The sequence below is a fragment of the Silene latifolia genome, chromosome Y (genome assembly GCF_048544455.1).
Source record: "Silene latifolia isolate original U9 population chromosome Y, ASM4854445v1, whole genome shotgun sequence".
Taxonomy (NCBI): domain Eukaryota; kingdom Viridiplantae; phylum Streptophyta; class Magnoliopsida; order Caryophyllales; family Caryophyllaceae; genus Silene; species Silene latifolia.
Window position 1 is genome coordinate 324,528,656 of NC_133538.1, and position 72,089 is coordinate 324,600,744.

The 72,089-nt window shown below is 38.3% G+C and overlaps 3 protein-coding genes and 1 long non-coding RNA gene across 8 annotated transcripts in view; 3 read left to right on the plus strand and 1 right to left on the minus strand.

The window, feature by feature from the left end:
• Positions 1-13,457: 13,457 nt before the first annotated feature.
• On the plus strand, positions 13,458-14,750 carry LOC141631326 (protein FAR1-RELATED SEQUENCE 5-like). The gene is made up of 2 exons (XM_074444010.1): positions 13,458-13,754; positions 13,932-14,750. The coding sequence occupies exons 1-2, from the start codon at positions 13,458-13,460 to the stop codon at positions 14,748-14,750; spliced, it is 1,116 nt and encodes a 371-aa protein (XP_074300111.1).
• Positions 14,751-14,960: 210 nt separating this feature from the next.
• On the plus strand, positions 14,961-16,623 carry LOC141631327 (protein FAR1-RELATED SEQUENCE 1-like). The gene is made up of 3 exons (XM_074444011.1): positions 14,961-15,149; positions 15,776-16,273; positions 16,606-16,623. The coding sequence occupies exons 1-3, from the start codon at positions 14,961-14,963 to the stop codon at positions 16,621-16,623; spliced, it is 705 nt and encodes a 234-aa protein (XP_074300112.1).
• A 17,093-nt stretch (positions 16,624-33,716) lies between these two features.
• LOC141626692 (uncharacterized) lies at positions 33,717-36,229 on the minus strand. Its single transcript, XR_012536281.1, has 3 exons — positions 36,120-36,229; positions 35,954-36,026; positions 33,717-33,910 (listed from the first exon to the last, which is right to left on the minus strand). It is a non-coding gene; the product is annotated as an uncharacterized LOC141626692 (long non-coding RNA).
• A 29,854-nt stretch (positions 36,230-66,083) lies between these two features.
• LOC141634077 (CRM-domain containing factor CFM3A, chloroplastic/mitochondrial) overlaps positions 66,084-72,089 on the plus strand; it is a 10,890-nt gene continuing 4,884 nt past the window's right edge. Inside the window, exons 1-4 of one of the 5 annotated variants that reach the window (XM_074446377.1) lie at positions 66,084-66,217; positions 66,571-67,492; positions 68,799-69,285; positions 69,367-69,497. In XM_074446377.1, coding sequence (XP_074302478.1) covers positions 66,593-67,492; positions 68,799-69,285; positions 69,367-69,497 — 1,518 coding nt within the window. In that variant the 5' untranslated portion in view covers positions 66,084-66,217; positions 66,571-66,592. Of the gene's footprint in view, positions 66,218-66,562; positions 67,493-68,798; positions 69,286-69,366; positions 69,498-72,089 lie in introns of all 5 variants that reach the window. The other 4 variants (XM_074446378.1, XM_074446380.1, XM_074446379.1 and 1 more) reach the window with 4 other exon arrangements.

Below are 72,089 nucleotides of genomic sequence, written 5' to 3' on the forward strand. Positions count from 1 at the left end.
CATTTTTTTCTCTCTCTTCCCCTCATGCTACGTTTTCCCTGCTTCTTCATTCTTCCCCTCTTTTTTCTTATTTTCTTCATATTCTTTTTTCTCTATCCTATTTTCTTTATTCTTTCTCTCTTTTTCCTAATTTCTTCAATTTAATAACATTATTCAATCAAATCATCAGAGAAACCGGAGTAATTCAAGTCGAAAACACAAATTAATTCATTATTTTCGTTCTATTTGATTTATACATGCATCAATTGTCAATTTTTGCTCGAAATTTGCAGAAACCCTAGCTCGATTCGACAAAACGAAGGTAAGAATAGATTATATAAGTCAATATATGTTATTTTGCGAGTTATTTCAATTGCTACTCCATTAGTATGCTTGTTTATCATACCGTTGACATTTGATTGATAATTTATTATCATAATCTTTGAAAATTTGTTGGTAACCTAGATTAGCACACCAATTTGTTTGTTAAAATGTGTAGTTGAATTTAGAAACTCAATTATTGTAATGAAAAAACGTGGTTATTTAAATGCAGAAACGCGGTTATTTTAATGTACAAACTCGATTATTGTAATGTACAATCTCAGTTATTGTAATGTACAAACTCACTTATTGTGGTGTAGAAACACTGGTATTTGTAGTTATTGTAATGTAGAAACTCAGTTATTGTAATGAATAAATTGTGTTATTGTATTGAGATGAAACTCAAATATATTCAAATTTCTTGTTCACTCGTTAGTTGTTGTAACATTACATCTCGATTATTGTATTACTTAAACCCAGTTATTCTATTATTAAAACTCAGATATTGTATCTCGTAGTTACTTCTTGGATGTTATGGTAAGTAATATTCTGCTTTTTGGTGATTTGCAGGTTGAGTCACGATATACGCGGATAATTGACGTTTAATGGAAAAATTGATGTATATACTTGGTCATTTTTTGTTAGCTTTCATCTTGTTTAATTGATTAACTTAGTTATTCTAATGTAGAGAAACTCAGTTATTGTAATGTAGAAACTCTGATATTTGTAGTTATTCAAATGTACAAACTCAATTATTGTAATGTAGAAACTCAGTTATTGCAATGTAAAACTTTGATATTTGTAATTATTGTAATGCAGAAACTCGTTTATTGTAATGAGTAAATCGTGTTATTGTATTGAGACGAAACTCAAATATAATCAAATTTCTATCTTGTGTTTGTTTTCATGTTGTTTAATTTAATAACTAGTTATTTTTAGACCTGGCAAACAGATCGTGTCGTGTCGGGTTCGTGTTCGTGTCAAATGTAAACGGGTCACAGACCCTCCAACCTAAACCCGACCCAATTAAAATTCGTGTCGCGTTCGTGTCGACCCACTTACATAAATGGGTCATCAAGCCTCAACCCTAACCCGTTAATTTCGTGTCGGGTTCGTGTCGTATTTTCGTGTCTTGTCCATATTTGGAAAGTGTAAGTATATTTATGTGATGGAAGGTCAAGAAATATTAGGATTAATTTAGTAAACAGGTCTTTCGTGTCGGGTTCGTGTTTAGAGAGCTCAACCCAAACCCAACCCAATTAAATATCGTGTCATGTTCGTGTCGACCCACTTACATAAATGGGTCATTAAGCCTCAACCCAAACCCGTTAATTTCGTGTCGGGTTCGTGTCGTGTTTTTGTGTCGTGTCATTGTTTGCCAGCTCTAGTTATTTTTATTCAATTAATAATTGAGATTGGTTAATGCAATAGCAAAATCAGAAAAATGAAATAATAATATATAACAAGGTTAAAAAAACCACTTACTTTCATTATAAAACTTTCCAACCCATTACATTTAAACATCTCCAACAAATTATATCTAAACATCATTATCATTACATCTAAGCGTTTCAAATAATACATCTAACAATGGTAACATCACAAATATTACATATATTTATCTCTAATACTACGTCTAAAAGTATTTCTTCCAACGAAAATCGCGTCTTGTCGTTGTTTTCACCATTTGTCCGCCAATATTTCTTCCCGACGAGAACCATATTTTGCCTATTGATGAAATTTGAATCCGCAAAAATAAAAGCTCCCTGAAAGATCTAAAAGCAAAAAAAGGAGGTAAGTTATAAATAATTATTATATAAGCCCACAACACTAACTCCAAATTGAAATAACTAAGTTAAAACAATACAATAACTAAGTTTGAATAATAGAATAAATCGGTTAAAGCAATACAATAACTATTAATAATAGAATATATTCTAACATATATAGCAAATAAGAAATAACTAGAAAATACAATAACTGAATTAGAATAATACAATAACTCGGTTAAAGTAATACAATAACTGTTATTTACAGATTAACACAATAAACAAGAAATAACTACAAAATACAATAACCGAGTTTGAATAATACAATAACTCGGTTAAAGTAATACAATAACTAAGAAATGAGACAAAGTTCGTGGTGGTAACACACTAAAACAAAAACCCTAAAAATTATCAAAGATACAAAATAACACAATCGAATAAGAAGAAACTTATCAAACAACTTACAAACAACATGAAAATGCACAAGATCGTTTAGAATTCTCATATCAAACTCAAAACCCTATAAATTATTAGGAAAAAAATGAGAAAACAAGCAATTTAACAACAAAACATAAGTGCAGACGGACATACAATGAATCAACAAAAATGAAAAGGATATTAGATAAGAATGATAATGGAAACGCACCAGTCAGATCTAGAAAAAAAATTAGTACTTACCTATAATGAAATTGAAGAGACATACGAAGATGAAGCGAAATAGACAACGAAATCTCCTTAATTGATGACAAATTTGAACGAGGATGATGAATATTGAGTTTGTAGCCTGGAATTTGAACGAAATTGAACGAATTTGATGAAGACGGAATTTGACAAATTTGAACGAGATGACGTACGTCGTTCTGTTTTTTTTTTTTTTTTGTTCTGTCTTTTAGGGAGAGAGAGGAGAGAGAGAGAGTGATTCTCTAATAATGAGGGGAATGAGGGAAAAGTGAGTATTTATAGGTTGGGCAAGATTTAATCTCAGCCATCCATTTTAGATGAGATCAATGGTCTAGGTTTAGAGGGGTAACTCACCAACAATGACCCAACTCATATGATCCTACTTCTATATATATATATATATATATATATATATATATATATTAGGCGGGAACTCGTGAGTTTGGTTCTTATGGCGAGTTTGTGCTTTAAAATCTCGACCACTAGATAATGAGAAATATGCGGTTAAGATTCAATCTAAAATTAAAACAAAGTTAGCACACTACAAAAAGTCCTCCTTCCCGACTCCCTTCCTGTGCACACCTGATTCTCTCTCCCCAAAAATTTTGTTCCATTTTTCTCTTCATATTTACGTTTAAGATGCACTAATTTTCAAGAATTTTTCAAATGATAATTAAACTAGTGATGAAATAATCAAAACATATGATTATTTTAAATCTTTTTCTGGAATTCTTTCAATTCAACAAAATCACAACGTCGATCGATGAATAAAGTTGAAGAGGAGCAACTGAATCAATAAAAGGTAAAGAATCGATTGATGGAGCGATTGAATCAATCAAGAGAAGGAGGTAGAGAATGACGAGGAACATCACGATGAGTCAAATTAGCGAACTTGAGACTGACATCTTCGTCATCATCGTAGATATCGGTAGTGAGATTGATGCATGAACATCGTCATCTTCGTCATTTATCATTCATTTTAATGTGTTTGATTTGAATTGTTGTTGATTAAGTTAGGAACTTGCGCTAAAAATATTCGTTTAATTTCTTCAATTGAATTACTACAATGCATTTGAATTGTGTTACTTCATCAGATTGATTCTTGTTCAGTCATTTAATTGTCCATTTTTATGAAGTTTGATACGATTGACTAATTCCGTTAAATTTGAATTGATGTTGATGAATTTAGGTATGAAATATTGCAAGGAATTGTGCAATTGTAGCGACAAATAATTAGAGCAGGTCTTTTGTGGCAAATTGTAATGTCAATGTGGTTGAGGATAAAGAGTTAGGCAAGGTCATTCAACTACAAGGCAATTAATGTAAAAAGGTCCACTAATTTCCCAGTACACAAGCTGGTCTTTCTTAGATCAAGGCTCGCTAATTTCCTAGTACAAATTGTAATGTCAATGTGCTAGCTATTGTGAATTCATATTTGCAGGTCCATGGTGTTAATTAACTGAATAGTTCATTTATTCCGTGTTAGTCACTTATTTGAAAAACATAAACATGTCAATGTTGTTATATTCATTTGGATGTGTACTCTAATTTAGGATGATAATAATGGAGTAATAACAATAAGCTATTAAGGATAACACCGGAATAACAACTCAATAACACCAGAATAACAACACAATAACATCAAAATAACAACACAATAACATGTGGTAAAAGAAAGGGTAAAAAAATCAAGGTAGTAAAAAAATCTAAGTGACACCGGAATAACATCAGAATAACACCAGAATAACAATAACATCAAAATAACAGCACAATAACATGTGGTAGAAAAAAGTAAAAAAATCAAAAGTAGTAAAAAACATCAAAGTGACACTGGAATAACATCACAATAACACCGGAATAACAATAACAGCAGAATAACAGCACAATAACACGTGGTAAAAAAAGAGAAAAAAAAATCAAAGTCGTAAAAAAAATCAAAGTAAAAAAAAGCACAATAACAACATAATAACAGGAGGTAAAAAAAACGAGAAAAAAAATTAAAGTGAAAAAAAACAAAGTGAAAAAAAAAATCAAAGTCGTAAAAAAAAGCACAATAATAGCATAATAACACGAGGTAAAAAAAAAAGATAAAAAAATTAAAGTAAAAAAAAAAAGAGACACACTAAAAAAAAATAATTAAATGACAATGGTTTTATATGACAGGTAAGATTAGGTCTTGGCCATTCATCTCTAATATAATCTAGTGGCTGAGATTTCAAAGCACAAACTCATCATAAGAAACAAAACTTACAAGTTAACCTAACTATATATATATATATATATATATATATATATATATATATATATATATATATATATATATATATATATATATATATATATGAGATCTAATGAGTCCACCCTTTTTCATTGAGTCCATAAGTCCTCTTTAGGACCCTTAAAAAGATGAGATGAGGGGCTGAGATTGAAGGGGAAAAGGGAGGGATTAGTGCTAAAATTAGGGTATCAATCCTAATTAATTCTCTCTAAAATCTCTCTCTAAAATTTCCTCTAAAAAAAAACCCCTTAAAAATCCCCAAACTCTCCGTCTTGATCCACCACTAGCCGCCTACACCTCTACATCCCTCTTCTTTGAAACTACCTCTCCGGAGATGTGGCCATTCTTTGGCTTTGTCTCAGGAGGTCCGCCTTCATCTCTTGCTTTACAACCTTCCCTTTGATACCCGATTGCTTTTCTTCAGATGGGTTTCTGTTTCTCCGTCGCCGGCAGTGATCAGATCTTTTTTCCGGTCTCCTTTGTCTTCCCTTGTCCGATCCTTCGATGTTTGGGTCCTTGTTGTTGCACGGTCTTCCTCTTTGCCGGTTTCGTTCCTTGTCTCGGGTTTTGATGGTCTTGCATGTCCTTCCCAGGTGTTTGGTGGTCTTGCATGCCCCCTCCCCCGTCTCCTTGTCCTGTCTCCGTGTCTTTGGTTTTCCTCCCAGGGATGATCCCCCCATTTCCCCCATCTCTGGGTTGGTTTTCTTGGTTTTGTTCCCCTGTATCGATGAGTATAGCTACTCATCCGTCTGTTGCATTGTCGTGCTTTGTGGTCGTGATTTGGGTCAGATATGGTGATCCCCCCATTCCCCCCACCTATCGGTCCCTTTTCCTTTTCCATTATTGTCTGTCAGTGTCGTCTCTTTGTTCAGTCTGTTTGTCGTTGTGGCGGTGGTCCTGGGAGGAGTCGGTTGGTGTAAAGGGTGGCTTTGTAGTGTGTTTCAAATCTTTGGGGTGGTCCTTTTGGTGTTAAGAGTGGTAGATGTTGTGTGTTGGTTTCCTGTTAAGGTTCGTTGGGGCTTCGGGGTAGTCCGTCTTTTGTTGTTTTGGGTTTCGTGTATCGGTTTGGGTCTGTTGTGGGAGATTTTGTTCGATCTGTTGTTTTACGGGAGGCTCTCTTTTTTCGTCGTTTGTTCGGGTTCATCATGGTTTTTGGTTTGAGGTGTTGGTCTGATTTGGCAGTTTCATTTTGGGGCGGATTGTAGTGTTGGGTAGGGTGGTTGTGGTGGTCTTTTTCTTGCCATGTTTTTAGTTATAAGTGTCATGTTTGTTTTAGTCAGTTTAATTTACTTATCTTGTTCCTCAATAAAGATCTCCTTGAGAAAGCGTCCCCTTCTATGGTATAGGGTGTCCTGTCCCGTTACCTTTTGGGTCTTGCTTCAGTCTTGGAATCAAGGTTGGTGCCTTTTGGATCTGTGGAACGGAGTTTGGCTGGGCCGTGTCCTTGTTCTCATCTATCTACAGTGGTTCTTTTGGTTTGTTGGTCCTATGATCAATGGGTACGATTACTAAGGCGTAGGAGAGTAATCTCCACCGATGGCAGACTTCGTCGTCTTGCTTTTCACCCTTTTTATCTACGTTCTTTTCGCAAGAGCGTAAGTACGCCTTGTTATTGCCACCCGGCGGCTCGTATGTTCCAGCGGTCTTTGGACGTCAGTTGTGATGGTGAAGCTGGTGCAAATGCTCGTTATCCATATTCCGTTTTACTCCCTACTATCTTAAGTTTATTAGTTTGTATTATTGTTATTGTTTTAGTTTTAATTAGTGGATGTATTATGGGCTCGGAGAGTCTGAACCGTATGTAATACATCTTTTCGCCACTGTCAAAAAAAAATCCTAATTAATCACTTTCCCTCACTACCATCACTAATCAACCCTCTAATTTCACTATATAACCCTTCTTTTTCCACTCACTTCTCTCTCGTATCACACAAATATCATCCCTCAATCTCTCTAAAAACCAAAAAAATCCAAAAAACCAAAAAAAAAAAAAAAACTCCCTCCTCTCATCCTCACCACCACCGACCACACCCACCCTACTACCCCGACCTGTCAGCTACCACCACCACCACCACCACCAAATTCAAAAAACCCCAAAAAAATTCCCTCCTCTCATCATCACCACCACCGACCACTTTACCCTACTTCACCGACCTGTCAACCACCACTGCCTCACGCAACCGCACCAACCACCAAAAAAATCCCGCACCAACCACCAAAAAAATCCCCTTTTCCAGATCCAACAACCAGCCTTGACAACCACCCCACGACAACACGACTGCGTCGCATCACCCCACCGCAACCTCCTCTTTCCGCCACCTTGCTCACCACCATACACCAACGACACCTTCTATTCCTTTACGATGTCCGTCTCCCACAACCACCACGCAAATAACCAACCACCACAAACCAGATTAAAAAAAAAACTCAGATCTAATGTTAATAACACGGTTATGGTTGATGGTGTTTGTGTTGTCGTTGACGGTGTTTGTTTTTTCTTTACTGTTTTTGTTTATTGGGTTGTCTTTCACTGTTTTGCTTTTTCTTTGTTGTTTTTGTTTTTTTCTTTGGTTTGTTTGTGTGTCATGTCGTTGGTTTTGGTTTGTTTTTTAGTCTTGTATTTTCTTTTTTCTTTGGTTTGTTTGTGTGTCAAGTCATTGGTTTTGTTTGTTTTTGAGTCTTGTATTTTCTTTTTATTTCCTTTTATTTTTTTTAAACCAAGTTTGTTTATTGTTTGTGTTTATTTATATTTAAGTCGGTTTTGTTAATATTCAAACCCAGATCTAATAAATATATTTATTATACTCATATTTTTTTTACATTTACACTCGTATTTCTATACATTTACACTCATATTTCTTTACATTTACACGCATTTTTCAGATTTACACTCATATTTCTTTACAATTACACTCATATCTCTTTACATTTACACTCATTTGAAAAAGACCATATTTTATTAAAGTTACACTCATATTTCTTTACATTTACACTCATATTTCTTTACATTTACACTCATATTTCTTTACATATTTCTTTACATTTACACTCATATTACTTTACATTTACACTCGTATCTCTTTACATTTACACTCGTTAAAATTATATAAATTTGCACTCATATTTTTTGTGGAAATGAGTTGGTGGAGGAGGACGGCGGTGGTGGTGTTTGTTGGTAGTCGGACTAAAGTTTTACTCATAAAGGACCAAAGTTCCACTTATAAAGGACCAAAGTCACACTCAAAGGACCAAATTTACACTCTAAAACCTTCAAATTTACACTTAAAATACTACATTTACACTCGTAAAACATCACATTTACACTCGTAAAATGTTAAAATTATATAAATTCAAAATTTCCGTCACAAAAAATAAAAAAAAATCAAATTTACACTCGTAAAATGTTACATTTACACTCGTAAAACATCACATTTACACTCGTAAAATGTTAAAATTATATAAATTCAAAATTTCCGTCACAAAAAATAAATAAAAAAAATCAAATTTACACTCTTAAAATGTTACATTTACACTCGTAAAACATCAAATTTACACTTGTAAACTGTTAAAATTATAAAAATTCAAAATTTTCGTCACAAAAAATCAAATTTACACTCTTAAAATGTTACATTTACACTCGTAAAACATCAAATTTACACTTGTAAAATGTTAAAATTATAAAAATTCAAAATTTCCGTCACAAAAAATCAAATTTACACTCGTAAAATGTGATGTGAATTTTGCGGAAGCGGGAATCTCGTGATTTTGGCTTGACATTGTAAATTTTGTATTTTTTTTTAGAGAATTGGAAATAAGGGGAAAATAAAGGATATTTGTCGCGGTTAGACCTATAACCACGCCAATATTTGAATTGTTTGATGCTCGTCAAACAACTCGACTTAAACTTGGGATCACGTCCCTTGTTCAAGCAAGGTGCGAAATCGCGTTTCGACCTCTTGAGCCAAAGTACTTGTGTAACGACACAAATAACCAAGACAAGATTTTGAGAATTAACTCGATTTTTATAAAACAACACATGAAAAATAAAACTCACCAACTAGGCCTTATATAGCCTCCCTACATGGTTCACCAAGAGGGCATTAATGCCTTCTTTGAACCATAATTCCAAGGCTAATTTATTCTATCCTAGTTTTTCTACAAATTATTTTAAATGCTTATGGAAACTTAAACTACAACAAAAACTAGAAGAGAATACAATTAACTAGGAAAGGATTAAATGGAGGTGCATTGATCTTTTTCTTCTCCTTTTCCCACCCTTGACCGTGTGCCTCAAGCTTCCCTTCCGTTTTTTTTTTTTTTTTTTGCATTTCGTGATACGGTATTTTCCGGTAGAATTTTTATTTGAAGCTTCGCACCGTATTCACATCAATTCCTCCTTCTTTTAGAAGAATCGTCCCGATTCTTCATGACTCCCAATTCTTCGTCGCTTCCTTTTTCGAATTGTATTTTTAAAACGTCTAGGAAGTCGTGGTTGTAAGGCCTTAACTGCGATCCTTGAGGCGGCCGTGTTGCCCTCATCGCTTGATTCAATCTTGTTGCTTCCAATTGATTCCTTTATCCACGGCGCTATTGCTTTGCCTCGACCCCTCCTAGCATAAGGATTTAAACCAATCCAATCGGTCTCCTCGACTTGTCTTTCCAAGGTCCCTTGAGTGGCTATTGTCTTACCCCCGCTCCTCCTAGCATAAGGGTTCAAACCTATCCAATCGGTCTCCTTGATTTTTCTTTCCAAGGCCCTTGGAGTCCCTCCCATTGTTGGTGGATCACTAACCCGAACTCGCCTAAGAATGAACTTAAGGCTTCCTTGTCCCTTTGCTTCAAATCGATACATGCTTGCAACCTCGGTTGGCTCCTCTACTTGCGTCGTGAGCCATCCACCACGGCAAGTCTCAACTCGGGATGGCAAAGGAAATCCGTCCTCTTGAACGGCCACGTCGACGGTGGGCTGGTTGGATGGTGCGTGGCCTGCCGGTGCCTCGGGGTCACGGCCTGGTTGTGCCGCGGGTAGGTCCGGCAAGGATCGCTTGTCACCAAAGTCGACATTAGGGATTAGACCATTCCCGTGGCAGCCTTGGTCGTCGCGTGTGACGGGTCCGAATTCATCAATGGTTGGGCCGATTAAACCCATATCGTTCCGTTTGTTGGGGCCATGTTCGCACCAAGCATCATATTGCTCTCCTATCTCACGTTGGAGCTCCGACCAATGAAGTCCGTCCTCGTCGTTGTATATGTCGTAGATAGGTGGTAGTGAAAGGTTGAGAGATGGTTGGTTGAAAAGAGAATCGCATTCCACAGGATCTTCTATGCTCAAGATATCCGAGAGCCGAAGCTCTGATACCACATTTGATGTGAATTTTGCGGAAGCGGGAATCTCGTGATTTTGGCTTGACATTGTAAATTTTGTATTTTTTTTAGAGAATTGGAAATAAGGGGAAAAGAAAGGATATTTGTCGCGGTTAGACCTATAACCACGCCAATATTTGAATTGTTTGATGCTCGTCAAACAACTCGACTTAAACTTGGGATCACGTCCCTTGTTCAAGCAAGGTGCGAAATCGCGTTTCGACCTCTTGAGCCAAAGTACTTGTGTAACGACACAAATAACCAAGACAAGATTTTGAGAATTAACTCGATTTTTATAAAACAACACATGAAAAATAAAACTCACCAACTAGGCCTTATATAGCCTCCCTACACGGTTCACCAAGAGGGCATTAATGCCTTCTTTGAACCATAATTCCAAGGCTAATTTATTCTATCCTAGTTTTTCTACAAATTATTTTAAATGCTTATGGAAACTTAAACTACAACAAAAACTAGAAGAGAATACAATTAACTAGAAAAGGATTAAATGGAGGTGCATTGATCTTTTTCTTCTCCTTTTCCCACCCTTGACCGTGTGCCTCAAGCTTCCCTTCCGTTTTTTTTTTTTTTTTTTGCATTTCGTGATACGGTATTTTCCGGTAGAATTTTTATTTGAAGCTTCGCACCGTATTCACATCAAAATGTTACATTTACACTCGTAAAACTTCAAATTTACACTTGTAAAATGTTAAAATTATATAAATTCAAAATTTCCGTCACAAAAAATCAAATTTATACTCTTAAAATGTTACATTTACACTCGTAAAACATCACATTCACACTTGTAAAATGTTAAAATTATATAAATTCAAAATTTCCGTCACAAAAAATCAAATTTACACTCTTAAAATGTTACATTTACACTCGTAAAACATCACATTTACACTTGTAAAATGTTAAAATTATATCAATTCAAAATTCCCGTCACAAAAAATCAAATTTACACTCTTAAAATGTTACATTTACACTCGTAAAAATCACATTTACACTTGTAAAACTCAAACAACATTACATTTACACTTCTGAAATCTGAAACTCAAAACTGATTAATTAGGGGCTAGAGAGAGAAAGAAAAATTAATTAGTGTATAGAAATTTGATTAGTGGTAATTTTTTTGGTAATTTTCAATCTCAACCACCCATCTCAATCCAACCATCCAACATTTTTTTCCTTTTCTTTTTAATAGCCCTTAATCAAATGCATCTCAACCATTCATTGAGTCCATCCAAAGGCCCTTAGAAGGACTTATGGACTCAATTTGAGAGGATGACTCATTAGAATCTCTCTCTCTCTCTCTCTCTATATATATATATATATATATATATATATATATATATATATATATATATATATATATAGGCAAGATCCGATAAGTTTGACACTTTTCGTGAGTTTCCCCCGCATATATAAGCAAATGAGTTGACAAAACCCAATTATCAAAATTTGAGCCGTCATAATTTTCCCAGCTCTTTCTCTCTCTTTCTCCCCCTTTCTCTCTCTACTGATCAAACACTCTGTTTCATCAAAAAACCACGCGAAATTTTTTCATCAGTTCTTCAAATTTTGATCAACAAATTCATCAGTTCTTCAAAATTTGATCAACAATTCATTCATTATTTTGATTTTTTCAATTAAAACTATCAATTTGTTCATCAATTTTTCGAAATTTGATCAACAATTCTCCGAAAACCCTAATTCTTCAAATTCGATCAAGGTATTGATATTTCTTCCGATTTCGATTTAATAATCGAATAACTTGATAATTGAATCAAATAACAAATTCGACTTGATTACGTGTTTTTTCCATAAATTTCACTTCAACTATTTGAATTCAGACGATCAAACGCTTACTCGCTTGATAATATTCTTTGATAATCAAACAACGATGAATTGGTGTAAATTTGTGACATAATGCTGATATAATTACTGTTGTTATTAGGTTGATAAGTTTTTTGTAAAAATTACTGATTGCATGAAGATTGTTTTTATATTGTTACTCATTTTGTCATTATAAAAACAATAACAACTACATAATATAACAGTAATTGCATGTAGGTTCTCATTCATGATATCATTCAATATCTAGTATTTGAATAACTAGATTACAATAATACAATAACTGCCTTACAGTATTAAAATAGCTTTGATATTACATTAAAATAATTGTGTGTGCATTGTGGTGGACTAGGCTACCAATTTCACTAAAACCCTCCCCTCTCTGATAGAATAATTGCATTTGTATAGTACAATAACTGCATTATAACGTTAAAATAACTGATGTAGCAGAGATTGTTTTTTTCATAATAAATGTTACTTTATAGGATCTGACAAAAAAATCCTTACAATAACTACTCTTTAATAATGAAATAACTTTAATACTACATTAAAATAACTGTGTGTGCATTGTGGTGGACTAGGCTACCTATTTCACTAAAACCCTCCCCTCTCTGATAGAATAATTGCATTTGTATAATACAATAACTGAATTACAATGTTAAAATAACTGCTGTAGCAGAGATTGTTTTTTTCATAATAAATGCTACTTTATAGGATCTGACAAAAAAATCCTTACAATAACTACTCTTTAATAATGAAATAACTTTAATACTACATTAAAATAACTGTGTGTGCATTGTGGTGGACTAGGCTACCAATTTCACTAAAACCCTCCCCTCTCTGATAGAATAATTGCATTTGTATAATACAATAACTGAATTACAACGTTAAAATAATCAGTGAGAGATTGTTTTTTTCATAATAATACTATTTTATAGGATCTGACAAAAAAATCCTTACAATAACTACTCTTTAATAATGAAATAACTTTAATACTACATTAAAATAACTGTGTGTGTATTGTGGTGGACTAGGCTACCAATTTCACTAAAACACTCCCCTCTCTGATAGAATAATTGCATTTGTATAATACAATAACTGCATTATAACGTTAAAATAAGCTAACTGCTGCAGAGGTTGTATTGTTTTGTTTTGTATAGAATCTAAGATATTGAAATTAATAATACCATAACAGTTCTCCTGTTTTAATGTTTCCAGGCATTGAAATTAATACTACCAATGCAACAACTTTTTCTACACCTACTGTTGCGTCTGAAACAGGAGAAAATACTATCCATAATCTGGGATTGAGATATACTCCAGGTGGCAATGAGGAGTGGAATAGGATGTTAGAAAATGGTTTTAAACCTGCTCTGGGGTTAATGTTTGTAAAGCTGGAGGAGGCAATAGAGTTTTACAATTTATATGCTGTGGCTTGTGGTTTCATACCAAGAAAGTACACACAAACAAGATTCCGTGATGGTTTGATAGACAAAAAGTCAATGGTCTGCAACAGACATGGATTCAAAGAGGATCGCAAAAAACTCAAACCTGTTGTTGAATTTGAAAACACAGAAGAGAAAAAGAAGAGGAAAAGATCTGTAGAGCCAAAGAAAACAAAAATAACAAGATTTGGTTGCAAGGCAAAAATACGGTTTTGTGCTGTATTCAATGACCTTAAGGAGCTAATAGGGTATGCTATTGATACATTTTATGAAGGTCATAATCACAGACTCTGCTCACTCAAAGAACGGGAATTCCAGAAAAACGTAAGAACACTTAACCTTTACATAAAGCAGACAATTGTTAACAATTGTAAACTCAACATCGGGGCTACCAAGACATTCAGAATTATGGCGGAACAATCAAATGGGTATGCAAACATTGGTGCATGTCTCACAGAATTCAAGAACTTCAAAAGAAATATTAAATGTTATATAGGTGACAAGCATGCTGACATGATTCTCGATTATTTAAAGGCGCTTTCTGAATCACAAGATGGCTTTTACTATGCTTATCAAGTTGATGAGGATAATTGTTTGGCTAAAATCTTTTGGGCAGATGCACAAGCAAGAATGAATTATTCCTTGTTTGGGGACACCATCACCTTTGATCCTACTTACGGTACTAACAAGTACCACATGGTCTTCACCCCATTCACTGGTGTTGACAACCACAAAAAATCAGTGACTTTTGCTGCTGCACTTGTCGATCATGAGAACGATGGGTCATTCATTTGGGTGTTTAAGAAGTTCCTTGATTGTATGGGCAATAAGGAACCTCAGTGCATTATTACTGATCAAGATCCGGCAATTAAACTCGGGGTGCGTTCTGTATTCAAGAAAGCAAGACATCGTTATTGCATGTGGCATATAATGAAAAAATTTACCGATAAAGTTGAGTCACAGATTTGTAAGGAGACTGACTTTGTTGAGCGGATATGCGGAGTTGTTTGGGATACTGACTTGGAACCCATTGAGTTTGAAGAAAAATGGACTTAAGTGATTAATGACTTTGAGTTGAATGATAATACTTGGTTGACATACATATATGGCAAAAGGCACAAATGGATACCTGCTTACTTTAGGAATTTGCCTTTAGGCTGCCTTTTGAAGACTACACAAAGATCAGAGAGTCAAAACAGTTATTTCAAAATATTTGAGAGCATAGATGGCACACTTGTAGAATTTTGGTTGCGTTTTCATAGTGCAATGAAACAACAACGCTATAATCACAGATTTCTTGATGCTGCAAGTGACAACACATTGCCACAGGTTTATTCTAAGACAATGATTGAAAAACATGCCTCTAAAATCTACACACATACTGTTTTCTATGAGTTCCAAGAGCAAGTGCAAATGACTCCCTGTTCGTGTGCCGTTAGGGGGTTTTCTGAGCAAGTAAACATGCATATTATAATGTTGAAGATGCCTACACAAAGCATAGAATATTTCAGGTTATTCAATTTTATAAACATAATTGTCTTTTTACTTTAACATACAATAACTGTGATAAAAGAATACAATAACCGTGTTTTACCATTAAAAAAATCATGTGAAAACTATACAATAATCACAATTATGCTTTACAATAATTGATGTTGAGTTTATTTGCAATTGTTCTGATTTTTTTCCACAAATATATTAATTTGATAATGCTTTACAGTAATTGATTATGCTTTACACTTGCCAATTTGTTACAATAATCAAGGATATGCTTTAAAATAATTTGGGAAGAGCTTTACAATAATCAGATACATGAGAGCTTTAAAATAATCAGAGGTATGCTTTAAAATAATTGGGCAAACACTTTACAATAATCAGCTACATGAAAGCTTTAAAATAATTGCATTTGATCATTTGAATAACTTAATAATCATGTGAAAACTACTTTGTAACATTATATTAAACATAAAAAAACTGAAGGACTTCTACCTTGGTGTTAATTGCTAGTCTGCATAAAATAATTCATGTTGAACTATATAATAACTCTGTTCTCCTTTTAAAATAACTACACTGTAATGCAGGTTACTCACAATAATGAATCAAAGGAAACAACATGTACGTGCAAGATGTTTGAGAGGAAAGGAATCCTTTGTAAACACATTATATGGATTATATCAGGAAAAGGATTGCAAAGCATACCGGAGCAGTACATCGAAACCAGATGGACGAATAAATCATATAGAAAGCCTTTGTATGGACTGGATGGAAAGTTATTGCAAGACTACGATCCCACTGATTTGAGAAAGTTGGAATTATCAAGGGTATGGTCAGAGTTTTATGCAACAATAAGTGTTCTTAACTCGATGCCTGAAAATCAAATCAAGGAGCTAAGTTTGATGCTTTTACAATTCCGAGAGAAAATAAATCCAACCAAAGAGAGCTTGACAAAGGATCAAGAACTAGAACTGCTCTTAGGTTGTTCAGCAAAATCAAATATTACTGTTCTTCCACCAAAGATTGCAAAAAACAAAGGAAGCGGCAAGAGAATGAAATCAAACAAGGATAAGGCAATTGAGAAGGCGAGCAAACCGAAGAGGCTATGTAATAACTACAAACAAATGGGACACCATGACAAAAGAAACTGTCCAAATCTGTTTGTTGAGCATGCTTTGGAGGAAGAAGATGAAGAGGAAAATGAAATGGAGGATGAAGATGAAGAAGAAGAAGAAGAAGAAGAAGAAGAAGAAGAAGAAGAAGAAGAAGAAGAAGAAGAAGAAGAAGAAGAAGAAGAATGAAAAATACATTACGCTTTAAAATAATCAAGATTACGTTTTAAAATAATCCATATTATGCTTTACAATAACCGCAAGATTGCAAAATAATTGTGTTAGACTTTTTTACAAATAATCAGGGGTATACTTTACAATAAGTGTGTTAGACTTTTACAATAATCAAAGTTATGCTTTACATTAATTGATGTTGATTTTTTTTTTGCAATTGTTCTGATTTTGTTCATTTAATAATACCTTGCGCTATTACAATAATCATGTGAAAACTATACAATAATCACAATTATGCTTTACAATAATTGATGTTGAGTTTATTTGCAATTGTTCTGATTTTTTTCCATAAATATATTAATTTGATAATGCTTTACAATAATTGATTATGCTTTACACTTGCCAATTTGTTACAATAATCAAGGATATGCTTTAAAATAATTTGGGAAGAGCTTTACAATAATCAGATACATGAGAGATTTAAAATAATCAGAGGTATGCTTTAAAATAATTGGGCAAACACTTTACAATAATCAGCTACATGAAAGCTTTAAAATAATTGCATTTGATCATTTGAATAACTTAATAATCATGTAAAAACTATACAATAATCACAATTATGCTTTATAATAATTGATGTTGAGTTTATTTGCAATCGTTCTGATTTTTTTCCATAAATATATTAATTTGATAATGCTTTACTGTAATTGATAATGCTTTGCACTTGCCAATTTGTTACAATAATCAAAGATATGCTTTAAAATAATTGGGGAGGAGCTTTACAATAATCAGATACATGAGAGCTTTAAAATAATCACAGGATATGCTTTAAAATAATTAGGCAAACGCTTTACAATAATCAGCTACATGAAAGCTTTAAAATAATTGCATTTGATCATTTGAATAACTGTCTAGAGATATTACAATAACAGCTTAAAGGCATTACAAAAACACTAACTTGTTCAGTCAATCAATAACAGCGACATCAAATTTGTCTAGTCAATCAATAACAGCTATCTAAACATTGGATTATCCAACAAATCCATCTAGAATTGTTTGCTAAATCCATCTATAATCAATCAATTGTTCTTTTATGTGTTTCGCCGAGAAGGACCGATGAATTTGTTGTTTTAACCCTTTTTCCTCCCCGATCTTCTTGTCTTTTAAAAGTTCTTTCTCTACTTCCAATATACTCGCTTTGAAAATTTCCACTTCTTCCAAAAGAGACGCTCTTGACTCGTTGACATCTGACATCAACAAAATAGCCACCATCTCAAGCCATATAGGAATCCTCTCAACTTTCTTCTTAACCGCATACAATCCTTGCTCGTGCTTCCCTTCATATGTGAGCATGTGAAACATGGTGAAAAATCCCGATTCCTTATCAGCCTTGACATTCGCTTTCCATTCAAAATCAACATTCACGAATGTAAATGTGTTAATGAGAACTCCTTCTTTTGCTGTTTTCCTTGTATCCAAAAAGTCAGAAAAACAATCAACCTACAGCATGTACAAACAAAAAAATGAATTAGAAAGCACGACTATACAATAACAAGTGTAAAACAATACAATAACTTTGTTACAGCAATACAATAATTCTGACTGAAAATAGCATTTGTATATGATCAGGGGTTAGAAAAACGTACTGCAATCTTTGAAAGTCTGTAAAAATCGGATTTTTCCCAATCTTTATGCGACGTATGGTCCATCACATCAACCGTCTTGTTCATAAAGTTCACACAAACACAAAAGTAGTACTTCTCTAAAGACAACGGGATGAAGACAAGGTCCACATCGATCTCAGAGTTTACAACATTTTCACCTAAATAATAGGACCAAAAGCGCACAACCTTGTCTTTTCGGGTCATCGGTTACATCATCACTATCCCCTCCTTGCTCTAGCATGTCTTCAAAGATTCCCTATAAATACCATAAAACTGTGAAGAAAATTGAAGATAAATGATTAAACATTCTACAGTAACTGCACAATGAAAAACAGATCATACCATATGTTGTGTCCCAAGGAACATCATCACTGGCGCTTCTTTCTCCTTAACCTCCATGAAATTCAAGACAACTGACCAGGCAGCTATTATGCGCAACTCAGTGTAATTTTCGGGCTTCGTAGAAAGAATATCAGACCTATCCAAGATAGCATTGCCCGCAGAAAACAAAAGTTCACTGCAAAGGAGTAAAAAAAAAGCTTAGTAATATTTTAAAAACACTATTTAAAAAATAACTACCAGCAACAATAACTGAGTTTTTCATAATACAATAACTATGTTAATGTAATACAATAATCGATTATTGTACTACATTAACATAGTTATTGTATTATGAAAACTCAGTTATTGTAATTTGTAAAAAAGATAGAATAATTGAACTTGTAGAATACAATAACTGCAATACATTATTAGAATAATCACACAAACTTGTTTCTCATTGAGTTTGGAGAAAAATGAACATACTCATTTGCAAGATTGTAATCATCCAAGAAACACTAATCAACAACTTGTTTCTTCTTGCTTGGCATAGCACGTGTATATCTGCTGTTAGCCCTCATAACTTTTGAAACAACAACAAGATTTGTATCTGCCTTTCCACAGTTTATTGAGCAGCCAAGACCGTCAGAGTTCGGTCTACTACCTCGGCTTGATCTAACCATCCCAGCGCTCATAGGTGTATCAGGCATACTCTTTTTCACAGGCCCCGGAGTATCTACACCATCATCCGGTTCCTCTGCCATAACCCTAACAGCTTCCAAAGCATCTGCTTCAGCCCTTGCCGCTTCCAACTCAGCTAGCTTACGCTTCTCAAGCAAAACAGGCAACAAAGGTGCCTTTGCCTTTGTAAAATCATCAACCAAATCCAACAATTGTTTCCTAATTTTGTTGATATCGGCTAAAACCAAGATGGCAGCTATCTCAGCTCTATATATGATCATTTTCAATGGGTCATGCAACTCTGATGTGAACAACTTCCCAGCATAAAACATCATATGAATCATGACAAAAAAACCACAATCCAAATTCTAGGACCCTTCCGATTTCCACCCAAAAGCCACATTTACAAATTTGAAATTGCAGACCTCACTGCCTCTTTCAAAACCTTTCTCGACAAGAAAACTACCAAATATTTCAACCTGGTTACATTTTTAAATCAAAATTCATCACTCAAGAACAAAAAACATAACTAAAAGAAGTAGATGAAAAAAACTTATAATAAGGTACATACAATAGAGTTGGTAGCCAACACCCAGATACTATCTTCAAAATCATCATATACACGATTGTCAAGATAGTCCACAGTCTTCCCCACAAAATTAACAACAACACAGAAAAAATGACCTCCAAAATGAACAGGGATAAAAACCTGGCATGATAAAACAGGCGTACATAAACCTTTGTTGTTCTCAACAATAAAATAATCAACAGAAGAAAGAAAGAAGAGAAAGGATTGGAAAAATTACCAAATCGGCACCAATGTCAGGAGAACCTTTTTGTTCTCAATGACGAGTGTCCCAAGCATTATAAATTTCCTTTCGTATAAATCTTTCTCATCATCATGACTTTGATAAGCTTAAACAAAGAAGCCTATGAAAAATATTACCACACTATAAGAGAAAATGAAGTATCAAAATTGAAAAAACTTGGTTAACTGAATACAATAACTACTATTCTGCTTTACAATAACTATCACAACAATAACAGCTTTAACTGAATAAAATAACAGCTAACTGAAGAATAGGAAAACTGAAGAATAGGAAAATTGTTTTAACTGAATAAAATAACAGCTAATATACTTTACAATAATCAAGTAACTACAATAGAATAACTGTCATAACATTGTAAATTTACTAATATAGAAATATATATAAAACATTTCACATACCGAATGACTTGTACAAAAAAAACTTCTTGTGGGGGATAACCCTTTCCCAGCCTTGACCATCATGTCATTAAGTAAAAATGACCAGCAATCAATCACATTCGATGTGATCATAATCTTAGCAGACAGTGAAATAATGTCATCTCGAGTTAACATGTTGTGAAATGAAAACACAACCAAATCCTCCCTGCCACATAGAAACAAAATTATATAGTAAAGATAAAAACCCAAACAACAATAAAAGCTTTTAAAAAGTAGATATATTAGCAAAAAAAAAAAAAAAAAAGAGAGGGAACGAAAAACATATAATGCTTACCCAATTCGTAGGTCATGATCGTGCAGAAAATAGTAATCAAGTACAGTCTTCCTCCGCATTAAAATAGGAGCAAAAAGCTCCTTGTACTTGCACAAAAAAACAGAAACTACAACTGCATCAGGATTGGGTGATTCACAATCTAAATCACACCCTATACCACAATTCCCAAAAAACGTATGCTCAGGCATAACGTCTGAATGCAGCAGGTAAGCACTTATAACAGAATTATCTTGCATTCTATCCCCAACAACAGCCTCGTTGACAACTTTGTTAACAACGTCATCCACACTACTCAAGTCCACAGCTTCATTCTCAACATCAATATTATCAATGCCGTCATTAGTTGGCACCTCCTCATTCGGTTTCTCAACCGCTACATCAGGGATCTTATTTTTACCTTTCTCTCGAGAATAAATCACCTTATATTTTTCTGGATCAAACGCTAAACCCCCATTCCTTTCATCTTTTCCCTTTTCATGCTCCCCCTTTTCATGCTCCTTGCAAAAACTTTTATACAACGGCAGTTTACTTCCCGCATGTTTCATTTCCTCAGCTTTATCACAAATAAAATTGAAATATTTAATGAACAAAGAATCATCGTCACTAATGAAAGCAGGAGTCGAAGAAACTGAAGTGGTTGTCGAAGAATCTTCAACTGTTGAAGAACCACACTCCTTTCTCATCGCTTCCTTCCGTTGCGTGTACAAATGGAGAAATATGTCAACATCCCTCTTCATCATCAAAAGATGTGCTTTGGAAACCTAAGAAAAAAGAAAAAAAAGAATAATTATACTAAGTCTTTACAATAATTATACTAAGTCTTTACAATAATTATACTAAGTCTTTACAATAATTATACTAAGTCTTTACAATAATTTACAATAATTGAAAAAATAACTGCTACAAAGCTTTAAAATAACTACACTACACCTTTACAGTAACTACACAAAAATGATTGAAAGAATGATTGGAACTTACATTACCCTTTGCTCGAATAACATCATCAATATCAAAACAGTCAGATAGTTCCAGATACTTTTTCCGAGGTTCAGGTTTATCAACGACTGCACATACCTCAGCAGCTTTTGCTTCTCTTAAGCGTTTGCAGACAGGATACACACCATTGACATATTCCCCATTCCCTAGCGAACCAGAATTGAGCTCTGAAATACCCCTACTAACAAAAGACTTCTCATCTCAGTGCTTGATAAGAGGAGTCTCAGAAGACATTGTATATTCCTTAAAAGACATACGATTGAAGTATGCCACCATAACAACAAGTATGCAACCACGCAAAGTAGAGGACCCAGTTCTACACCGCTCAACACCTTCAACTCATTTATCAAACATATACCCACACCAATCCAAATGGTGGATACGTGAAACATCTTGCACCGCTTTAAGAATTGAAAAGTCAATTCCATAATTTGAAGGGGGAGCAAGGACAATGGACATATCATAAAGCACAAACAGCCTCCGAAATTCATCTCCCCCTGTGGGAAATAATCTGTATACTTCCCTTTAAATTAAGGATTATAACGAATATATAGTGATGATAACTAGTCATAAAATAAATTGCATAAACAAAATCGTAAAGGATTAACAAATAACCTTCGGTCCTAGCTTTTATGGCCTATGAACAATATCGCAATGATATTCTCCTATCAGTTGCACCCAAGACGATATGAGATATGCCCTTTTGATTTTGTTAGAATCGATCCCTTTTTCTGTAAATTGCTAGGGTTTTTCTTTTTGTGTTTTTAGATGAGAGGCAAGAATGAATTAGAAAATTTAGGGTTGAAAAAATAATCTCCCTACTCCTCTTATTTGCACCGAAATAAGGAAGTCCAAGGGGAGATATTTTTCTCCTAATTTCGGCCCATAATACCGAAATAAAGAGAGATTATTTTTCTCCTTTTTTCGGTTATTTACCTACCCAAAAATAAGGATATTAAATCTTCTTATTTTGGTAGTATACAAAACGTATAAAGTGTATTAAATATAAATTGTCATTTATATTATACCGCATTAATTAATACGGGTCAATAATAATTTATTATGACAATATCGTATAATTTATCATTTGCTGATTAAATATAACCGATTACATTTAATTACGAATTAACATATTAATTCGTCCAAGCTAACATTATATACATTAATTAAATATAACTTATTATATTCAATTTACGAATTGACAGTTAATTCGTCTCAGCTTATATTATTTAATCAGCATTAAATAATTGTCTCATCAACACAGTGACTAACTGTTTAGTCATATAAGGCATCAATGTGATTATATTTTCATACAATCACATTTCTAAACACATCCTTTAGGTGTGACTTTTAGGGACCAGTTGATCACCGCCATCTGTATGATAATAACGTCAAACTTTCTAGCAAGCCAACCGTTATTAGGTAATCGTTAATCAACTGATAAAATACGAAGTATACCCTTGTGAACCTATAAGAGATTTATAAATGTTATCACACTAATTTCTGGAGGACACAAGCTCCAACAAACTCCCACTTGTCCTCACAAGTGTATGTGCGATAACCGATTCTCATATCCTAAAATTTCTCCCACTCAATGTAAAACAATTTGCAAATCCGTATTCACAAAGGTCGTATTTTACAAGCGATCATTATCAAGAGTGGTTTCCCCGACTAGAGAGTAACTTAACTGATAAACGAATCATCATTCGAGCATGGCCATACATTTCAGTTACAACTCCTCGAGTGGCCCTGAGAAATAACTATACCTGATAAAGGTTGGATATTTTCCTCAACTCGAATCCTGCAGATATAAGCACAGTATGAAATGACCCAGAAAAAATCTACTTAGCCTCCAGTTACGATAGACCGTGAGAAAGAAACCAAAGTCACCCAAAAACTGACTTAATCTCAAGAGACGGTCGATAGTCAAAAGAATCGACTCTAGGAACACAATGGATGTCCTATCCACGACCTGGCACCGAATGTTTTTAAACATTTAGGACTCTATTATGTTGTCACAAAAAAAATTTGTCCTACGAGGTATCGTTATAATCTCGCATCTGTGATCGATCAGTCAACCGTTTGACTTATGGCTCGTTGAAATCACCATCAATCGACTACACAATATAATAGCCAGAGTTATTAGCTCTTGTAGGCGATTACGGACCAAAAAAAATATAATGTAAATCAGTTCACTTTGTGGTGTTCAATGCTGTCAGTACAATCCACATGAAAACAAAATATTATATTAAAACGATGAAGTTATAAATAGTATATGAAAAAGATAATGTATCAAATCCATAATCAACTACTACAACTCAGGAACACGTTTAATTCCCATGGAAATAACGTGCCCTTCATGCTTATCAAAATTCAACGGTTTAGTGAGAGGGTCCGCGATGTTATCATCCGAAGCTATCTTGTCAATCACTATCTCTTCTTGCTCCACGTAATCACGGATCAGGTGAACTTTCCGATGTACATGTCTAGATTTGTTGCTAGACTTTGGCTCCTTAGCCTGGAAGATGGCACCTCTATTGTCCCAATAGATGGTGATCGGGTCATTCGAACTAGGAACTATCGTAAGTCCTTGTAAGAATTGACGCATCCATATTGCTTCCTTAGCTGCTTCCGAAGCGGCATAGTACTCGGATTCAGTGGTAGAATCTGCTACAACACTTTGTTTGGAACTCTTCCAACTGACCGCAACACCATTAAGAGTGAAGACGAACCCGGACTGAGATTTAGAGTAATCTCGATCCGTTTGGAAGCTAGCATCTACGTAACCGATTGCGCATAGCTTAGTATCGCCTCCATAAGTCAATACCCTATCCTTAGTCCTCCGTAGGTACTTGAGGATATTTTTAACAGTTATCCAGTGTGTTTCACCTGGATTCTTTTGGTACCGACTCGTCATACTCAATGCATATGCCACGTCTCGATGTGTGCATATCATGGCATACATGATTGATCCTATTGCAGATGCATAAGGAACACGACTCATGCGCTCAATCCCTTCAGGCGTCGTGGGTGACTGAGACTTGCTCAACTGCATCCCAAACGTCATTGGAAGGTTCCCCTTCTTGGAGTTGGTCATGTTGAACTTCTCAAGAATCTTATCCAAATAAGACTCCTGACTAAGTGATAACGTCCATCGTGATCTATCTCGGTAGATACGGATTCCCAAAATACGTTGTGCCTCACCCAGATCTTCCATCTGGAAATGGTTCTTCAACCATTCTTTAACCGAAGATAGGAGAGGAATGTCATTCCCAATCAAGAGTATGTCATCGACATATAATATCAAGAAAAAAATCTTGCTCCCACTCGACTTGATATACAAGCATGGTTCCTCGACCTATCGAGTGAAACCATACTCTTTTATCACCTGGTCAAAACGATGATTCCAACTCCGAGAAGCTTGCTTAAGTCCATAAATGGAACGCTTAAGCTTGCATACTTTCTTAGGATGTTCAGGATCTATGAAACCTTCGGGTTGCACCATGTACAACTCTTCCTCCAAATAACCGTTTAAGAAGGCGGTTTTCACATCCATTTGCCAAATTTCATAGTCATGAAATGCGGCAATCGCTAAGATTATCCGAATGGAACGTAACATGACTACAGGTGCAAAAATCTCATCATAATGCAATCCGTGCACTTGAGTGAAACCTTTTGCCACTAGTCATGCCTTATAGGTATCTGGTTGCGCGTCTACAGAACGCTTAATTTTGTAAAGCCATTTGCACTGTAGAGGTTTTACCTTATTAGGTAAATCAACTAGATCCCATACGTCATTCTCATACATGGAGTCAATCTCGGATTGCATGGCTTCGAGCTATAGATTTGAGTCGGAACAGGCCATAGCACCTTTATAGGTAGCGGGTTCATTACTCTCTAGGAGTAAAACGTCATTCTCCTCGACCATACCAATATATCATGCGGAGGATGAGAGACTCTACCCGACCTCCTAGGTTCCTCAGGAATATTAACCATATCATCAGTTGGAGGAACAACTTCCTCCATCTATTCCTCGGTTGTTGGTTCTGGAATCTCCGACAGCTCGAAGGTTCTATTACTCGTCTTGTTCTCGAGAAATTCTTTCTTTAAGAACGTCGCACTAGCCACAACAAAAACTCGATGTTCGGTAGGCGAATAGAAGTAATGACCAAATGTTCCTTTTGGATAACCTATAAAGTATGTCTTGACCGATCGCGGGCCGAGCTTATCCTCGTGTCTCCACTTGACATAAGCCTCGCAGCCCCAAACCCGAATAAAGGACAAGTTAGGGACCGTTCCTTCCACATTTCATATGGAGTCTTGTCGTGACTTTAGTCGGACTTCGGTTAAGTATAAGAGCAGCTGATAAAAGAGCAAAACCCCATAATGAATCAGGCACTACCGTGTGACTCATCATGGATCGAACCATATCAAGTAAGGTTCGATTTTCCGTTCGGACACACCATTTAATTGAGGTGTTCCAGGTGGAGTTAACTGTAGAACGATTCCATAGTCTTTAAGGTGAAACTCATTTGAAAGATATTCGCCACCCCGATCTGAACGGAGTCCTTTAACCTTTCTACCCAGTTGGTTTTCAACCCTGTTCTGGTATTCCTTGAATTTCTCAAAGGACTCACTTTTATGCTTCATTAAGTAGATATATCCGTATCTACTCAAATCGTCCGTGAAAGTGATAAAATATCTATAGCCATCTCTAGCGGTAATTGACATAGGTCCACAAACATCTGTATGTATGAGTCCTAATAGGTCACTAGCACGCATTCCAACACCTTTGAAGGAAGTTCGAGTCATTTTGCCAATGAGACATGATTCACACGTGCCATATGTAGAAAATTCGAATGCAGGAATAGTCCCATTATCGACGAGTTTCTTTACGCGTTTCTCATTTATGTGTCCCATTCGACAATGCCATAGATAGGTTTGATCTTTGTCACCAACTTTTAATTTCTTATTATTCATGTGTAATACTTCCGTGGTTTGATCTAAGATGTAAATTCCATTCATGAAAACCGCTTTGCCATAAATCATTTCATTGAAAGAGAAAATACAGCTATTATCCTTTATTAAAAATGAAAATCCGTCTTTATCAAGTACGGAAACTGAAATAATGTTCTTAGACAAACTGGGTACATAATGTGATTATTTAAAAATAACTCAAAACCACTAGGGAGTTGGATTACATATGTTCCCTTCGAGACACAGCAAGCAACTCGGCTCCATTCCCGACTCATGCAGTCCACATCACCCTTTCCGAGAGGTGTGATGTTTCTTAGGCCCTGCAAATGATTACACAGATGAGAACCACAACCAGTATCAAGTACCCAAGTTCCAAAACTTGCATGGTTAATCTCAATCATATGAATATAAGATGACATACCAACAGGAACGCCGCGACCTGCTTTAATGTCCTCACGGTACACGGGACAGTTCCTCCTCCAATGTCCAGTCTTGTGACAATGGTGGCACTCAATGTCACCGCCCTTGCTCTTTGCCTTGCCCTGTGAGACACTAGTCTCACCGGGCCCACTCTTACCGTTTCCCGGCTTCTTGAATTTTGGCTTACCTACAGTTAGGTCGCCTGGAGCTTTGCCCTTACCTTTACCCTTGTTGGAAATCGTGAGAACATCCTGCTTCATGCTCCCACTCAATTTCATATCCTTCTCGGTCTATACGAGAAGGGAGTGTAGCTCATGAGGACTCCTTTTCAAGTCATTCATGTAGTAGTTCGCCCTGAAAAGGGCAAAACCATCGTGAAGAGAATGAAGCATTCGGTCAATGACAATGCTCTCACTGATTTTGCAATCAAGTGCCTCCAATTTATCGACATTCTCAATCATGTTAAGAATGTGTGGGCTAACCGGTTGGCCCTTTTGGAGTTTCGCATCAAAGAAGCGACAGGTATGCTCATAAGTAACGATTCTCGGTGCTTTTGAGAACTCGTTAGTGAGCGTGGTGAAAATCTTGTTCGCACCTTAGGCAATGAAGCGTCTCTGCAAATTGGTTTCCATTGCAAAGATGAGTACGTTCTTTATCGCACCCGCTTCCATAACGAAATCACTATAAGCAAGTGACTTGTTAACTTTCGTATTGGGGGCTGGTTTGACCGGTATTGGCTCAGTTAAGTACTTGAGCTTACCGTCAGCAATGGCAGCATTCCGTAGTGCTGCCTCCCAGTCCGCAAAGTTGGACCCATCATTCTTCAGTCGCGTGTACTGATTCATGTTGTCCATAAAAACATTCAGCCAGGACTCGCGTCCAAGTGTAGCACTTGGCATTGGGATTTCGTTATTTCCAGCCATTTGTTGTAACAGTAAAATAAACGTGTTCTACACTGCGAAAAGAAGAATAAATAATAAGCATGTGCATCGATTTTAATTTAAGTCTAATGTAATACTATTATAACGCGAAGACTCATGCATTTATACAATTGACCTTCCTCAAGAATTATATAAATGATCCCAAGACTCAATTATCTGTAAATTGATAAGTCAACCTTTTAGCTAATTCTACTGTTAGAATTCTTGGTCAATAAATTTCTGTAAATTCTATCTTTAGTCCATCATAATCACGAGAAACTCTTCGGACTATAATGTTGAGATAAACTAAGTCAACACAAACTACTTACCCAACGTAGAAGGGGTCATATTATGCCTACCGACGAAGAAGGGATTCATATTTGTTTGCCCTTATAAAGACTAGTCTCAATTTCCGGTTTTAGAGGAAGATCCTATCAACTTTGTTTTAATTCATTTTAAGTGAACTAATATCTAGCATGCGTGAATGAATAAACTAAGGTGATGGCTTAAAAACATGTGACATCTGTATGTCTATGAAAACTAACATACAACCTATATGTGTCAATTTTCATGCATTTTAGTAGGTGGTTTGGTTTTAGGCGGAATATGATGCATTAACTAGCATGTTAATGAAAAGCAATAAGAACGGTAAAACGTAAAACAAAATAAAGTCCTAGTGTGGCCTATCCTATCAAAATGAACATAAATACAACTTTGGAATCCATCCATGGACCCGAGAAGCTTGTCTTGATGTTCCATCTTGATCCATGTAGCGGGAGTGAGCTCCAATCTCCATCTTTAGTCTTCTCAGAAATTACAATTTAAAAATTACATAATAAACCTATTTACATTCGAATTTCAAAACCGTAATAAATAAAGAAAACCAAAACGGAGATACGAGATCTCAAATTACATTAAAAAGTATGTTCCCATCATTACGAAAACATAATTTGACTAAGGCCACACTAGGTATTACAAATTACAACCGATTGCAAAAATACGTAAATAAAACCATTCAACGATTCATTCAACTAAAATAAAATGCATCAACTAAAATAAATTAAACATACAAGACATAATTCTTTAATTATGTAGATTAATTTTATCCAAACCACCTATTTAATTGATTAAATTAAGTGACAATTCCTCACTTACTCACTATTAACTTAATCTTAATTCATATTAGACTTGTAATATGAATTTAATCCATCAATATTTTAAACTGCTTTAAAATAATTAGGTATCTATGAATTATGAACCGCTTCACAATAATCAATTGGCCAAAAACAAAACAAACAAAACAAAAATGCCATTTTTATTTATTTGTTCTCGGCAAATAAAAAAAAAACAAAAAAAATTTTTTTTTTATACTCCAGCTCTCGGCATAGCTGCAAAAAAAAAACAAATTTTTTTTTTCTTTTTGCTGCTCACGGTTGAGCAGCCCAAAACCAAAAACAGAAATCTTTTTTTTTTCTCTTGGTCACGGCAAACCAAAAAAACGAATTTTTTTTTTCATGGCTAAAAAAAACGAAACAACAAAAAAAACAGAAACCCTAATTTTTTGTGTCTCGGCTGGAAAAAAAATAAAACAGCCCCAAATTTTTTTTATCAATACGGCATTATGCCCTAATTGCAAAAACATGATATTGATGAACAAAAATCGTTTATTGTTGCTATTAACAAGATTGGCATATTCATCTTATAATTTAAACATGTAAATATATGAAAACATGATTCTAAACAACAATTTAGAACTATTTATGCCAAAAACATTATAGCAAAAAAAACAATTTTATCATCAACAATTAGACGATTTCCATTTACATTATGATTTAATCCTCATTAAACCTAACATCTACAAATTTATCATATGATTATTTTAACTGATTAAAACAACAATATGAAAAATCAAAATGGAAATAAATCATCAAACAAAAAAGAAAAAAACCGGATGAAAAAAAAAAATTTCCCTCGGCCAAAAAACAGCCGAACCTTTTTTTTCTTTTTTTTTCGAAACCCTAAAATTGTTTGCATCCAATTTTATGAAAATCATCAAAATAAAATCCGTGGCCTTTGCTCTGATACCACTTGTGGGAAATAATCTGTATACTTCCCTTTAAATTAAGGATTAAATCGAATATATAGTGATGATAACTAGTCATAAAATAAATTGCATAAACAAAATCGTAAAGGATTAAGAAATAACCTTCGGTCCTAGCTTTTATGGCCTATGAACAATATCGCAATGATATTCTCCTATCAGTTGCACCCAAGACGATATGAGATATGCCCTTTTGATTTTGCTAAAATCGATCCCATTTTTCTATAAATTGCTAGGGTTTTTCTTTTTGTGTTTTTAGATGAGAGACAAGAATGAATTAGAAAATTTAGGGTTGAAAAAATAATCTCCCTACTCCTCTTATTTGCACCGAAATAAGGAAGTCCAAGGGGAGATATTTTTCTCCTAATTTCGGCCCATAATACCGAAATAAAGAGAGATTATTTTTCTCCTTTTTTCGGTTATTTACCTACCCAAAAATAAGGATATTAAATCTTCTTATTTTGGTAGTATACAAAATGTATAAAATGTATTAAATATAAATTGTCATTTATATTATACCGCATTAATTAATACGGGTCAATAATAATTTATTATGACAATATCGTATAATTTATCATTTGCTGATTAAATATAACCGATTACATTTAATCAGGAATTAACATATTAATTCGTCCAAGCTAACATTATATACATTAATTAAATATAACTTATTATATTCAATTTACGAATTGACAGTTAATTCGCCTCAGCTTATATTATTTAATCAGCATTAAATAATCGTCTCATCAACACAGTGACTAACTGTTTAGTCATATAAGGCATCAATGTGATTATATTTTCATACAATCATATTTTTCAAACACATCCTTTAGGTATGACTTTTAGGGACCAGTTGATCACCGCCATCTGTATGATAATAACGTCAAACTTTCTAGCAAGCCAACCGTTATTAGGTAATCGTTAATCAACTGATAAAATACGAAGTATACCCTTGTGAACCTATAAGAGATTTATAAATGTTATCACACTAATTTTTGGAGGACATAAGCTCCAACACCCCCATCATCCCCCATATCAGTAATTGCATTATAAACAGTAGGGATAGTAACATAATTTGTCCCTTCTACTTTAAACTTCTTCCGGAACTCGGCTTTCAACGTTTCTTGTGAAGACAATACGCTATGTCCAGTGTAAACAACCTCAACCTTATCACCACCATTTGGCAATCCAAAAACATCATACACATAATCTTTTGACAGAAAAAATTTGACATCTCTTGCTTGAAAAATATGAGCAGTAATATTAAAGTGTTTTACAAACAATGGTATAACACTCAATGGTAAACTGTTCACTTTAAAATCAAGAAAACCACCAAATCCGATCTCAATGACAGCCTTTCGCTGATTTGGACCAAGTTGTTTTACCAGATTAAACAAACCATTAGGACGACAGCTCACTTTAATGTTTAAAGACTTGAAAATGGAAAATCAAGCAAAATATAAAAAGAGTAACACATCAAATAAACAGAAACACATAACAAGGGGGCAGGACACATATACTCACATGTTCAATCTTGGAGTTCGGGAACCTTCGAGCTTCTTTTTGGAAAATTTACTTTTCAAAGCGTTTCAAATCGACTTTATTACCATCTCCGGGCTCCCTGCTACGTTTAGGACCCATTTGTTTTTATCAACTGAGCAAAGAATACAAAATTATCAGAATAAACACAAAAAATATGACAACAACTAATACAATAACTGAGTTTTAATAATACAATAATCGCATCATGATGTAATACAATAATCGTACTTGACTAAAATGATAACTAAATAATACTACGTATAGAATAACTAAATTACTATATTACAATAACTATCCCAATACATTACAATAACAACATCAATATATTACAATAACAAACTTTTCATATTAAAATAACTGGACTTGACTAAAAGATGACTTTAAAACACTAACCAAAGATCAATATCTAAAATAATACTCATTACAATAACTGGTTTTCTAAATTACAATAACTAGCACAGATACATTATAATAACAACATCAATATATTACAATAACAAAAATAATTCCAAACAAAACACACATTATGTTCATTAGAATGTACAGGAATTCAAGACAAAAAGAAAAACCTCAAGAAAAGATACAAAATTGAAAAAATGAATTACGAAACCCTAAATTATGCGAAAACAATGAAAAAATTTAATTTAACAACAAAAACAAAACAAATTAAACTATATACTAAACAAAATGAAGAATAAACACAGCAAATAAAAGAAAATCAAGTAGAAAACAAGAAGAGGACAAATGCAAAATCAGCGGAAAAATTTAGAAGGACGAACAAATTGAGTTCATTGATTACCTGTTGAGAGAAACCGAAAATGGAGTAGATGGACGAACAAATTGAGCACAATAACTGAAGTTCAATTGACGAGAAGCACGAACGAAAATGGAGAACACCAGAAACTGACGAGAAATGGAGAACAGCAGAAACTGACGAACGAAAATATGAGAGAGAGAGAGAGAGAGAGAGAGAGAGAGAGAGAGAGAGAGAGAGAGAGAGAGAGCAGAAACTGACTGAGAAAAGTGGGAAAAAAAGAAGTTGAATTGTAAAAATTTGGTTTATATATGAGATGTAAAATTAAATCTCAGCCACATATCTTATGTTAGATGAATGGTCTAGATTTAGAGGGGTAACTCACCAAAAGTACCCTAATTCATTTGATCCTATTTATATATATATATATATATATATATATATATATATATATATATATATATATATATATATATATATATATATATATATACATATATAAACACAAAAATTACGAAAGCATGTATTACTTGTCTCACGATTATAAGCATGTACGGGACGTAAGTAAAGCAACCATGTTCATATAAATCAGAAATAAATTAACACGCAATCATCAAGCTAGGAAAGGCGTATACAACACACAACACCAACAAGTACGATTTGATTATCATGCTATTATCCACATTAATGCTCATACCACTTCCGTCACAATTCCAAGCCCAACCAATGTACCGTCACCACTTTTATCCTATTCATACCATACCATACTTCTATTGAAATCACAACTCTTATGAAGATGCATAAAATAAAGCATACAACTTAATTCTACCATCACCAGACTACTCGGTCGAATATCAGCAAATACTCGGTCGAGTACTTGGTACTCGGTCGAGTATCAGATGCTCGATCGAGTTTTCGAGGCCAGAATCTGCTATTTCACAACTCACACTCATGACATGAAAAATTCACCTGCAAAACACGTATCACACCAACAACCAAGGCTAGAATTACGGTCTTAACGACCCAAACAATACGGAGAAAAGAAAATAAGTATTGGCCTTATGGTCGGTTACAATCATCCAAAGTAAAATCATAAGTCAAGAGAGATACGAAATCCAACAAAATATCCAATCAACCAAAACAAACTAAATCAAACGGAGCTCAGATGTCCGCATCCTCATCCATATCCTCGCCACCACCTGTGCCGGATGTCCCGGCTGTGACACCCCGCGGTAAGGCGGAAAGTAAACTACTAAATATATGCGGAAAATGAGAAGTTTTTAAAACTTTTATTTAATAGATAGAGCTTAGCATGCGGGAGTCACTAACATTCAACGAAAGGAAAATACGGAAATAAAAACGGGGGTTTAAACAAATAAAATGGTCAAAAGTGGGGAAAATATATCCCTCGAATGACATAATGAGAAAGGTGAGACTAAGCTGTGAACAAGTAAACTAAAAGTTCGGGGTACTCGCTAGCTCACACGTCTAACCCCACATAAGCCTCTTCACCAACCTGTACCTGTCATTCATGTAAACATGAACGCCACAGTCAGTGGGGAGTAACTCAAGGATCCTTCCAGCCACATTAAATCGATATAAACATAACAAAGAACTCAGATAGGTAAGCATGTTAATTAAAATGTAAATAACTTGAAACACGAGAGAACACGGGATTATATATATAATGGATTAATAAGAGAAGACACAATAGGCTAATAACTAGGCAATTTATGGACATACTCAATTAAATAAGAAGGTAAAGAAATGAGATGTAATTAATTATGGAAGTATGTCATATGCAACCATCCGACTATGCAATATCTTTACTAGCTACCCTTAGATTCACTTTTCCCTAGTAGGACTACGATAATAATACAGTCCTAGTCCTATTATAACCTGGCCAGACTCGACATGCGGTAGAATGGTCCGCACCCAAAACTCAATCGACAGAACGGAAGTCGAGTACCTAACTCTCGGCAGAACGGCCAACGAGAGCGGCGAAAATAAGATAAGATATCCAACTCTCGGCAGAACGGCCAACGAGAGCGGCGAAAATAAAATAAGATATCCAACTCTCGCCAGAACGGCCAACGAGAGCGGCGAAAATAAAATAAGATATCCAACTCTCGGCAGAACGGCCAACGAGAGAGGTGGAAATAAAATAAGATATCCAACTCTCGCCAGAACGGCCAACGAGAGAGGTGGAAATAAAATAAGATATCCAAATCTCGGCAGAACGGCCAACGAGAGAGGTGGAAATAAATTAAGATATCCAACTCTCGGCAGAACGGCCAACGAGAGAGGTGGAAATAAAATAAGATATCCAACTCTCGGCAGAACGGCCAACGAGAGAGAGGCGGAAAATAGTCAAGCAAGAAGGCATAGCATTATGGCATTTTCCACAAAGATACAACTCAGCTCAAGTAGCTAGTTACAATGAACCATGCATACTTGAAATATGATAGACACATGAAAATAAGTAAGCATTAACCTTCATTAAATGTGCTAGGTCGATTCATTAAATTTTTATTTTGCAATGAATCAATAACAGTATTTGAAGAGGAAGTTTATCATTTCAAACTAAGTAACTATCAGAAATTCAGGATTTCAATGCAGTTTTTATATGACGAAGTTATTTTGAAATCTTACACTTCCCTAGGTTATCATAAACAGTTAGCCAGCGGTCAAATTTAAATGTGCCTACTTTCCTATCATGTCCCTTATGTTCTTTTGGCCTTATCACATTTTCCTTGTTGGTACATTCAATTCAACTCAGTACTCAAGAATTCCATCTTGGATAATACGAGTATATAACACACAAAAATGCTAACATGTGAGTGATAGTGACTATGGCTGCCTATACTTCCCTCACATAAGTTTCTGTCTCCTGAAACATTGGTCTAAGAGTAAATGTAGTGAATACCTCCTAAACCTAGAAATTTGTGTGTATGACAAACAAATTAAGGCCACTAGCCGACAACTACGGACATAAAACTATTGTTGAGGAACATGAAACAATCTTTCACCTATATTTGTCCAACACTAAGAATTGAATGAATACACTGTCCTGCTGTCGTTCTTTTCATCTTTTTCTTTCCTTGAGTTTCAGACATAAAATAAAAATATTGTAGCTGACCCAAAACAGACTGTGTACAGCACCTACAAACGCCACATTTTCCGTCTCAAAACAGTCCAAAACAACATAATTTCGTGCCAAAAACAGCACCAACACACGTCCTATTCTCGTCCCAAAATGGTCCCCATAAACAGCACCAATACCCACTGAAAACGACACCTATACCGAGTCCATTTAAGACGAGTTTTAAGACATGAACAAGATAAAATCACACAACCAATCACCATTTTCATACCCCACTTTCACCAAGAAGAAAGAAGGCATAAACTTTCTTCACAAATAACATGTAAATGTAGTATAAGACCGTCACATTCTACAATAACTCAAAAATTGCATAAAGATTGGAACTTTAACACAAGTAAGCATCAAACACAACAAACTAGCACACAAAACCGACTTAATGTCGAGTAATCCTATCACCGTTACCTTACTATCCTCTAATCCTAAAGAGTGTCGTCAACAATGTAAGAGTCTTCCTCCGGGTTGTCTAAACTAGCACCTAAACAACAACAAAAAACGAGTTAGAGATGGAACACGAAACTGAAATGGGGCGGCAGGGATGACGTGTGAAAAAAGGCGACACCTTTCTTACATAGAAAGATAGAGGACGAAGAGAGGAAGACAATGACGTGAGAATGAGTCGATTCCGTCAAGAATTGAGCAAGGTATGGGGTTTTTTGTGTGGAGGGGCAAGTATGTTAACGATGGTATATTTTGTTGGGGTATGTTTGCTGGAAAATAGAGGTGTAAGGAGATGAATAGGCTTTTAGATTATTAGATGAGTGGAGGGGAGTGTATGAGAGTTAGGTCCATAAGTTACTTTAGGCCCAAACACTAAAATTAAGTCGATATGTACTAAAAACTCGCCTCAAGGCCTACTATAACTTGAGACGAAATTATTATCACTATTATTATTATTACTAACATTATACGACCACGGCGATATTTTATGAAAATAAGTATTAAAATATAATTGTTTAAATAAACCGATTTGAAAATTATTTTAAAACCGTAAAGAAAAGCGCGGGTGTTACACCCGCTCCCTGATATGCTCCGGATGAGTAGCCACCACCGCCGGTCCACCTCTCCGTCTCTTCTAGCTGGCTACCATAGTTGGCTCCCCACGGTTTCGTGAGACAGCCATACTCGCAGCTCTCCGATGACCTCCGTGAGTTGCGGTCTACCCCGTAGCTATGGAACACTCCGGGTCGTTCCCCGGCCTCCTCCACCATACCAGCTGCGCCAACTCCGTCCCTATACCCTGTTTATAGGCCATCTCATGCATATTCCGCAACACCAGCATAGTAGAAATCCGCTTGGTCAGCTCCACTGATCTGCATCCTAGGGTCGTGGACCGTAGGGTATGACGAGTACTGGGTCGGGTAAAAGCTCGGTGTAGTATATGAAGGCCCGGTCTCGACATCTCTGGTCACCCTCCCTCCATGGTGCTCGCGAGGTGTAAGAACAGTCGCTTGCTTTCCCGAAGTAGTGATCGGCTCAAGCAAGTGTAGAAAGATAGTGGGGTCGATCATATTGTACTGGTGCTGAGGTCGAGGTTCTCCACTACCCGAGTCATACTCCTCTAAGTGGTTGACCACCGGTAGGTTCTCCGGAACAGGAAGTATCATCCACTTGTTCCCTTTCACCCTTCAAGCTAAGGTCCCGTCATCTAGCCTCCTAAGCCACTTAATGTGGCACCAGTACTGTTCATTCATAGTGGGAGCAGTCTCAAACAACCCAGTTTCCGATGCTGGTGGGGCCTCAAAGTCAATAAGTCTCTGAGTTAGGCGGGTTACTATGGCTCCGCGACTAAGGTAGCGGCTCTTGGATCGAGCCATAAGTGCCAAACTGGAGCACACAACCCCGGGAGCACTTTAGTAAAAGCGCTTCTCCCGTCGAGGGTTAAGATAGGACACTAGGAGCATCACCTCATGGGTGTTCAACTTACTCACATCATCCCGACCAAACAGTGTAAACAAGTCATCATCCTTAGAAACATGCGGAGAGACACATGTTGAACATCATTAATCAACATGTCACTCGAGCTCGAGGCGGGTCTGCCGATAAGATAGGGTAGGTAGCGGCCTGCCCCACTATTAGTCACAACTTCACTCAGGTATCCCTCCTCCTCGACCTCTAACCCGAGGTGTTCAGCAAACTGGTCAAGGGTCATCTCATGGTTGGCGTTCAGAAGACGGAAACTAACTATTTTCCCAATCACATCATATTCAAAAGAACTCAAGAACTCTAAGGTAAGAAACGGGTAAGACTTCTTGCGAAGGTGGTACAACCCATCCATCCCCAAAATCTCGAATACATGTGATATATCCGAGTCCACACCCAAAGTTGTCAAGATCTTAGGGTCTACACAACGAGTAGGTCTCGTGGTTTGAATCATCAAAGCCACGAAAGCAGCCCGTTGTTTGAAGCTAGCAAAGATTACCGTTGGGTACTTGTCTACTTGAGGAACAAGCGGTTCTTGACTCGATTGACCCTCCTAAGTTGCATTATTGGCACGAGTCCTTTTCTTTGAAGTTGCTCTTGGTTTCGGCATGCTGCAAAAATACAAGTTCAACATGAATTTTCCGGAAATTACACCATGGTAAAGGCGATTTTTCAGTTTATACACTTTTAAGACGAAGTTTTAAGAAGGATTTTTCTATCAAAAGACATGAATTTTCAACTTGGTAGAGCATTACTACCATCAATTGAACCATTAAGAACATCATAGTAGCAATCTAGGTGATCAAAAATCAAAAGTTTGGGCAAAACCTTAGAAACTTTCGGTACAAATCGGGAATTTTTGAGCATGGAAACTATCATTTACATGAGTAAATCAATGATTAAGAGCAATTACTACCAAGCTAGTACCATACAAACATAAATCCTTGAATTATAAGAGTAAAATTTTCAAATTTGGGGCAAGTTCCTCACTTAAGTTTAAAAGAAAATAAGGAGTTTTGATAGTTGCATTACCTTACATCGAGATTGATTAGGAAGAGCAAAGGCAAGAACAAATCTAAGAACAAGATTAGCAAAAATCACCCCAAGTTTGTGTTTGAGAGAGAAATTTTGATGAGATTTATGTGAAAAATAAGGATATGAGGCGGAAAAATAGAGATAAAAGGGTTATAGGGTTTCCGGAAAAACACGAGCTTAACCGCGAATATTTGGAGTACTCGGCCAACTACTGGACCTAATCGGCCGAGTAGCCTCTACTCGATCGAGTACTTGGTCTACTAGGTCGAGTACTCAGAGGTCAGTAGCTGGCCTAAAACGCCAGTCTGAGTACTCGACCGAGTGCCTATATACTCGGCCGAATTTTGGTTACTCGGTCGAGTATCCATTTTACTCGGTCGAGTATACCTGTACAGTAACGAAATTTGAAGACTTAATGAATAATTCCCCTACAAAACAACCAACATTGTTTGGAGTTCCACTCATCTGGAACTCGTCACGCTTAAACCTTACTTCTATCAAACATTAGGAAACTTATTGATTACACATCCTACGACGACTTGCTTACACAACACACAATGTGTTACACATAGTTCCTTTACCGAATTATCCATGTTACAGGCACACATAAACTGCTCGAATCAGTTACATTACCAACTATGTGTAAACAAAATCATACGCATCCAAACATCTATTCCATTCAAACATGTATTGCTAACTCAAGTTGTTCATACACCTTACCATCTCTTTACATGTAATACCATCCCCATCTATCATCACTTCCCTTGTCAAAAGCAACCATACATAAAACTTTAAACCACTACGTAGCTCATTCATAAGCACAAGCACACATCATTACACGATCACTTGCATCCTAGCTACTTCAACCTTTGACTCCAACACAAAGTAACTTTCAGAGAAACCACATATCACAGATTCAACACACACTTATATCCCCATACGTTTACCTTATGCGACGTTGCTGGCTTAAGCATGATGGGGCCCGGATTCTGAGATGAGGGCGCCTTCTCACCCAAAATCGACATAAGAGGGCTCCCAACACACATACACCAAGTTCATTTTAATTTGACACCCTACATTCATTTAGTTCTTTGGTTCAGGTTCCAAAATCGTCGCTCTGATACCATTTTGTAAAACCCCAACTTACCAAGGAGCCTTGACCAGACCTTCCCTAGTAAGTAAGGGCGTTACCATCTCGGTTGCCCGAGGTAAGTATATCAAATAAACAATTACAGAACGTTTATTAAATACCCTTACAGATTAAACCAACGTGACAAGGATTACAACTTTAACAACTGAAAGAACTACTCAGCATGAGAGACAGCGGCAATTTGCTAAACAGCGTGATGACTCGATTCCCTTCCATGACCCGCAAGCAACATGCCAACCAACACTTACTAAACCAACTGCTCACCATCCCCGAATGGATCACCATAGTTTTGAAAATATAAAACGGGGCCAATCACTTGTATCACCAAGATAAGGAAAATAACAAGATAACATCTGAGTCACGCAATACACATTCCTCCAAACTCCACCAGTAACCAGTAACCAACTACACACCGAAGTGTATAACCCTGTCAGGTTCCCATCGCAACAAGAGACCCTCACCGCCAGTGGGGGGGATCGTAGCCTTGCCCACCTAAGCCCCGCTCATCGCAACAAGCGTATTATAACCCATGTTCATTAATGTGCACATCCCCCTTATGACGGGAACCACAAGGGGCGAATCAAGGGCGTGAAGCCATTCCCGAAGATGACTCCACTCAGCCAAGGGCGCACCTTGCGAACCATAGACAAACAAATAACCAAGCCAATCATCCAAGAATCACAAATTCAATAACAATACTAATCATGCTAATACATCAATCATTATCGTCTTAAATCAATTAAATAGGCAACTGAGTACGGAAACCCTACCTTTTCGCTATTCTATGAAAGTGCGTCCATCAAATAAGCCAAGTAAGACTCCATGACGAATCCTTAAGACGCAGACCGATGCCGACGAAGGTGACAACTCAACTCGGTGACTCCATGTAACACCCCCTTCTTACCCAGCCAAGGTAATTGGGAGATGTTACCTTCTCGGTTTCCCGAGGTAGTGAAATCGAAGTCGCAATTGAGAAACAATTAACATAAATAAATATTTAGTGGATTACATAGACATAAATGAATAAATGAAATGAATAATACAACTCATGACTATTAAACTAATCTAATCAACTATACTCGACTCGAATGTCATCACGGCTCGTCCAATTCTCCCGCATGCTACCAAAGCTAACCTGTAAATAACTGCTCCCCATATGATTGAAAATATCATATGGATCGACATAGGACACTACGGAAATAGGTGACAATTACACAGACATAACAAACGTCAGTTTCAAAAATAAATAAAGTGTGACACGACTCGAGTGTGTGAATATGCAACATGACTATGATATGAATGAGACACTATCAAACAACCACCACCACGGTACCGGGACACGCCTAGACATACCAACAACCACACTGGTACCGGGACACGCCCAGACATACCAACCATAACAAACAGGTACCGGGACACACCCAGACGTACCGGGTCCGGAAGCCAACCGGCCCCTGCCAGACGTCGTGCCTCAACCACACGAGTCCCTCCGTGACTCAAGCCATCAATGTGCACATCATTCTTGGAGTGGGAAGCTCCAAGAGGTGACTTAAGTATAAGACAGTCTCCCAACCGGCTTACGTCTCCAAAACAACAACGAATCCTCTAACATATATCATAATAACCAATATATGAACCACACCCAACATATCATAATCATCCTCTTAATGATGTGATTACCACTAAACATGTTATAATGCAAATGCCCTAATTATGTAAGACTAACTACAACATCAACATAAACAACATCACATTATTGAAACCGAGTAGGATTAACCTACCTTTTTGCAATCTCCTCAAGCTACTCGTTTCCGGACCGAAACCGTCTCAAGGAACCGTCTCATCCTATACAAATCACATGATAACCATCACAATACATACTATACTAATATACACTACAAAGCCCCTTATTATTACCCCTTAATTACCCTTATTACACATACTAATTATTAATTAATTACCCATAACGAATTCCCCCAAAAGTTAGGGTTTAAAAGACTAGAAAAGGGTCGATCTTTACTTACAAAGTGAAGGAAATGAAGAGGAAAGTGGGAAATCTTCTAATTCAAACTTGAATCCCAAGTAGTAGGTGTTTGTGAGGGTTTAGAGAGAAGGGAGAGAGTTTGGAGAGATAAGGAGGAAGATAGAAATGATTTTAGGGTTAGGGAAGAAAAGGGTTTAAATCCCGTATTCTGAAACAGCGTCACTCGACCGAGTGCCGAGTCCACTCGGTCAAGTGGACTCAATTGGCGAGTGTACACTTCACTTGACCGAGTGGACCCACTCGATCCGCTGCAACACTACTTGGTCTAGTCTAGGTCTAGTGTAAGGCTATCCTTCCCTCCCGAGTGATCTTTTATCGGCCTAAAGGTCCTCTCACGTGTCCCAAGGTCTAAGTACGGGTACCACAAAGGCCGGGTTTTACAATATTCCCTCCTTAAAAATGAACTTCGTCCCCGAAGTTTCACCTCACTCTTCCCTTTCCGACTATTCCCTCAATTCTCATGTGTACTCTCTTCCCAAAGTTCGGTGTTCCATTCTCACTACTTCCTCTCAACTCTCACTATTTACTCACCTTTCGTACTTCCTTTTTCCTAAACTTCCGAATTGTTACACTCACTCCCCGTAAAAGAGAACTTTGTCCCGAAGTTCAACTATCAACCTCAAAATACAGTCTCATACTCTCATTACTAAGTTCCACAAATGACTATGTTCCAGGTCATACACTCTCTCCTACTTATTGTAAATCCATAAATACATCAAATATGGTCCTAATGCCATTGATATAACCTTACTCTATGAGCCAAAATGAGTTAGCAACCTATAAGGTATTTTCCGACTACAAAAGCTTGAAGTATATCTACACCCAAAAGGAGTTGAACATGAGACAAAGTAGATGGATCGAGCTTATTGGGGACTATTGATACCCGTCGTGAGGTGTCAAAAATAAGATTTATAATTTCCAACTACAACTATAGCTAGCGGCAGTCGGGTCGAACCACAGAGAGGCAGATGTAAATTCTAGTTGTCTAATAAAAGTCTAAAGTAACAATTGTGGGGGTTGATTCGAATTGGTCTAAGACTAGGAATAAGTAAAGACAATAAACTAAAAAGATGGATTAAACAGATAAAGAAGGGGTACTAGGATGGTCGGTTCATTATAGCTGCGGCGGCAGCATACTAAACAGGTCTAAATCGAACACAAGTGAGGCGGGAAACAAGAGGTCCTCTCGGTCCACTCTTAACAAATAGCATCTTTCGATCTCGCTATAGGTCCCTAATATCACTAATACTAACTCTCGTCCTGAAAAGTGACTAACGGTCTAAACTATACCTATCTTTCGATCTCAAGAGACTGACTTAGTCATCTTAATTGGTGATCAAATAACTTTCCCTATCTTTCGATCTAATGGGTCAGTCATAAATTAAGCATCTAACTGGTCGCATGCATTCGATTCGTTAAATACATCATTAAAATCAATTAAAACGAAAGGTAACCTCACGAGGTCGATCGATCGACCACGAATGGCGATCGATCGACCGACACGCTTAATCAGCCGTGTTCAATCTATTGCCGCCTATACTATAACTCGCCTACATCCTAGCACAATTGATTTAGCTACTCATGCTAAGGGTAAAAACAATAATAACGATGATAAAACTAACTACTGAATTCATGCTTGAAACGATAAAGTAAACAATTAACATAAACAATGATTTGGTTGCGGGAATCTAGCTAGCAATTCTATACTAATGATGAAATAAAACAATAAACTGAAATTAGGATAGATGAATACCGAATTTGCAGAGGAAAGATTAGGAATAAGAACCAAAGATCCAATGCTTAACAATAATCCAAAACCCTAATTCCAAAACTAAATATTATTGTATGAAAACTTGAGTCTAAATCGAGATGCCTAAAACTGAATGTTTATGTTACGTTATATAGCAAACATACGTAACTTTTATTTCCAAAACCTAAAACATAGTGGGCTTATGCTTCCTCAGTCTTTTAATTCTAAATCTGGAATAGCAGTTTGGTCGATCAATCGCTAGAATGGTCGATCGATCAGTCTTGATGAAAATGTAGCTTCGGAACCGATGGTTGGTCGATCGACTAAGGTTGGTGGTCGATCGACTGCTTGAGCTGCTACTTGTCTTTTATAATCTCGTGGATTTGTCTTTTGGGCCTTGAATTGCGCACCAAGCTCGTTCCTCGGGTGAATACTCCACGTCATATGTAATGCAGGATACTCGGGGACGGATTTAGCTCGATTTCTGCTGGACTCTTTACATTTCTGCAATAATGTACACAAATACGGAAGTAGACGTAAGTAGGGAGAAATGTAGCATAAACTACATGAATGAGCTCTGAAATGCGTGTAAAATGGGATGTAAAACATCATATAAAAGACACGCATCAAACTTCCCCAAACCAAACCCTTGCTTGTCCCCAAGCAAGAACTAGACTCGATCTAATGACCTAATGGAACGAGTTCAATCTCAGAGCGAAATGCAACATGTAAAGCCTAAACCAATTTAATGCAATAACTAACAATCAATTAGTAACATGAATCATGCAAATGAGTTATGTAGTCGTTAAAAACTGCTGAACCATCAACCATAGAGACTTATCAAATCGGACTCTCACGGGTCGCTCATATCACACATAAGCACAGATGAATATATAAGAGAATAGAAAGAATTCATTTTGTAAAGACTCTCACCTAACTGCGACCTATAAGAACATGCCCGCAATATAATATGAAAACAATCTCTATGACCGTACATACGCATTCCAACCAACAAATGACCATGACACATGCCGAGGTATATATGTGGATATGTGAGGTATGGGTAAGAAGAGGCAAAATATTTTATGGTAAAGTGGAGGTACGGGTGATCAAGCTAGTACCAAGACGGAACCAAATGGCAACATCCTTCTTCTTGCTCATAATCAAACGGAACGGTGTTATAGCAAGCATAAATCTCACAATCTCCAAAATAGTAGTAATCAACTAACTCCCCATAAAATATAAATGATACATGGGAGCAAAAATCGCCAAAAGATAAAGATTTGAATTATGCGAATTGACTCTTTCTCTTTTTCTCGAACCTCAGTCGATCGACCAAAAGGGGCAGTCGATCGACTGCATCAAACAGTGCAGAGCTCTTTTCTTTTTTCTTCTTTCGAATCATTTTTTCATCTTTTTTTTCTTTTTTATTTCTTTCTTTCCTCCTTTTCATCTTCCCAATAACGTCTCAACAGAGCATATGCCACCAAAAATGAGTAACAACCCCAAGAACACAGACTACTAGCTTGACAAGGGACAGGCTAAATGTAGGATGTAGTAAATGGGACAAAAAAGGATATTTTTGGCAGTGTGGAGTTCATGGGTGAAACGAAAAAAGGGAAACCTCTACCACATGTGTCAACTAACCACAGACCGAATGCGTACAGGTATTAAGCAGATTAAGTTCATATTTATGCACATTTATATGACATGTCTCATAAGGAGTACTACTCACATCCTAGATAAACTGGTCATAGATGTCACCAGTTATAGGCTCTAAATCTCAGAAATATGATGTAGTTTGCCAATTTTCAAAGTCAAGTCTTAAGTTCAGCAAATAATTAACGAAAACTCGTAGACTATGCATATACGATTCTACTAATAACAATTCTACTAATAACATGTCAATTTAGCAAGGTTCGGGCAAAACAGGTGCAAATGCTATATCATCCTTGAAATACTACCGTTCCGACTCAACCTATATGCTAAAATAAACGTGCATTTTATGAAAATTTTGAAATTTTTCTCAATTTTTTTTTTTGATTTTGTATATGTGAGAAATGAAATAAACAATGCAAGACAGAACTGTAAACGTGAATGCAAGCAAATGATATGCGACGCAAAACCCTTCCCCAAACCAAATCGCACAATGTCCCCATTGTGCAAAATCATGTAATGAAGAAAAGAGAAATGGGAATTTGCGGGAAAATGAAGAAAAATGACATGAAGTGAAAGTAAAGAACTCACAAGACTTTAAGCGCAGCAAATGAAACCTCCCCAAACCAGCGTGAGCTAGGAGGTTTCAGTAGCCAGCAGTGCTACTAATAAGTACCTGAAAGACAAATAAAACCCACGCATAAAATCGAGAAGACAATTTTAAAGCGGTAAATATGTGCACAAGTGATAAAATTTAGAAGAAATAAATAATTTGACGGAAAGTAAAGTGGAGTAGAAAACTCCCTTAATTCCGCAAATCGACCAAACACAGCAGGGGAGAGGTCGTGAATAGGTACAGCAGCGTCCTCGGTCGATCGACTAAGGATGGCAGTCGATCGACCACCGTCTCAGGAACAGTAGCTCCTGGAAAGTGCAAAAAAATCGATCGACGACCTAAGCGATCGATCGATCGAAAAAACTGCAAGATACTCCTCTTTTCTTCGTATTTGCTCAATTACTTGAGCTAATGAGGTCTTAAAACCTGCAAGTGCACAATAATACGCGCCCAAAATTGCGCAAAACCCAGAATAAAGTCTAAAGTACTTAAAAATCCTAAGCAAACAAGATAAATGCGAAGTTTCGCGCACACAAAAGCAATAAAAATTGTCTTAACAAAAGCAAATAAAATGAAGTTTATAAAGAGCTCGATCAACTAATAGTTGATCAAGAAAGACCACGGTATGGCCCACTTCGGCTTCCGGCTACTAGAGGTAGCCTCAACGGTGCTTATCTTAGCAAATTTGCACCCTTCTTAGCTTCCACGTCGTCCGTATGGCTCAACGGATCAACATTCTCATCATCTCCCAAGTCAAGGATCTCTTCGGGCTTGTCGAGAATCCAAATCGACTCTCGGCTTTGACCGGCTCGTCATCAACTACCTCATCAATTCCATAGAGTGCAACCAAGACCTCCTCTTTGAATGATCGGCTTCTTTACAATTGGAGCAACTTGCAAAGACTTCCTTCCCCAAACCCCCCTGTGACATCTAAAACAATGATTCTTCCTCCTTTTTGCTCCCTACCTGGGACGGAGGGGTTAACAGTAGTAGTAATAGAGACAGGCAATTCGGGAAGAACAAAGTACGATTTCTTTTCGAAACCGTGTTACAAGTCACAGCCACATGGGGTCCTTTTTCTTAGCAGAGTTGGGCAAAAACAATAGAATGCTTTCCCACTTTAAAAGTCAAGGTACCTAGACCGACATCTATGATCGTTGCAAGCGGTGTGCGAGAAATGGCCTACCCAAAATAATGGGTATATGAGCATCCTCGGGCATGTCAAGTACAACAAAGTCGACGGGGAAGAAGAACTTCCCTATTTGGACAGGGATGTCCTCTAAGACTCTATTGGCTGGACCGCAGATCGGTCACCATCGAATCGTCATATCTTTTGCGAACCTAGTCAATTTGAGCTTTCGGCTAGACTCAAGGGCATGACGCTTATACTAGCTCCTAAGTCACATAATGCCTTCTCAATAGAGAAGGTACCTATATTGCAAGGAACAGAAAAGCTACCCGGGTACTCTAACTTATGGGGTGCAGTGTGAGACAAGTAAGAGCAAGACTCTTTGGTTAAAGCAACCGTGTGCACATGTTCAAGCGACTTTTTCTTAGACAGGAGTTGTTTCATGAATTTAGTATATGCAGGCACTTGATTGACCAACTCAAGGAAAGGTACTTGTACATTCAAACTACGGATAACCTTTTCAAATTTACTGAAAGATACCTGTTCCTTTGTTGGCACTAGTCTCTCCGGATATGGGGCTGTAAGAAGTACCTTAGCCCTTTCCTCTAAGTTGCGCATGCCGGCATCCGTGGACTTAGGCTGGAAGTCCTCTCGCTTTCTCCTTGTTAAAGCTCGAATCCTCCTCGCACCGTCTCAAATGCGAGCCATTAACCGTCATCGGATCGAACTTCGGAATTGGGACGAACCCAAAAGACTCGGGTCCGGCCCTAACACTTTCGGAGTCGTCGTGCCCGAAACAAATAGTCCCTCAAGTTATCGGCCATCGGAGGACGAACAATCTCGCTATCGTGATAATCTTGGTCGATCGACCACTAGTCGATCGACCAAGGTGCACGATTCGAAAAGCTGTCAGAACCCGCATATCGATCGATCGATCGATATACCTGGTAGACGCCTTTTTCTTTGAATTATTCGTTTCAACTTTCTTTTGACTCGCATCCGCCTCATTCTTTTCAACAGCATCCTCGACCATGGCAGGCCCCTTCAGGGTGGACCCACTCGCAATGTGATGGCGTTTAAGGTCTCCTTTTGGTCGGTTTGAGTCGGTAAGTGTCCCGGAGCTCGAGAGGTACTCTTACTAGCCAATTGAGCAATTTGGCTCTCTAGTAGCTTCATCCCGGCCTCTCGTGCTTGGGACTCCTTCAACAACAAGTTTTTGAACTCAAAGCAAAATCGAACCGTGAGATTGTTGTTGTTGCTGCGGCACCGATATTGTTGTTGCTTTTGATGAGGGGGCACATAGGGTTGCTGCTGCGGAGGTGGAGTTTGTAACACCCCCATACTCCGAGTGCCTTACCAGGACCACTCAGGTATGAAGACATCACCATCTCGGTTGCCCGAGGCATGATAATCAAATAGACAAAACAGAAACAACATTTATTATAAGTAGTTTAATGAATGAGTACAATCCTCGAAACCAAACCGAAAGTATAATACATTATTCCAAACTATCTTTCTCAATCGAAATATAAATAAATGCTAAACTACAAATGGAAGACTCTATCTTCATGTCGTGGCCATCCACGCTATCCCAGTATCATCTCTATACTGTTCAATATCGCTCACCATCCCCGAATGGATCACCGCAGTTTTACAAAACAACACCGGGGTCAGTACTAATCACACAATCAATATAGATAACAACAATAAGACAAACAGACAATTGAACCACATCACACACACACATACACCACCAACTCCCATCATCTCAATACCGACCGTTCCTTTGGACCCGCCCCGCGATGGGGACCGCATGCCGTTCCCACCTAAGCCCCGCTCATCGTACGAGCGATAACCCTGTCCATTAATGTGCACATCCCCTTTCGTGGCGGGTTCCACGAAGGGCGAAACTAGGGCGTGAGATCACTCCCGCAAGTGACCCCACTCAGCCGAGAACGCATCTCGAGAACCATCAACAAACACAACCACAATCACAAACACAATCACAATCATCATATCAAGCAACTAACTACAAAGACATCACCAATATCCCATTATGGGACTAATACCGAGTAGGAAATCCTACCTGGAAAGCACAACACACGCAGACTTCGGTATCTACAATTGTCTCAAAACGCCTCTTCTATGAATTCTCCTCCTAACAAATAGCATATAAAGACTACCAATTACTTACTATTCACAAAACCCCCAAATCCCAAATTAGGGTTTAACCAAACCTAGCAAAACATTATATAAATTATATTAAAAGCTTACCCTCGACGCAAGGAATCCAACGACACGAACTACGATACGGGACCGTCGAACTCCGGGAATTGTTAAGGATGCGATTAGGAAGATGACTGATTGCTTTCTCTCTTAAACAGGTTTTAGGTTTTGGTAAAAGTGAATTAAAACAACGACGATTAAGTTTAAATACCCTAATCGCATAATTAACAAAACCCGCGAAAAACTCCTCAGAATGGGACACTCGATCGAGTACCCAAGGTACTTGATCGAGTACCCCCTACTCGATCGAGACTACTCGATCGAGTGCCCAACAGTCGAAACTATTTTTTTCGCAACATACCCTTACTCGACAGAGTAAGGGCTACTCGATAGAGTACCCCAAGACCATAAATACGGGTATTACGGTCTTCCCTCCTTAAAAGGAACTTCGTCCCCGAAGTTCAAACCACTACTAAACAAAGGTACTCCCATAAGCTTCCCGACTCGAAGGTCAAAATAAACACAACGTAAAACATGCTACTAACCCAACTTATCCCGACAAACATACCGACACAACATATAAAAGGGGTGTAAAAACTCTTAAAAACTCTCGCGATCATCTCCTACCCCCTAAAAGAAACAAGGTTACGTCCCCGTAACCATACATACCTGATCAAAAAGGAAAGGGTAACGCTCTTTCATGATATCCTCTGCCTCCCATGTAGCTTCCTCAGTCTCATGGTTAGACCAAAGGATCTTAAGCAAGACTGTCTCACCACTCCTGGTCTTTCTAACCTTTCGGTCTAGGATCTGCTTAGGTACCTCAAGATATGACAAAGACTCATCAAGCTCTAAGTTCTCTGCCTCCAACACATGTGACGGGTCACTCACATACTTCCGCAGCTGCGATACATGAAACACATTATGCACTCTCTCCAAAGCAGCCGGTAAAGCCAAACGATAAGCCACTTCCCCAACGCGCTCTAAGATCTCATAAGGCCCTATAAACTTCTGGCTTAGCTTGCCTTTCTTCCCAAACCTCATAACCCCACGCATAAGAGACACTTTCAGAAGAACCTTGTCCCCAACCTGAAACTCTATGTCTCGACGATGTAGATCCGCATAACTCTTATCGATCCGGGTCTGCTCTCATCCGTTCTCTCGATCATCTTAATCTGTTCCACCATCTCATGTACCATCTCTGGTCCTAAAACCACTTTGCCTCAAAGACTATCGTCCCAACAGATCGGACTCCTACATCTCCTCCCATACAAAGCCTCAAACGGTGCCATACCAATATGGTGTGATATTTGTTGTTGTAAGAAAACTCTATTAAGTCCAACCTCTCCCGGCTACCACCAAAATCCATCACACAAGCTCGCAACATATCCTCAAGAGTCTTGATTGTTCTCTCGTCGCCCGTCTGTCGCAGGATGAAATGTTGTACTCATCTTCAAGGCTGTTCCCAACGATTCCTGCAACTCCTTCCAAAACCTTGATATAAACCTCACATCTCTGTCAGACACTATGTCCTTAGGGACTCCATGTAACTTAAGCACGTTCTTTCGATAGGCCATAGCCAGTTGTGCCTTAGTCCATGTATCTTTCATTGGAACAAAGTGAGCTGACTTGGTCAAACGATCCACTATCACCCAAATCATGTTGTTACCTTGTTGACTCTTCGGCAAACCCACAATAAAATCCATGGAAATGGATTCCCACTTCCACTCAGGCACCTCCAAAGACTGAACCTTACCTTGTGGTCTTCTCTGTTCCCCTTTAACTCTCTGGCATGTCAAACAACGGACACAAACTCATTGCTGTCTCTTTCTTCATCCCGTGCCACCAAAACGTTTTCTTCAAATCTTTGTAAAGCTTGTCTCCACCGGATGAATGAATATGGTGTGCAATGCGCTTTGTCATGATTGTCTTTTTCAACACCTCGTCATTAGGAACACACCACCTACCATCAAACCTCAAACTACCATCCGTATGAATAGAAACCGGACACTGTCCCTTTCTCTACTCCGACTCTCCACTCCACTATCTTAGGATCCAAAGCCTGTTTATCCCGAATGTCATCATAAAACTCCATGTGTCTTTGTCATATCGCCCATAGCATCTTCTTTCGCATCATATGAATCCCAAAGCTCGCTACCTCATCCTCGGCCTCATCAAAGATTGTACACAGGAATGTACACTCTTCCTACTCAAAGCATCAAGCAACAACATTGGCCTTCCCTTCATGGTAGATGATTTCCATGTCGTAATCACCAATCAGCTCCATCCACCTCCTCTGTCTCATGTTCAACTCCTTCTGCGTGAAGATGTACTTGAGACTCTTGTGATCAGAAAATACCTTAAAGATTGCTCCATAAAGGTAATGCCTCCAAATCTTGAGAGCAAACACCACTGCACCCAACTCCAGGTCATGAGTAGGGTAGTTCTCCTCATAAGGCTTCAACTGCCTAGAAGCATAGGCAATTACTTTACCATTCTGCATCAACACACATCCCAACCCATTCTTCGAGGCATCTGTATAGACCTCGAAATTCTCGCTCCCTTGGCAATGAGCGTGGTCAAACGCTCCTTTAAGGTTTGGAACGCCGTCTCACAACTCTCATCCCAACGAAACCTGTTCTCTTTCCTCATCAACGCTGTCATCGGTCTAGCTATCTTGGAGAAATCTTTCACGAACCGTCGTAGTATCCCTAAACCCAAGAAACTCCTAACCTCAAAGAACATTCTTTGGTGCTTCCCACTTAGTCACCGCCTCAATCTTCCTCGGATCCACGGCTACCCCATCTTTAGAGATTACATGCCCCAGAAAAGCAACTTTCTCTAACCAAAACTCACACTTGGACAGCTTAGCATACAACTCATGATCCCTCAAAGTCTGCAACACGATCCTCAGATGCTCCTCATGCTCCTCCTTAGTCTTAGAGTAGACTAAGATGTCATCGATAAACACCACCACAAACTGGTCCAAGAACGCCTCAAGATCCTATTCATCAAATCCATAAACACCGCCGGCGCATTGACAACCCAAATGGCATCACCACGTATTCATAATGGCCATACCTCGACGTGAAAGCCGTCTTCGGTATGTCCACATCTCTAATCTTCACCTGATGGTACCCCGACCTCAAATCAATCTTAGAAAAGACGGTTGCACCACTCAACGATCAAACAGTCATCTATCCTTGGCAAAGGATACTTGTTCTTTATCGTCACACGGTTCACTCCCGATAATCTATGCACGACCTCAAACTCCCATCTTTCTTCTTCACGAACAGTAATCGGTGCTCCCCAAGGCGATACACTTGGTCTAATGTACCCCTTCTCTATCAAATCATCCAACTGTCTCCTAAGTTCCTCCATCTCCTTAGGACCCATACGGTACGGTGCCTTAGAGATTGGCCCCGTCCCCGGCTTCAACTCAACGGTGAAATCTATCTCCTCTCGGTGGCAACCCGGAATCTCCTCTCGGAAAGACATCTGCAAACTCTCCCACCATGGTATCTCATCAATCGTAGGGCTCTCTATCCGGTCATCTCTCACATGGCACAAAATCAGAGGACATCCCTTCCTCAGATACGACTTCAAAGTGACAGCTGCAATCAACTTAACTTTGGGTTTGACTAGAAACCCACGATAAGACACACTTACACCCTTAGGACCTCTTAGGGACACTCTCTTTTGATGACAGTCTATCTTAGCTTTATACTTTCCTAACCAATCCATCCCAACTATCATCTCAAAACCATTAAAAGGAAACTCTAGCAAGTCTACTGGGAAATCGACTTGCCCAACTATCAAAGATACATCTCTAAACAACCTCCCACACGATCTGGACTCACCTGAAGGTATGAAAACTTGCTCCCTAACAGACTCATATACTCTCAAACCCAACTGTTTTACATGACTCGAAGACACAAACGATTGAGAAGCCCCCGAATCAAACAAAACAAACGTAGGAATACCATTAACAAGGAATGTACCGGTGATGACGTGCGCATCCTCCTCGGTGCCTTCTTGTCCATCATGAACAACTTGCCCATCGGTCTCTCGCCCACCTCCCGGGACAAGGTACTTGATGCGGTCGGTTTAGCACCGACCCTTGATTGTTGTTGTTGTTCATCGGTGTCTTGATAAGAATTACCGCCGTTGTGGTTGCCTCCCTCCACTGATAGCTCGACCTCCCGGTTTGGCCATGATCGGTTTGCTTTCAAAGCTCTGCGCAGTCTCGAAAGGATCCGGTGCGCTCGTGCACTCATGTCTCTTGTGGCCTACGCCACCACAACCAAAGAGAGTCACTCCCATTTGTTGCTCACACTCCCACGACCTCGCCCAAAGGAAGTTCCAAAGACTAAACCGGACCCGGAAGAAAATCCCTTAGATTGATTGTGGTTGCCTTTCTTGAAATTAGATTGGCCACCACCCTCGCTCTCGGACTTCCTCTTCTCTCCACCCGACCTCTCCTGAGCCATCTCCACTAGCCTCTCAGCTCTCCCGGCCCCTCTCATATGCTTCCTTCACATCGCAAGGACTCCCACGGGTAACTTATCCATAATTTTCGTGGTTAGCCCTCTCTCAAACCTCAAAGCCAGATTCTCCTCACTCAAACCCATATCCTCAAAGCATATCGGATTTCTCATTGAATCGCTGTAGTACTCGGAGACATCTCACCGTCATCTTAAACTTGTCGAACTCCTCTCTCAACTTACTCCTCACATGTTCGTATGAACTCCTTCCTCACGACCCTACGAAACTCCTCCCAAGGTATTGAGGTAACCCTTGGTTGGTATATATCTCCTTGGCACTCACTTTCATTGAATCCCACCATTTGCATTTTGCCTCCCTCGGATAGAATGCGGCTGATCCACTCTCATCTCATCGGGACACGAACTAAATCTAGTATGTTCTCCATCTCCTCGCCCAACTATCAAGATGGTTAGGCTCCTCAACTCCCTTGTACTCCTTCGGGTTAAACCTCGCAATATAGAGGCTGACTTTAGCATGGTCAACCTCCTTCTCCTTACTCTTATCCTTGTCCTCATTCACTCTCTTCGGGGTCTCGAAGAGCGTCCGGTGCTCTAACATCTTGACGATGTCGTCCGTAGTCATAAGCTCACTCTCGCATACAAAGCATTTCTCTTGGGCGGCATCTTGAAGCTATATAAGAAAGGGATAAACATAAACACGCGTACTAAACCTCAAAACACGAAAAACGCGCTGTGAACCTACTCGATCGAGTATCCCAACCCACTCGATCGAGTAACGGGCTACTCGATCGAGTGCCCCCATGTACTCGATCGAGTACCCAAACCGAACCAAACGGACCTTCGATCTCAACCCACTCGATCGAGTATCTAGGCTACTCGATCGGTGATTTCTACTCGATCGAGTACCCCTAGTTACTCGATCGAGTGCCCCAAAACTCGATTCTGGACTCAAAATCGCCAAAAACCTACCCGATCGAGTCAGCCTCACTCGATCAAGTACCACCAATACGTAAGAGCTACCCGCATATTACGTCTTATACTTAACATGCTAACTTTATAAAATCACATGCTATCAGAATACATATGCTACGCATCTATTATACTATCAACAAGATCAATTCATCATGCTATTAAAGCCACATTGTAAATCATTCAACATGTTATTATCTCACTAACATGTTCAACATATCATATCCTTTCACTTGCTCAACTTCCTATTTCAACACCAAACAATCAACACACTTCATCACTTTGCTGCACACGTAAATCAAACATACAGATGACTCGACAAACACTTTCCCCATGTGACCGGTTCAAAGTTGTAGGGCGACCCCCGCGACTTTAGGACGTCTCCCAAGCCTTTGCACTAGCTCCTACAACTTTTACCCCGGGTTCATTTTAATTGACTCCCTATGTTCATTAGATTCATTGGTTACAGGTTTCAGGATCGTCGCTCTGATACCATTTGTAACACCCCCATACTCCGAGTGCCTTACCAGGACCACTCAGGTATGAAGACATCACCATCTCGGTTGCCCGAGGCATGATAATCAAATAGACAAAACAGAAACAACATTTATTATAAGTAGTTTAATGAATGAGTGCAATCCTCGAAACCAAACTGAAAGTACAATACATTATTCCAAACTATCATTTCTCAATGAAATGTAAATAAATGCTAAACTACGGCGGAAGACTCTATCGTCATGTTGGCTATCCCAAGTATCATCTCTATACTGTTCAATATCGCTCACCATCCCCGAATGGATCACCGCAGTTTTACAAAACAACACCGGGGTGAGTACTAATCACACAATCAATATAGATAACAACAATAAGACAAAGACAATTACCGAATCATCATCATTTGTCACACACACACACATACACCACCAACTCCCATCATCTCAAACCGACCGTCCACTGGACCTACTGCCATGGGGGACCGGCCGTTCCCACCTAAGCCCCGCTCATCGCACGAGCGATAACCCTGTCCATTAATGTGCACATCCCCTTCGTGGCGGGTTCCACGAAGGGCGAAACTAGGGCGTGAGATCACTCCCGCAAGTGACCCCACTCGGCCGAGAACGCATCTCGAGAACCATCAACAAACACAACCACAATCACAAACACAATCACAATCATCATATCAAGCAACTAACTACAAAGACATCACCAATATCCCATTATGGGACTAATAACCGAGTAGGAAATCCTACCGGAAAGCACAACACGCAGACGGTATCTACAATTTGTCTCAAAACGCCTCTTCTATGAATTCTCCTCCTAACAAATAGCATATAAAGACTACCAATTACTTACTATTCACAAAACCCCCAAATCCCAAATTAGGGTTTAACCAAACCTAGCAAAACATTATATAAATTATATTAAAAGCTTACCCTCGACGCAAGGAATCCAACGACACGAACTACGATACGAATCACCGTCGAACTCCGGGAATTGTTAAGGATGCGATTAGGAAGATGATGATCGCTTTCTCTCTTAAACAGGTTTTAGGTTTTGGTAAAAGTGAATTAAAACAACGACGATTAAGTTTAAATACCCTAATCGCATAATTAACAAAACCCGCGAAAAACTCCCCGTAAACCGGACACTCGATCGAGTACCCAAGGTACTTGATCGAGTACCCCCCTACTCGATCGAGTGCCCCAGCTACTCGATCGAGTGCCCAACAGTCGAAACTATTTTATTCTCGCAACATACCCTTACTCGACAGAGTAAGGGCTACTCGATAGAGTACCCCCAAGACCATAAATACGGAGTATTACAGAGTTGGATTTAGGACATTCTGGCTACTCCACCTCAGGTTGGGATGAACATTGGGCTCATAGTAGGTGTTTGTCTGCCTATAATGTTGAAAAGGCAAGACAAGACTCAAAAGGACTAGGGCAATTCTTCAAACGTGTCCCTCGGCTCCACACCTTTCATGACGAAAGAACGGTCGACACAAAGCATTTACTTGGTACATCCCACCTTTAGAAGCTCTTCCCAATTCATATTTGTCAAATCTCGCAGTGAGAGCTTCAAGTGCAGTAACAGAGGAAGATTTCAGACTCTCCTCTGGTTCCCTCTCGAATTCCCATACTCGGCCTTGTGGGTAGCTAGATCGTCAATGATCTTCCACCCCTTGGTTGCTCCCAAATTTTCAACAAATCGGCCATTAATGAGATCTAAAATAGCCCTCGATCGTCATACTGACCCATTATAGAAATGATTGCACAAGCTCCATTTTTGAAACCATGGTGCGGTATGGTTCGGACTTCTTAAATCGGACCCATGCCTCGTGGAAGTTCTCATCCGGCCCTTGTTTGAAACTTGTGATTTGGGCTCTAATAGCGATCGTCTTTGGAGTGAGAAAAGTACTTCTTGTAGAATGCCAATGCCAAGGAATTCCGGTCGGTGATCCCATGAACGGCTCGGTCCAGATATCTATACCACTCCCTTGAGAATCACGAAGGAGAAGATAAACATGGTCTCCTTGATCTGGTCTTGGGTCACGCCAGCGGGTGGGGGTATGGAGTTTGATAGTCAATAAAGGTCTCCATATGCTTAGCTGCATCTTCATTTGCAGCTCCCCCGAACTGGTTTCTCTCAACCATATTGATTTATGAAGGCTTTGATTCGAACTTCCTGGCATCTCCTGGTAATTCGAACCCCTTATATAAATTTGCAGCTGTCGGCTCAGAATGACTAGCTATACTTGCTTCCTCGGCCATGACTGGAATTTCTGGAGAAGTAACTGTCTCGGCTGAAGAAGTGGAAACGGGTGAAGAATGTGGATCTTCCTCGAAAAGCTCGTTCTCGTAATAGCTTGACAGAGTACTCAGCTCTTCCTCTGTCGGTAATACCCTTTGTGATCGTCTCAACTCGCGCAAAGATTTCTCTATCTCAGCATCGAATGGTACTAGTTCACCACCCTGTGACCTGCGCATAAGAAGAAACTACAAAAAGAATATAAGAAAAGTTTAAGGAACGGATGTCCCTTAAACTAAGAAAGACTAAAATTAAAACAACTAAAAATTAGAACTATTGCCTCCCCGGCAACGGCGCCAAAATTTGATACCCGTCGTGAGGTGTCAAAAATAAGATTTATAATTTCCAACTACAACTATAGCTAGCGGCAGTCGGGTCGAACCACAGAGAGGCAGATGTAAATTCTAGTTGTCTAATAAAAGTCTAAAGTAACAATTGTGGGGGTTGATTCGAATTGGTCTAAGACTAGGAATAAGTAAAGACAATAAACTAAAAAGACGGATTAAACAGATAAAGAAGGGGTACTAGGATGGTCGGTTCATTATAGCTTCGGCAGCAGCATACTAAATAGGTCTAAATCGAACACAAGTGAGGCGGGAAACAAGAGGTCCTCTCGGTCCACTCTTAACAAATAGCATCTTTCAATCTCGCTATAGGTCCCTAATATCACTAATACTAACTCTCGTCCTGAAAAGTGACTAACGGTCTAAACTATACCTATCTTTCGATCTCAGCACAGCTTAGTCATCATAATTGGTGATCAAATAACTTTCCCTATCTTTCGATCTAATGGGTCAGTCATAAATTAAGCATCTAACTGGTCGCATGCATTCGATTCGTTAAATACATCATTAAAATCAATTAAAACGAAAGGTAACCTCACGAGGTCAGTCGATCGACCACGAATGGCAGTCGATCGACTGACACACGAATCAGGCCGTGTTCAATCTATTGCCGCCTATACTATAACTCGCCTACATCCTAGCACAATTGATTTAGCTACTCATGCTAAGGGTAAAAACAATAATAACGATGATAAAACTAACTACTGAATTCATGCTTGAAACGATAAAGTAAACAATTAACATAAACAATGATTTGGTTGCGGGAATCTAGCTAGCAATTCTATACTAATGATGAAATAAAACAATAAACTGAAATTAGGATAGATGAATACCGAATTTGCAGAGGAAAGATTAGGAATAAGAACCAAAGATCCAATGCTTAACAATAATCCAAAACCCTAATTCCAAAACTAAATATTATTGTATGAAAACTTGAGTCTAAATCGAGATGCCTAAAACTGAATGTTTATGTTACGTTATATAGCAAACATACGTAACTTTTATTTCCAAAACCTAAAACATAGTGGGCTTATGCTTCCTCAGTCTTTTAATTCTCGTCTGGAATAGCAGTTTGGTCGATCGACTGCTAGAACTGGTCGATCGACTGGTCTTCAGTAAACAGTAGCTTCTGGAACCCGATGGTTGGTCGATCGACTAAGGTTGGTGGTCGATCGACTGCTTGAGCTGCTACTTGTCTTTTATAATCTCGTGGATTTGTCTTTTGGGCCTTGAATTGCGCACCAAGCTCGTTCCTCGGGTGAATACTCCACGTCATATATAATGCAGGATACTCGGGGACGGATTTAGCTCGATTTCTGCTGGACTCTTCACATTTCTGCAATAATGTACACAAATACGGAAGTAGACGGAAGTAGGGAGAAATGTAGCATAAACTACATGAATGAGCTCTGAAATGCGTGTAAAATGGGATGTAAAACATCATATAAAAGACACGCATCAACTATGATATGGAGATAATCTATCATGAAAGGAAAGCTAATTTGGTGGCCGATGCCTTGAGTAGGAAGTCAGTGCACTCCTTGTCTACTGCCTTGTCCATGCTAAGGTTGAAGGAAGAAGTGAGTAAAATGGGTATCCATGTGATACGAAAGGGGGAAACAATGGGAGATTTGACTTTGGAGCCCGAGTTGTATGATGAAATCCGGGGAAGGCAAGCAAGTGATGTGAAGATTCAAGAGTAGAAAGGAGTACTAAAGGGGAGAACCCTCAAGATTTGAGTTGCATGAGGATGAAAGCTTTAGATTCAAGGGGAGATGGTGTATACCAAATGATGTTGAACTTAAGAAGAAGGTAATGAATGAAGCCCACAAAACACCTTATTTGGTGCATCCGGGTGGCGATAAGTGGTACAAGGACCTTAAGAAGACCTTTTGGTGGTCAAATATGAAAAGGGAAGTGGCGGAATTCATGGCAAGGTGCTTGACTTGCCAAAGAGTAAAAGGGGAACACAAGAGACCTCAAGGGAAAGTACAACCCTTAGATGTGCCGGAATGGAAGTGGGAGTCGATATCTATGGATTTCATATTCGGACTACCAAGAACCCAAAAGGGGAACAATATGATTTCGGTCATTGTGGATAGATTGACCAAGTCGGCTCATTTCATCACAATGAAGGACACTTGGAGCAAGGTAAAATTGGCAAATGCCTATTGTAAATATGTGGTCAAACTTCATGGGTTCCCAAAGGACATTGTATCGAACCAAGATTCGCGATTTATTTCGAGATTTTGGCAAGAACTTCAAAGCTCCTTGGGCATCCAATTGAATATGAGTATGGTCTTTCACCCTGCAACGGATGGACAAACGGAGAGGACCATCTAAACATTGGAGGATATGTTGAGAGCTTGTGTCTTGGAATTTGGAGGCTCTTGGGAAGAAAGACTACATTTGATTAAGTTATCCTACAACAATAGCTACCATGCTAGCATTGGCATGGCACCATTTAAAGCTTTAAATAGGTAAAAATATCGAATCCCGATATGTTGGGATGATAGCACCGAGGCCGTGCTATTGGGGCCTCAAATGATTGAAGAGATGATTGATCAAGTCCATGTAATTTGAGAGAAGATGAGAGCGGCACAAGATAGGCAAAAGAGTTATGCCGACTTGAGGAGAAGTGACATTGAACTTGCAATAGGAGACAAGGTACTACTCAAAGTTTCACCCATGAGAGGAGTCATGAGATTTGGGAACAGAGGCAAGTTGAGCCAAAAGTTCATTGTCCCCTATGAAATATTGGATAGAGTCGGAGAAGTGGCCTACCGTTTAGCACTCCCACCGGCCTTGGATCGAGTTCACAATGTCTTTCACGTGTCTCAATTGCGTAAATATATAAGTGCCTCTCTCATGTACTCGAGGCGGAGATGATCGAACTTGATGATGCCCTAACGTATGTGGAAACACCCAAGGAAATCCTAGACCGAAAGGTTAGGAAGACAAGACATGGCGAGACGGTCTTGGTGAAAGTGTTATAATCCAACCATCTTGTTGAAGAGGCCACTTGGGAGGCCGAGGAAAACATGAAAGATCGATACCCTCACTTTTTTTAGCAGGTATGAGTCGGTTACGAGGTCGTAACCATGTTTCTAGAGGGGTAGAGTGTATTACTCAAGTACAAGTAGTATGAATTTCTTAATTCTTTTACTTAGCTTAATAGTTTTAGTTTTAGTTAGTTTCATGATACCCGACTCACCGCCTTCCACCTTGAAAATTTCATGGGATATAGAATTTTGACTTTTATAGTGTCGGGTGTGAACTTCGGGGACGAAGTTCTTTTTAAGGGGGGAAGATTGTAATACCTCGTATTTATAAAGACTGAGACTTGACCGAGTAGTCGATTCACTCGGCCGAGTGAAGCCCCACTCGACCTAGTGAAGGACCGAGTGCCATCTGGCAGTAAGCTGGAAGCCTATAAGAATGGTCACTCGACCAAGTGACCATCTACTCGACCGAGTGGAGCCTCACTCAATCGAGTGGACTGACCACTCGACCGAGTGCCGGTCGAGTGTAGCTTATACGGGAAGTTGGTTTGGTGGAATGTCGCTTTTATGCCTTATCTCTTCAGATTTCCCCACCTAAAACCCATTCCTAAACACTAGTCACCACTCTCTACAATCCCAAATATCTCTCTAAAATCTCCACCTTTATATCCTCTCAAAACCCTAATTTTTAAGAGAAGGATTCTTGCCCCTTTGTTCATCCACTTTATTAGTAAGTTAATTTATACTCCTTTTCCTTTAATCATATCTTAATAACCTTAATTAGTTTAGTAGACTACTCCATATTTAATTAGGTTGTGGAAATTAAGGGGAATATTTAAGGGGTTTAATTAGTATAGTTATTATAATAGATTGTAGTAATGAATGTAGTAATTAATTGTGTAGAAAGCTTCATTGAGGAGCACTTTTAGTGGCTACTTTGAGGATTTGGCAAGACAAGCTTAGCTTTTTCCCTACTTAGCTATGGTGATATTGGTGTTTAATTGTGCATTCATTACCATTAATTGCATTTGTTTCATGTTAGTTGCATTGTAACATGTTTCGGATAATTAGGGTTTATCACATAATGATACTTCATGATGGTTATGGAAGGGTAAGTATGGTAAATGGTCACAATGTTGATTATCTTGCATAATAACATGTTAAAAGCAATTAAATGAAAAGAAATGCATTAATGAAGAATTGAGTATGGTTTTAGTTGTTGTGTTGATGTTATGTACCTTGATTGGATGTATTTGGCTTGTTGGTGATTGGGTTGACAATGGAGGATGTTGGAGAATTCTTGGTTACAATTTTGGAGATGGAAGGCGGTTAGGAAACCGTCTTTCGCTCAAGTCACCCTTGGAGCTTCCCACTCCAAGGAGGATGTGCACATTTAATGCTTAGGTTATGGAGGGACTCGTGTGGTGAGGCACGACGTCTGGTAGGGGACTCGAGTCGCACTCGGGCCCGGTACCACGGACGTGTTCCGAGTACCTTGTGTTGATAGTGGCGTCGTGGGCATGTCCCGGTCACCGGTTTGTGGAGATGTATGTTGTAGGGTGATTCCTATCTTTCATCATACTTTGTTGATTTCATCTTGCATTGTCATATGATTAGGTAAGCTTAGTATTGCATGCATTGAACATTTATATCGCTTAGCTAACACTTGGGTTTTTTAATTGTCTGTGGTGAACCATATGGTAATTTCCGCCCATATGAGGAGCAGTGCTGACAGGTGTGCATACTTGAGTCGCGGGCTTTGGGAGCGGTCCTCCTTGTTGTCACCACTTGCACTTGTCTAGTTTTTGACATTTAAACTCTTTTTCGATTGGGTTGTATTATTGGGATGGTATTTGCATCTCCCAACTTGTAACCACTTAACTATCTACAACTTAACTTATTTATGCTAAGTACTTCTTTACTTCTTGTTCGCACTACAAACTTGGGAAACCAAGACTTGTGATGCTTCCACGTGTTGGGAACGCCTAGAGGAAAGGGTCCCGACATATGCCCCCATCTTACTCAGCCAAGGTAATTGGGATATGTTACCTTCTCGGTTTCCCGAGGTAGTGAAATCAGAGTCGCAATTGAGAAACAATTAACATAAATAAATATTTATTGGATTACATAGACATAAATGAATAAATGAAATGAATAATACAACTCATGACTACAAAACTAATCTAATCAACTATGCTCGACTCGAATGTCATCACGGCTCGTCCCCTTCTCCCGCATGCTACCAGAGCTAACCTGTAAACAACTGCTCCTCAAATGATCGGAAATATCATATGGATCGACACATGCCACCCCGGAAATAGGTGACAATTACACAGACACAAGATACGTCAGTTTCAATAAATAAATAAAGTGTGACACGACTCGAGTGTGTGAATATGCAACATGACTATGATATGAATGAGACACTATCAAACAACCACCACCACTGTAGCGGGACACGCCCAAACATACCGACAACTACACTGGTATCGGGACACGCCCAGACATACCAATCATCACAAACAGGTACCGGGACATGCCCAAACGTACCGGGTTCGGAAACTAACCGGGTCCCCTCCCAGACGTCGCGCCTCAACCACACGAGTCCCTCCGTGACTCAAGCCATTAATGTGCACATCTCTCTTGGAGTGGGAAGCTCCAAGAGGCGACTTAAGCGTAAGACGGTCTCCCAACCGTCTTACATCTCCAAAACAACAACAACAACAACAACAACAACAACAACAACAACAACAACAACAACAACAACAACAACAACAACAACAACAACAACAACAACAACAACAACAACGAATCCTCCAACATATATGATAATAACCAATACATGAACCACACCCAACATATTATAATCATCCTCTTAATGATGTGATTACCACTAAACATGTTATAATGCAAATGCCCTAATTATGTAAGACTAGCTACAACATCAACATAAACAACATCACATTATTGAAATCGAGTAGGATTAATCTACCTTTTAGCAATCTCCTCAAGCTACTCGAATCCGGACCGAAACCGTCTCAAGGAACCGTCTCATCCTATACAAATCACATGATAATTATCACAATACATCTTATACTAATATACACTACAAAGCCCCTTATTATTACCCCTATTACACATACTAATTACTAATTAATTACCCATAACGATTTCCCCCAAAAGTTAGGGTTTAAAAGACTAGAAAAGGGTAGATCTTTACTTACTAGGTGAAGGAGATGAAGAGGAAGGTGGGAAATCTTCTAATCCAAGCTTGAATCCCAAGTAGTAGGTGTTTGTGAGGGTTTAGAGAGAAGGGACAGAGTTTGGAGAGATAAGGAGGAAGATGGAAATGATTTTAGGGTTAGGGAAGAAAAGGGTTTAAATCCCGTATTCTGAAACATGCACTCGGTCGAGTGGACTCACTCGGTCGAGTATACTCTTCACTCGACCGAGTGGACCCACTCGATCCGCTGCAACACCACTTGGTCTAGTCTAGGTCTAGTGTAAGGTTATCCTTCCCTCCCGAGTGATCTCTTATCGGTCTAAAGGTCCTCTCACGTGTCCCAAGGTCTAAGTACGGGTTCCACAAAGGCCGGCTATTACACTCCATGCCTAGACCGTCACCCTTCCCGGATTAATGTTCAAGACCGTATAAGAAGTATAGGGTGAGATGCGGGGATTGGAGAGAGAGGGAGAGAGAAAGAGAGAGAGAAGGAACCGTCGAAAATGAATTATGTTTAAGACTTTTCATTTTATAATAACGCGCTGACTGATGAAGTACTCATTCGAGTATGGACATACTCGGTCGAGTACGCCCTACTCGATCAAGTATCTTAACTACTCGGCCGAGTAACAAGTTACGATGGTCAACTACTCTCTCCCGTAACTCTTGTTAAGGCACTCCTTTGGTCAATAAGTCAGTCAACGGGTCCCTAACAGGGCGGGTATTACAATGCCTTAGCTTTTTTTCCATGTTGTGGAACGAAAAGGCGTCATTGAAGGATAAATCACGTATGGAACCTTCGAGTATGAATTTTTGTAAAAAAAAGTATTATGACGCCTCCCAATTCATAATAAATAGAAACTTTTCCTATGGAAAATTCTCTCCAAGTCCCTGCGTTATCTTCAATGGGATTTTTTTGGTCTATCTTGTACATCTCAGCCTGCAAATATAAAATCCTTGGATCATCTATTCCACGATTGTTTATCCGCCTCTCGTATTTGGCCTGCATCTCCCTTGAGCATTAGGACTCATGTTGGATATAATGTCTCAATACAACAATGGATTATTAATTGGCTAAAGCTGTTCCAAAAATCTGTAAACTCTGTTTCCTTCATATCTCACTTTGTTAGTACTTTATGGCATATCTGGTGCTTCAGGAATAAGCTCATTTTTCAGGGTGTTCATATTGACTATTATTGCCTCTTTGCTTTCATAACAACGGATGCTAATAGTAATATCCAGGTGGAAAATGACAGGCGGAAAGCTTTGATTGAATTGGAATCGGCTAGTCTTGATGATGTGGAAGATGCTTACTTACTACGACATCACTTTCCCCTATGCATGATTGGTCCAAAGATTTGCTCAAATCATATATGTATTAAATGCGACGCTTCATGGAAAACCAATTTAAGAGCTACTACTGGATGGTTTTTTCAAGATAATAGTGGAGCTATGTTCCATATAGGACGTGCTGCCTTTTGGGCAAAATCGGCCTTTTTCAAGATGATAGCAGAGGCATTGGCTCTTAACTTTGCTTGTGCTGATGCTGTGGATCGTGGATATCGAGATATTGATGCAACCTCTGATTGTGTGAACCCGGTTCTTTATCTTAATGGGTGTGGAGATATCAGTCAGGACCAGCATCAGTTCTAAGTTTAATTATGTCTTTAGTATCTTCATGTCATTGATTTTCTGTTAGTCATTGTCCAAGGAGCTTTAATAGGATTGACCATACTATAACAAAAGCTATAATCTCACATTCTGACAAAAAACAAAAAATAAAAAAAATAAACCTCCAATCGCCTAAAATACTTATTTAAATTAAACTCTAATTACAAATATACTCCCTCCTAGTCGCTCATTTCTTCCCCTATCATTTTGCACAAGAAATAAGGAAATGATTTTGGACAAAACAAAACACTCTACGCCACATGCAAATGAATTTGAACCACACAAACCTTTCCAAAAAAGAAAGAGGTAAGAAAATCCGACTACCATGAAAAAGGAAAGAGGGAAGAAATGATCGACTAGGAGGGAGTATATAATACCGTTCTAGAAACCAAACAACGTCCTTACCGCCACGGAGTCGTACTGGAGTACCGGACCCAAAACGAGTCCCGACTTGACAAATCATAAGAGCCCATAAGGAACATTTGATGAGCCTGGAAACTAGCTCTTGTCCACTTTTATCATCTTGTCTTGCTCTTCATTTGTGTTCTTTATCTCAATTCTTGACAGTATTAGCTTCTCTAATGAACTGCTCCATCTTCACAACCTAGATTCTCCCATGTATGCCTTCTTTCTTCTCCCTCACTTTTATTAAGTTGCTGCTGTCTTAATTTTAATCTCATTTTTTACTATACTATTTACCCAATTAACAACAATTTCGAAACACCCAGCTTCAATTGAATTTGAATTTCTGAATCGTATTACATACTGTAGCCAATTCAAATTAAGATATTGATAAATATTACTCTGTTCGTCCCAATCATACTCTTTCCGTCTCAGTCATTTGTTTACCTTTTATATTCACTGTGATTTTGTGAGGAGTATTTTAATCAAAAGTTAAACAAATGATTGAGACGGAGGGAGTATATGTTCTCCATAAGAAATTTTATTGACGTTTTACATTAGTTTGACAGAAAATTGTCTGCTGTCATAAGGATGACAATGTACCATAGTTGCCAAGTTTGCCCATTTTCCAAGTTTCAAGGAATTTGCGTGCCGTTCCCTAGGTACCATTGCATCAGTTGTGTCACGAGGCGTAGTTATGGCACAAACCACGATTTTGTTAGGTCATATTCAATTAGTCAGCAAGACGTATTGAGAAATTCGAGATTTGTGGTGCTAAACAAGGATACATTTTCGGGACCTCCAAATGAGAGACCAAGTGGTCAGTCGAAAAATGCTGATAACGATTCATCGAGTGGGTGGTTGGACAAGTGGAAGGAAACCCGCGAACGGAATACTCCTAAAACCCCTCGACCGGCTCTGAATTATAGAAGTAGAGAGAATGTGTTGAACTCATTTAGTTCAAGTGGTAGTTCATCTAATACGGGCACTACTGGTAGTACCATGGATAGGATTGTAGAAAAGCTGAAGAGGTTTGGATATATGGATGACGATAATGAAAGTGAGGATAATAGTAGAGTAATCGAAAAAGGGTCAGTTGAGGATATATTTTACGTAGAGGAAGGAATGTTACCTAATACGCGTGGAGGGTTTTCGAGGGATTCACCATTGGGGATAGAACAAGTATTTAAGGGTGGGGAGGAAGTACGATTTCCGTGGGAGAAACCTGCTGCAGAAGTCGAGGAAACTGAAAATACAGTGAAGAGAAGAAGTAGGACTTATATGGCTGAGCTTACATTACCTGAAGCTGAGCTTAGGAGACTGAAAGTGTTGACTTTGAAGATGAAACAAAAGTTGAGGATTGGAGGTGCAGGTGTTACACAGGCAACAGTGGATGCTATTCATGAGAAGTGGAAAGCTGCAGAAGTTGTGAGAATAAAGGTTGAAGGTGCCCCTGCCCTAAATATGAGGCGAATGCATGAGATTCTAGAGGTTTGTGCATCTTGTGTTATTTTAAGTAGAGCTATTCTGGAGATTTGTTTTAGAATATTTCGTTTGCCACTGACTATATGAATATTGTAGTAGCATATAGGCAATGGGTTCATTTAGTTTTTGCTGTAGCCTGTAGTCATATAGAAATCTCCAACGTTGAACATTAATATCTGCCTTCTCCCTCATTTTTAGGACCTACTCAGTATAACCATTTGCCAATGATGGAATGTCATGTTATGTTGGTGATGTTTGTATGAGTGACTGAAATTTTCAGTAGGCGTCATTACATGCCTACTTAAACTTTGTACTAATTTACATTCATTTGTCACTCACTCCGTCATATACACTTCATCTGTAGGAATATGTTAGAAACATATATGTGGTAGAACCGTAGAACAAGGACTTTTGCTTGTGTTTCAAGAAATTTACTGCTGCTCATATGTGGTTTGAAAATCCTTTTGTACATTCGTTTCTTTTTAGGGTGCAAACTCACAACAACCACATTAGCCTAGTGTCTCAGAGCAATTAGTGAAAACAACACTTGTGGTTGGGTATATGCAGGCACAGCCTGGTACGGATATGTGCTTGGCAGATATTGAACTATCTTTCCTCTCCTTTTCTCCATGTTTTCTTAGAACAAAAACTTACGGAGTGAGAGTCCTGGACATCTCCTGATCTAATCTCTAAGAAAGTTACCAAATGAAGAAAAAGTAGGAAAATGCCATGGTTTTGCTACTGTTCTTCGTTCTCCATGTGCTCTTGCCATGTTCAAGTGCAGAAGTGCCCACCATCTAGTAGTTTTTCTTCTGCATCCAGAATCCTCAAAATATTATTATTGTTCTCTTTTGGTGGCTGATTATGTATTTAGGGTTGGTCATTGGGACTATTGTTCTCATGCATAGTGTCTTAACAAAATGAGATGTTTGCCAAATGAATCTTCCATGTGGATGAAATTGACTTGATGGTAGACGGCTTACTGTCCTTTTGACACAGAACTGGATATTTGGATGGTAGTGAGTCTTATACGAGGCTGTCTCACATGTGAGACCAGCTCAAAATCATATGTGTAACTCATTTATTTTAGAGTTAATGAATAGGTCTCCCACGTAAGGTTGTCTCATATAAGTTTTTGTGTTTGAATGGAGCTTCTCATTCTTGGTGTGTATCTTAAAAAAAATGCTGGGAGGGGGTTGTTATGTATTAGACAGCTATAATCATATTGTCATATTCTCTCCTATCTCTCATTTTTACTTCCTTTTAGTTTTATGTGCAACTTTTTTAATTCTGCCCGTCATCTATGTTTCAGAGGAAGACCGGAGGTCTAGTTATTTGGAGGTCAGGAACGTCTGTTTCTTTATATCGAGGAGTAAGTTATCAAGTTCCTTTGGTGGAACAGAAAAGACATCTGTTAAAGAGAACTAGCACTTCGACAAACTTGTTACCCCTTGATCAAGTTAAACAAAATCCTACACAAGATGATTCTCGTGACAGTAAAGATTATCCAGAAGAGAGCCTTAATAAAACTAGTTATGTGAAAGAAGATTACAAGCCTCAAATAGAGGTGAAGTATGAGGATGAAATAGACGAGTTATTATCTGCCCTGGGCCCAAGATATACAGATTGGCCTGGTGAGGAACCATTACCAGTAGATGCCGATTTGCTTCCAAGTGTAGTTTCTGGCTATAAGCCACCATTTAGACTGCTTCCATATGGGGTTAGACGATCTCTTGGGTTAAAGGAAGCAACAGCTTTAAGAAGGGTTGCCAGAACACTTCCCCCTCATTTTGCTCTTGGTATATTATCTCTTTCTGCTGGATCAAATCTGGATTTTGTTAAGTAATTTTGCTGCTGTCTTATGAGAATATTTTTGCCAGGTAGAAGCAGGCAATTAGAAGGTTTGTCTGCAGCTATTGTTAAGTTATGGGAAAAAAGTTCAATTGCGAAAGTAGCTTTGAAACGCGGTGTTCAGCTAACTACTAGTGAGAAGATGGCCGAAGAGCTCAAGGTAAGTGAGCTTTTGCCCTTGGTGGCCCCTCTTTTATTTAGATGCTTTGCTTGATTTTAGTCCAATCAACAATCGTCTGACTCCATATGGAGTATATTGATACAATCTCTAAAGATTGGATCTTGTATGTATATGTCAATTTAACCCCAAATACTTGGTAAATTAGTAAAGGTTAACACAATTAAACGCAGAAAATTTCAATGAATGTGATAGGGTTTGGAGGCAGTTATCAGTAGCAGATTTCAGAAAAACAATGAGACAGAATGTTGTATTTGATAATTTGATTCCTCCAACTAAGTTCAAGAAGTAGTTGGTGATCCTATCCCTTGCCAATCCAGCTAAATAAAGCAACTAAATATCAACTGTTAGCTTTCGGGTCCTTGCATTGCCGTTGTTGGTTCTATCCCTTGCCAATTCAGCTTTCTCCTCCAGCTTATATTTCGGTTCTTTTTTAATTAAGATATTTCGATTATCACCTAGCTGGATCATTTACCCTTTAAGATCATATCTATAACTCTTTCATTAATGTATTCCTGACCCATGTGATCTACTGAGGATCTTCCTGTGTACCATCCGTTTCATCTTGTCCTTACCACATGATTAACTATTTAGTTTATCATCTTAATGAAGCCCATCTAGAACTGTTTCTTGGGAGCTTTGGGGTTGCAGATCAGACACATAACTGTAGGCGCACTAAAGACCTTGCAAATCTACTCTGCTAATAAAAAAATACCTGGCTTTGTCCTACCCATGTGATCAAACATAGAGGACGGGAACTTCGTGTTTGTCTTAGCTTTCCGGTAATTTGCACCATTCTTTTTTGAGCCCTCAAGATGTGATGTTTAAGGAACGAAATGGTCTGCTCCTGTACAATTAAGCTCTCGTGAAATGCTCTTTCCCGAATTCTGCCAGATAAGGAATATGGATCGAGGTAGGCTAGTCATTCACTTCGTTCAAGGGCGTTCTTTAAAGGAAGTGTGGTGGTTTTTGTTATACCATAATTCCATCCAAGATAATCATTTGACCCACTCTTTTGGCCTTTGCTTATCACTACCCTACACATGCATTTAATTATCTTTCCTGGCACCTATTGACCACCACCATCTTCTCATCAGTTTTAAGTTTGTAAGCTCTTATAAGATTGTGATCCACTCCATGGATTACTAACATATCCTTCCAAATGTGCTCATTAAGATCTTCTCCCTATTAGACACTATGGTTTTATCGTGCAATCCGTGCCATTTGTAGACATTGTCTATGAACCACTTGCCACATCGGTAGCTATACAAGGGTGATTGATACCTAGGAAGTGAAGTGAGCATACTTGAGAGCTATCTACTATCGCATATATAATCTCTTTCTCCCTGGACTTAGGAAGGCCTTGAATGAAATCCCAGGGCAATATAAATTTTGACATTCCCCAGGTTGGCTTACAAAGCTTGAAATGTCCTCCATATTTGGCCAGAAAAGAGAGAAGATATCCTCCTAGGTAGCTTCTACACCAGAATTCTTCCTGCAGGATTTCTTTTGATAAATAATGCTTTAGGATATCGATTGAAGGACGACTTCAGGGGGTGATGTGTAGAGCAACCTGTTTAAGTTTTTAAGCTCTCTTGCATGATCTTATCTACAAAGAGAAGAAACTTCAGAATATGTTGAGAGTGAAGTGCTGGACTTCGCCTAAAGTGACTTTGAAGAGTAGATTTTACATCTTCCAAGTTTTGCTCATCCAACCCTTTTCTGTCCTCTTACTAGCTGTAATAACGTCTTTAGATTGGGGAAGGGAACCCAACTCAAGCCGAAAGGAGACAAAGATAAGTGCCACAATGACAAAACCAGGACAAGAAAATGATCAATGGATTCCTTTTCCTTGCTCCACAAGGAACACTGGCTAGAAACTTAAGTTTCTTCTCTTGAGCATGTCTTCCATTGGGATATTCTTATTTGTTACTGCCATAGTATTTGAAGTCAAGGGATGGTAATGGTGAATTATTGAATGAGACTTGAGACTGACATGGTGACCATAATGAGATAATACCGTACTAATCCTACAACGCGATAACAAGCTATAAAGAAAGCCTTATGAAAGTATGGTAGGACTATGACTACTGATTTTGTCATGCCTTCATACTTCTTCAGAGTTTCCAACCCCCCCCCCCCCCCCCCCCTTCACGAGTATATTTGTTAGTTGCTTGCACATTGCACTATGACCATTTACAGACCTTCTAGACTTTAGACTTGAGTAGCCTGTGTGCCCTGACATTCCTTTAAGTTACTTAAGTGTGCTAGGGTGGGGCACTTCGGCCATTGGAATTTAGTGGATAGCCTGAATCTTGTTTGAGCCTGTAGCTATTCATTCCTTTTAGATGAGATTATGTGTCTCAAATCTGAACCGATAGCTTGAATCTTGTCAGAGTGTATGTTGGATTAAGGGTCATGTACTCATGTCTCATCTTATTCATCTACAAATCTGATTGTCAAAGCCTTCACATACTCATCCCAGTGAGTGATACATTTTTTAAGTCATCAGATACAGTTGGTGCCATTGTAAGGTATTGCTTTCCACGTGAGTGACAGCCAAGTCATCTCAAG

What these genes read in the sequence shown, in the direction of transcription:
- LOC141631326 (XM_074444010.1), top strand. Translation starts at nt 13,458, where the DNA reads ATGTTTCCAGGCATTGAAATTAATACTACCAATGCAACAACTTTTTCT. An exon ending in TGATAGACAAAAAGTCAATG is followed by an intron (nt 13,755 to 13,931) that starts GTCTGCAACAGA and finishes AATGACCTTAAG; the next exon opens with GAGCTAATAGGGTATGCTAT.
- LOC141631327 (XM_074444011.1), top strand. Translation starts at nt 14,961, where the DNA reads ATGAAACAACAACGCTATAATCACAGATTTCTTGATGCTGCAAGTGAC. An exon ending in TTAGGGGGTTTTCTGAGCAA is followed by an intron (nt 15,150 to 15,775) that starts GTAAACATGCAT and finishes ACTGTAATGCAG; the next exon opens with GTTACTCACAATAATGAATC.